The 72,089-nt window shown below is 42.7% G+C and overlaps 1 protein-coding gene across 1 annotated transcript; it reads right to left on the bottom strand.

Annotated features, from left to right (window-relative positions):
* Positions 1-16,990: 16,990 nt before the first annotated feature.
* On the bottom strand, positions 16,991-38,631 carry LOC112264984 (TGF-beta receptor type-2). The gene is made up of 7 exons (XM_024441933.2): positions 38,292-38,631; positions 34,439-34,589; positions 33,635-33,825; positions 30,629-31,401; positions 30,061-30,202; positions 17,757-17,881; positions 16,991-17,561 (listed from the first exon to the last, which is right to left on the bottom strand). The coding sequence occupies exons 1-7, from the start codon at positions 38,362-38,364 to the stop codon at positions 17,301-17,303; spliced, it is 1,716 nt and encodes a 571-aa protein (XP_024297701.1). The 5' UTR covers positions 38,365-38,631; the 3' UTR covers positions 16,991-17,300.
* Between the last annotated feature and the right edge of the window lie 33,458 nt (positions 38,632-72,089).

A 72,089-nucleotide genomic window follows, 5' to 3' on the forward strand; every position in this document is an offset into this window, starting at 1 on the left:
AATACAGAACAAACTATACAAAACGAACCGTGAAGCTAATATGGCTAGTGCAGACAGGCAACTAAACATAGAATAAGAACCCACAAACTACCCAAAGAATATGGCTACCTAAATATGGTCCCCAATCAGAGACAACGATAAACAGATGCCTCTGATTGAGAACCAATCTAGGCAACCACAGACATATAAACACCTAGACTTACAAAAAACCCTAGACATAAAACAAAAACTAAACAAACCACCCTTGTTACACCCTGACCTAACCAAAATAATAAAGAAAACAAAGATAACTAAGGTCAGGGCGTTACACCTATGCATCATGTAAATACTCTAAAAGCAGTTAATCTCAATATCTAATGCCCTTCATCTGCATTGATCTGATAAACACAGGATCGGTGTAGTATTTCATCAAATGAGAGACTTAATTAATTTCAACCAGTAAAGAATGTGAAACGCTTCATTGAAAGAAGTTCATTATCCAAGTGTTATAAATACATGCATTATAAATATACTTGTAATATTATAAATACAAGTTCAATCTGTACTTCAATGCACATCTGTTGTGCATTAAAAAAACAGAAGAAGAAAGAGGTGGCGAGAGAGGTGTAAAAGACAGAAAGGGAAAGAGGTAAGAACGTAGGAGCAGGGATATGATTAATGAATCAGTGCTACCCAAATATTCTCTCAGTTTATCACAATTACATAAGTGTCTCTAGTCGGCCCGAAGGTTATCTTAAGAGCGGGTGAGGTGGCAATGATGGGACTGGGTGTTGGCATCCTCTCTCATCAAAACATGTCTGCAGATGAGAGAGAGAACATGTTTCAGCCTTGTGTTTTTATTTCTTATTCTAACATTGTTAGTCATCATAATCATCAGGAGGTGAAATGGAAAACTGACCTTCAAATCAAATCAAATGTATTTATATAGCCCTTCATACATCAGCTGATATCTCAAAGTGCTGTACAGAAACCCAGCCTAAAACCCCAAACAGCAAGCAATGCAAGGTGTAGAAGCACGGTGGCTAGGAAAAACTCCCTAGAAAGGCCAAAACCTAGGAAGAAACCTAGAGAGGAACCAGGCTATGTGGGGTGGCCAGTCCTCTTCTGGCTGTGCCGGGTGGAGATTATAACAGAACATGTCCAAGATGTTCCAATGTTCACAAATGACCAGCATGGTCCAATAATAATAATGCAGAACAGTTGAAACTGGAGCAGCAGCACGGCCAGGTGGACTGGGGACAGCAAGGAGTCATGTCAGGTGGTCCTGAGGCATGGTCCTAGGGCTCAGGTCCTCCGAGAGAGAGAAAGAAAGAGAGAATTAGAGAGAGCACACTTAAATTCACACAGGACACCGAATAGGACAGGAGAAGTACTCTAGCCCCTAGCCCCCGACACATAAACTACTGCAGCATAAATACTGGAGGCTGAGACAGGAGGGGTCAGGAGACACTGTGGCCCCATCCGAGGACACCCCCGGACAGGGCCAAACAGGAAGGATATAACCCCACCCACTTTGCCAAAGCACAGCCCCCCACCTTGTATCATTATCTCTGGGACTACTGCATTTCTATGTGACACTATAATATAATAGTGCAGACACAGACAACTAGACATAGACAATAACCCACAAATTACCCAAAGAATATGGCTGCCTAAATATGGTTCCCAATCAGAGGCAACAATAAACAGCTGCCTCTGATTGAGAACCAATCTAGGCAACCATAGACATACAAAACACCTAGATAGTAAACAACCCCATAAACATACAAAACCCCTAGACAGTACAAAAACACATCCATCACCCATGTCACACCCTGACCTAACCAAAATAATAAAGAAAACAAAGAATACTAAGGTCAGGGCGTGACAAGAGGTCTGTAATTTTTTATCATAGGTACACTTCAACTGTGAGAGACGAAATCTAAAACAAAAATCCAGATTATCAACATTGTATGATTTTCAAGTACTACTCAGGCCCAGAAGCTAAGACATGCATATTATTATTAGATTTGGATAGAAAACACTCTGAAGTTTCAAAAACGTTTTGAATGATGTCTGTGAGTATAACAGAACTCATATGGCAGGCAAAAACCTAAGAAAAAATCCAACCAGGAAGTGGGAAATCTGACGTTTGTAGTTTTTCAAGTCTTTGCCTGTCCAAGATACAGTGTAAATTTGGTCCGATTGCACTTCCTAAGGCTTTGACTAGATGTCAACAGTCGTTAGAACCTTGTTTGAGGCTTCTACTGTGAAGGGGAAGTGAATGAGAGCTGTTTCAACCAGGTGTCTGGCAGAATGCCATGAGCTAAGTCATGCGCGTGGTCATGAGAGTGAGCTGTGTTCCTTTTCATTTCTAAAGACAAAGGAATTGTCCGGTTGAAACATTATTGAAGATTTATGATAAAAACATCCTAAAGATTGATTCTAAACATTGTTTGACATGTTTCTACGAACTGTAATATAACTTTTTGGACTTTTCGTCTGAACTAAGCGATCGCGCATTGAGCATTTGGATTGCTGGGCTAAACGTGCAAACAAAAAGGAGGTATTTGGACATAAATGATGGACTTTATCGAAGAAAACAACATTTATTGTGGAACTGGGATCAAAGGTAAGTGAATATTTATAATGCTATTTCTGACTTCTGTTGACTGCACAACATGGCTGTCACGTTCTGACCTTTATTTCCTTTGTTTTGTCATTATTTAGTATGGTCAGGGCGTGAGTTGGGGTGGGCAGTCTATGTTTGTTTTTCTATGATTTGGGTATTTCTATGTTTTCGGCCGTGTATGGTTCTCAATCAGAGGCAGGTGTCATTAGCTGTCTCTGATTGAGAATCATACTTAGGTAGCCTGGGTTTCACTGTGTGTTTGTGGGTGATTGTTCCTGTCTCTGTGTTTGCGGGTGATTGTGCCTGTCTCTGTGTTTGCACCAGATAGGACTGTTTTGGGTTTTCTTGTTTTTGTAGTCAGTTGTTCATGTGTACATTTACGTATTAAAAGAACCATGGACACTTACCACGCCGCATTTTGGTCCTCTGATCCTTCTCGCCTCTCCTCTTCAGATGAAGAGGAGGAAATCCCTTACAATGGCACGTATCTCTATGGCTTGTTTTGGTGACTGAGTGCTGTACTCAGATTATTGCATGGTGTGCTTTTTCCGTAAAGCTTTTTTAAAATCTGACACAGCGGTTGCATTAAGGAGAAGTTTATAATTCCATGCATAACACTTGTATCTTTTATCAATGTTTATTATGACTCTTTCTGTAAATTGATGTGGCTCTCTACAAAATCACCGGATGTTTTGGAAGCAAAACATTACTGAACATAACGCGCCAATATAAACTGAGAATGTTGGATATAAATATAAACTTTATCGAACAAGACATACATGTATTGTGTAACATGAAGTCCTATGAGTGCCATCTGATGAAGATCATCAAAGGATAGTGATTCAATTTATCTCTATTTCTGCTTTTTGTGACTCCTCTCTTTGGCTGGAAAAATGGCTCTGTTTTTCTGTGACTAGGTGCTGACCTAACATAATCGCATGGTATGCTTCTCGCCGTAAAGCCTTTTTGAAATCGGACACTGTTGTGGGATTAACAACAAGTTTATCTTTAAAATGGTGTATAATACTTGTATGTTTAAGGAATGTTTATTATGAGATTTCTGTTTGAATTTGGCGCCCTGCACTTTCACTGGCTGTTGTCAAATCTATCCCGTTAACGGGATTTCAGCCATAAGAAGTTATTAATGATGGTGTTGGAGTCGTGCCTGGCCGTGCAGTCATGAGTGAACAGGGAGTACAGGAGGGAACTGAGCACGCACCCATAAGGAGCCCCCATGTTGAGGATCAGCGTGGCAGATGTGTTGTTATCTACCCTTACCACATGGAGGCGGCCCGTCAGGAAGTCCAGAATCGAGTTGCAGAGGGAGGTGTTTAGTCCCAGGGTCCTTAGCTTAGTGATGAGTTTGAGGGCACTATGGTGTTGAACGCTGAGCTGTAGTCAATGAACAGCATTCTCACATTGGTGTTTCTTTTGCCTAGGTGGGAAAGCGCAGTGTGGAGTGCAATAGAGATTGCATCATCTGGGGATCTGTTGGTGGGGTATGTAAATTGGAGTGGGTCTAGGGTTTCTGGGATAATGGTGTTGATGTGAGCCATGACCAGCCTTTCAAAGCATTTCATGGCTACAGAAGTGCGTGCTATGGGTCAGTAGTCATTTAGGCAGGTTACCTTAGTGTTCTTTGGCACAGGGACTATGGTGGTCTGCTTGAAACATGTTGGTATTACAGACTCAGTCAGGGAAAATTTGAAAATGTCAATGAAGGCACTTGCCAGTTGGTCAACGCACTTGCCAGTTGGTCAACACATGCTCGGAGTACACGTCCTGGTAATCCGTCTGGCCCTGCGGCATTGTGAATGTTGACCTGTTTAAAGGTCTTACTCACATCGGCTGCAGAGAGCGTGATCACACAGTCATCCGGAACAGCTGATGCTCTCATGCATGTTTCAGTTTTACTTGGTTCGAAGCGAGCACAGAAGTAATTTAGCTGGTCTGGTAGGCTCGTGTCACTGGGCAACTCTCGGCTGTGCTTATTTTGCCATTAATACGTGTCGACTGAATACAAAACAGTAAACGAATAACGACCGTGAAGCTATAATAAGAACTGTGCTGACACAAGCAACTAACATAGACAATCACCCACAACCCACAACCCACAATGACAAAACAGGCTACCTAAATATGGTTCCCAATCAGAGACAACGACTAACACCTGCCTCTGATTGAGAACCATATCAGGTCAAATACAGAAACAGACAAACTAGACATACAACATAGAATGCCCACTCAGATCACACCCTGACCAAACAAAACCTATAAACATACAAAGCAAACTATGGTCAGGGCGTGACATGGACAGCTACGAAAAATACAGATGAAAACTCTCTAGGTAGACAGTGTGGTTTACAGCTTATCATGAGATACTCTACCTCAGGCAATCAAAACCTCGAGACTTCCTTAGATATCATGCACCAGCTGTTGTTTACAGGACGATGGCAAAGGCAGGTTAGCCACTCGTCGCCTTATCCTCACAAGGCAACCTGATCTTTTTCTGCAAAATCTCCATTTCCTTCTCCAACAAATGACTGGGATCTGGTTCTGGTTGGGTGTCTGTAGTATATCCCTCCTCTCCGACTCTTTGAAGAAAAACTTGTTGTCTAATCTGAGGTGAGTAATCACAGTTCTGATGTCCAGAAGCTCTTTTCGGTCATAAGAGACGGTAGCAGCAACATTATGTACAAATCTAGTTACGAACAACGCGACAAAACAAACAAAATAGCATGGTTGTTCAAGAGATGATAAGAAGGCAGCCATCCCCTCTCGCGCCATCACAAAACTCCAGGCCCCAGTGAGTAAAAATTGCCCCAAAGCTCTGGGACCTAATGGTGCCAGCAGTCTGCTTGCATTTGTCAGTTATCGTCAGGTATGTGGATGATCAGGGCTTCATTTAGGAACGTTTCTTGGGATACTTTGATGTGTAAAGTGGGTGCGATGCACAGTCTGTGTTTGACTTTGTGAATTTTGCGATGTTTGAGTTCATAGAGAAACTCATTGTCCAAACCTATGATGGTGCAGCTGTAATGGAATGTATCTGATATTTGTATTTTACAGCCAAGTCCCCTCCAGTTCCCTGAATAAGAGGTGATGACTACTCCACTCCACTACCTTTGTTAACTTTCTCCTGACATGAACTGAAGCCACTTCTCATGTGCCCGCTAATCCACTGGCACATTGAATGTTTACCCTCCATGCACTGTGAGTACCCCTATACATTTTCTCTCATTCCTGTATGTAGTCAATCACATAAACAATCACATTATTACAAATCAATGATTTTACTCCTTGCTTGGACTAAATCATTCTTAGCTCCTTTGTCTAACTGTGTAGTGTCTAGTGTTATTGTTTTGTCTTCCCAGTCAAATCCTGTCCTGCACTGGTCAAGCCACTGAACACCTCAACTCATTCCTCATACCCTCATTCAATCACTGCGTGATCTCTTTCCCACACGGTGTAAGTAGCTCTCTCATTCCCATTCCCCATAATATTGTACTATAAATGTCTTTATTAAATGCTTTAAGTTAAAATAATTAGTCTTTGCCGATTTTTGAAACACACTTTGTCGTCTCTGTGCGTTACGCGCCTATAGCGTGGGTCTCCTAGCCTCCTCAATTTTTCAAGTCACCAGCCTCCACTGGTCCCCATGAGAGACAGAACACTAAGGCAATCACAGTGCGACGCTCTGTATTTTCTGCTGGTTTGCCCCACCACCACAGAAAGCACTATGCTAAGCTGAAACACCTGCATTTTGGAGACTCAATGATATATTTATTTTTTACATTCATTGCGAACTGATATGTTGACACGTATTAATGGCAAAATAACTTGCATAAAAAGCAAGCCCAAACATTTCTGGGATCTTTTATGTTGTTCCTAAAAATATGGGGCCCTGCCCTGAATGACGGGTCGCCACTGCCAGACAGTGTTTCTTGAGACTAGCAGAACAAAAATATAAACGCAACATGTAAAGTCACCAGACAAAGTGACAAATGTAAAGTCACCCTTACCCGTTCCACAATGGCCTTGGTCACACCTGTCGGTGGATTTCTTAACTGATCTTCCACCTTCACAGGGTAACACCACGATCCTGGTTGTTGTGGATCGTTCTGTCACAAGTTGATGCCTCTCCGTGTTCGGGGTGGTGCTCGGTGGTCAACGTCACCGGTCTTCTAGCCATCATTGATCCATTTTTCATTTTCCATTGGTTTTGTCTTGTCTTCCTACACACCTGGTTTCATTCATTACCTGCTGTGTATTTAACCCTCTGTTTCCCATCATGTCTTTGTCAGAGATTGTTTCTTGTTTCAGTTTGTCCTCGTACCCAATTTGTTTAATTTGTATTCATAGTTTTGGAGTTATGTTTTGTTTTATTAAATTACTCCATTTACCGAGTTTATTCTCCTGCACCTGACTTGCCTGTCAACTATACACACGTTTGTGACATTAACTTAAAACAAAACCTCCAAAACCAAAGTACATAATAAAATAAACATGGGTACAAGAACCCGTCGCACACCAATCCATAAAACACGAGCATGCATAACAAAAACTATCTCTGACGAGGACATGAGGGGAAGCAGAGGGTTAAATACATAACATATAATGCATGGGATTGAAACCAGGTGTGTAGGAAGACAAGGCAAAACCAATGGAAAATGAAAACATAGATCAATGATGGCTAGAAGACCGCTGACGTCGACCGCGAGCACCGCCCGAACAAGGAGAGGCATCGACTGGTAGAAATCGTGACAATATTGAAGTTAGAAGCAAAAGCCTACAACTATTTTTGCACCGTTTCGCTCTGCTCTGACACAAGCATGGGGACTGGTCTTGATAAATCAAAACATTTTCACTTAATCTCCATTTGGGTATTGGTTAGACAATAATTTGAAAATTAGGGTGCAGAAATGTTATGCTCTTCGTGTAACCTTTATTTAACTAGACAGGTCAGTTAAGAACACATCATTTTTATTTACAAGGACATCCTACTCCTTCCTCCCGTTGTTCAGCGCCATATTTTCCCAACCTAACGGAAACCCTGATGGTTTCATTTTTTGTTTATCTCTGAATAGAAACCCCATAATTTTAATCAAATTAAGACAAATTTCTTAAAATCAATCCCATATACTATGTTATTATAAAAAAGGTTATAAATTCTCTGCTAACGCCAATACGGAAGACTATCAAATTCTTCTCAAAGATGCCCTCTGGTGGTCAGACTAGCAGTAACTTGCATTATCAGAAAGAATGGCTAACAAATAGATAACGTGCCACAGAATGCTGCAGCAGCCCGCAAGGTGTACCACAGTATGACACAACTTTTAAAGAAGGAACCACTGTATGAACTTTAACTCAATAAAATTGTTGAAATTGTTGCATGTTGCATTTATATTTTTGTTCAGTATATGTCCATTGCGCTGCACCCAATTTAAACTTAGTCTTGAATGATGCATGCCAGTATATACCAGAGTTAAGGGACTGTTGATATTGCAACCACACTCAAACACCGGTTTCTCCACTAACCTATGAACGAAATCGCATGCCGCTTTTTTTCTTCAAGCCCTCAAAAACGGTTGTCCGATAAAGATGATAATATTTATGCATTGGACAATTTATTGTCTGTCCAGTGTCCAGATGACCTGTCCCCAGAGCGACCTATACTGGTCTTATATGCACTTTTGAACACCTGAAAAAGCTGCGCTCATCGCACTGGCGCCGTCGTAGCCTTAACCACGGCATACGGTGCATTCGGAAAATATTCAGACCGTTTGACTTTTTCCACATTTCGTTACGTTACAGTTCAATTGTTTTTTTCCCCTCATCAATTTACACACAATAGCCCATAATGACTAACCAAAAACTGTTTTTTTAGAATGACATTTACATAAGTACCCTTTACTCAGTACTTTGTTGAAGCACATTTGGCAGCGATTACTGCTTCGAGTCAACTTGGGTATAACGCTACAAACTTGGCACACCTGTATTTGGGGAGTTTCTCCCATTCTTCTCTGCAGATCCTCTCAAGCTCTGTCAGGTTGGATGGAGAGCGTTGCTGCACAGCTATTTTCAGATCCCTCCAGAGATCAGGTTCAAATCCGGGCTCTGACTGGGCCACTCAAGGACATTCAGAGACTTGTCCTGAAGCCACTCTGTGTTGTCTCGGCTGTGTGGTTAGGGTCGTTGTCCTGTTGGAAAGTGAACCTTCGCCCAAGTCTGAGGTCTTGAGCGCTCTGGAGCAGGTTTTCATCAAGGATCTCTCTACTTTTCATCTTTCACTCAATCCTGACTTGTCTCCCAGTCCCTGCCCCTATAAAACATCCCCACAGCATGACGTTGCCACCACCATGCTTCACCGTAGGGATGGTGCCAGGTTTCCTCCAGACGTGACGCTTGGTATTCAGGCCAAAGAGATCAATCTTGGTTTCATCAGATCAGAGAATCTTGTTTCTTGTGGTCTGAAGGTCTTTAGGTGCCTTTTGGCAAACTCAAGCGGGCTGTCTTGTGCTTTTTACTGAAGAGTGGCTTCCGTCTGGCCCCTCTACCATAAAGTCCTGATTGGTGGAGTGCTGCAGAGATGGTTGTCCTTCTGGAAGGTTCTCCCATCTCCACAGAGTAACCCTGGAGCTCTGTCAGAGTGACCATTGGGTTCTTGGTCACCTCCTGACTAAGGCCCTTCTCCCACAATTGCTCAGTTTCCTAACTTCTTCCATTTAAGAATTATGGAGGTCTTTGTGTTCTCTGGGACCTTTTTGAAGCCCAAGAAATAAACACATAACTTCCAAGGACATTAAAAAGGTTTATGAAGGTTTATGAATTACTTTTTGCAGGATTACTGTAAAAATAATGTATCGAAAATAAAATTGACATTGATGACATGCGCATGGGCCCCCAGTACGCCAGTGCTGATGATCACTGCTCTTATTGTGGAGACTACTCGCCTTTTACTATTTTCCCCATATGCAAAGAGGAGTTCTCCCTGCAGGGAAGAGTCCCGTTATCCGGGCCTACCTCCAGCATCATGGTAGTAGCAAAGACGAGGAACAGACAGCGACCGTGGCCTCCCCACTGAATAAGGGCTGCAAGGCTGCAAGGCTATTGCTGCGAAAAAGCCAAAGGTCTCAGACTGGAAGGCGTTTCACAGCTACCTGAGAAAGAAGATGAGATCTTCCTCAGAGCAGACCTCCAGGGTCGAGGTCCGGGAAAACTGCTGCCTGCCTTACTGGCTGGCAGCTGTTCAGACTATTTTTGCAAAAGAAAATCGATTGACATAATATTTTTTTAAATAAAAATATATTATTTTGTAACTCATGTGTTTGTTTTAAAGTAATTCAAATAAGAAATAGATAGATATAGATAGGTAAGTTATAGGTTCAACAATAGTTGAACACTCACACACACACACAAAAAAGCATAAAAAGGAGCTAAAAAATATGTATATATTAATTTAATTCCATACAATTTAAAGTCTACTCTTTTATTGTTTAGCACTTTAATATTTCACTCTGCACTGGCACTTTTTAAATTATCTTAAGTATGGAACTGGCCGATGGGCTAAATAAGGGTTATGACTACAGTTAAGGGGATGTTTGGACATAAATAGCTTGTAATTAACTAATTAATTAATTAATTAATTAATTAATACTTTTTTCTTATCCCATAGGGAAATTTGTCTGCAACAACATATTCAAATTCCCCTATGGGACAATGAGGTGTTCATTCATTCATAATTAAGTGCAAGCTATTTATGTCCAAGCATCCCCATAATTGTAACTCTTATTTAGTCTTTCAGCCAGTTGCACACTAAAAATAATCCAATCCCTATTATAAATACAGCATCAAACACCTTTGCTGCAGTAAAGGGAAGGCAGTTTGCCATAAAACATCTATCAACATAGTATCATGAAAAAGTACCCAGTTGTCATACTTGAGTAAAAGTAAAGATACCTGAATAGAAAATGACTCAAGTAAAAGTGAAAGTCACCCAGTAAAATAATAGTGCAATAAAAGTCTAAAAGTATTTGGTTCTAAAAAAGTAAATGTAAGGCTCGGCGCTGGAGACAGGAAGCAGTTACATGGAATAGACGTTTAATTTAACCAACGAACAGGACAGCGTTAGGACAGGAACACACAACGACATTAATGCATACACGGGGAACACACAGAGGCAACAGACAGATAAGGGGAGGCAATCAAATAATGATGGGGTTCAGGTGAGCCCAATGATGCGCTGCTGCGCGTGATGGTGACCGGGGATGAAGCGCAGGATGCGCGTAACGATGGTGACAGTTGTGCGTAGTGAAGGCGGTCTGGCGCCCTTGAGTGCCAGAGAGGGAGAGCGGGAGCAAGCGGTAAAAGTAGAATATTTTATCATATATTACGCAAAGCATACGGCACCATTGTCTTGTTTTGAAAATGTACGGATATCCAGGGATACATTCCAGCACTCAAAAGATATATTTGTGTTTAGTGAGTCTGCCAGATCGGAGGAAGTAGGGATGATGTTCTCTTGATAAGTGTGTGAATTGGACCATTTTCCTGTCCTGCAAAGCATTCAAAATGTAACAAGTACTTTTGGGTGTGAGGGAAAATGTATGGAGTAAAACGTACATTATTTTCATTAAGAATGTAGTGGAGTAAAAGTAAAAGTTGTCAAAAATATAAATAGTAAAGGACAGATACCTAAAAAAAAACTACCTAAGTAGTACTTTAAAGTATTTTACTCAAGTACTTTAGCCACTGATAGATCCTATTCTCAGGGCAGCATGCCAAGTTTGAGATGTAGTCAGTAACAAGGCAGACATATGCAACAGGTTTTACTGACTCAAATAAGTCTTCATGTTGATGGCCATGTCCAGGGGTGTCCTCGGATGGGGCCACAGTGTCTCCTGACCCCTCCTGTCTCAGCCTCCAGTATTTATGCTGCAGTAGTTTATGTGTCGGGGGGCTAGGGTCAGTTTGTTATATCTGGAGTACTTCTGCTGTCCTATTCGGTGTCCTGTGTGAATTTAAGTGTGCTCTCTCTAATTCTCTTTCTCTCTTTCTTTCTCTCTCTTGGAGGACCTGAGCCCTAGGACCATGCCTCAGGACTACCTGACATGATGGCTCCTTGCTGGTCCCAGTCCACCTGGTCGTGCTGCTGCTCCAGTTTCAACTGTTCTGCCTTATTATTATTGGACCATGCTGGTAATTTATGAACAGGAAGCATCTTGGCCATGTTCTGTTATAATCTCCACCCAGCACAGCCAGAAGAGGACTGGCCACCCCACATAGCCTGGTTCCTCTCTAGGTTTCTTCCTGTTTGGGGTTTTAGGCTGGGTTTCTGTACAGCACTTTGAGATATCAGCTGATGTACGAAGGGCTATATAAATAAATTTGATTTGATTTGATGGACCAACACACATGGGTAAGATTATTTACTTCAGAAATAGAGTGCATCCCAAAGGGCTCAGGTCAAAAGTAGTGCAGAATATAGGGAATAAGGTGCTATTTAGGATGTGCACTGTCCGAAGGAGATGCTTAACATTATATATAACATATATTATGGCGCCGGAGGGGATGGGTGCCATTTTATTGGCTCTTAACCAACTGTGCTATTTTGTTAGTTTTTTTCACATTGTTTGTAACTCATTTTGTACATAATGTTGCTGCTACTGTCTCTTATGACCGAAAAGAGCTGGACATCCGAACAGCGATTACTCACCTCAAACTGGACAAAGATCTTTTCTTTAATGAGTCTGATGTGAAGGATATACTGCTTTGTCAAGTTCAAGGCCCAAAATATTACGGACTACAAAGGGAAATGCCACCGTGAGCTTCCTAGTGACACGAGCTTACCAGATGAGCTAAATGCCTTTTATGCTCGCTTTGAGGCAAGCAACACTGAAGCATGCATGAGAGCACTAGCTGTTCCGGACAACTGTTTGATCACGCTCTCTGTAGCCGACCTGAGTAAGACCTTTAAATAGGTCATCATTCACAAAGCTGCGGGGCCAGATGGATTACGAGTACATGTACTCAAAGCATGCGCGGACCAACTGGCAAGTGTCTTCACTGACATTTTCAACCTCACGCTGACTGAGTCTGTAATACCTACATGTTTCAAACAGACCACCATAGTCCCTGTGCCCAAGAAAGCGAAGGTAACCTGCCTAAATGATTACTGCCCCATAGCACTCACGCTAGTAGCCATGAAGTGCTTTGAAAGGCTGGTCATGGCTCACATCAACACCATCAACGCCGGAAACCATAGATCCACTCCAATTTGCGTTGTTTTACTTTAATTTATTAAGTAAATATTTTGTTAACTCTATTTCTCTATAACTCTATTTCTTGAACTGTGTTGTTGGTTAAGGGCTTGTTAAGTAATCATTTCACGGTAAGGTTGTATTTGGTTGTATATACCTGTTGTATTTGGTGTATATAACAAATAAAATGTGATTTGATTTGAACAACTTTCCCAGAACTAGACAGTGAGGGAGTATAACCGAACAGACTTATTCTGGGGATCCATGTCTGTTTTTCTCCCCAACCGAACAGACTTATTCTGGGGATCCATGTCTGTTTTTCTCCCCAACCGAACAGACTTATTCTGGGGATCCATGTCTGTTTTTCTCCCAAACGAACAGACTTGTTCTGGGGATCCATGTCTGTTTTCTCCCCAACCGAACAGACTTGTTCTGGGGATCCATGTCTGTTTTTCTCCCCAACCGAACAGACGTGTTCTGGGGATCCATGTCTGTTTTTCTCCCCAACCGAACAGACTTGTTCTGGGGATCCATGTCTGTTTTTCTCCCCAACCGAACAGACCTGTTCTGGGGAGCCATGTCTGTTTTTCTCCCCAACCGAACAGACTTGTTCTGGAGATCCATGCCAATACTCTGCTGTGGTAACGGGTAAAAGCATGTTTGGACCTGGTATCAAATCAGCGGGAAAACATCCTCTTTACTCTCTCAGTGGCTGACTGTTTTTTTAAGCTCCAGAGAGGATTGTGTTCACCTGCCTCAGTGCCTCTGCAGATTTAACATAGCATACATTCTTTTGATATTGAAAAGTACATGCTTCTCTTATGTTTGGTTTCCTTCTGGCCCATTCTTAATGAAAAACAGTTCATCATTTGTCATCTGTGTATAGCCTCTGGCTTAGTCCAGACTCAATTTGTAATGTCTGTAGTTTAGCCCACACTGTGACAGTGCCAGGGTGCTATATAACATTCACAGAAACACAGCCAATAAACAGAGGGTCCAGGGATAGAAATGCTCCTCTGAGACCCTCTTTCTCTGTAGCTGCTTAATCACTTGCATGACGTTGCCAACTGCATTCCCACTGAACACAGACATCAATTCAACCTCTATTCCATGTTGGTTATATACTGTATATATTTATACTCCAGAGTCCGACATTGCTCGTCCTTATATTTCTTTATTCCATTCTTTACTTTTTAGTTTTGTGTGTATTGTTGTGTTTTATTAGATATTACTGCACTGTTGGAGCTAGAAATACAAGCATTTCGCTACATCTGCAATACTATCGGCTAAATATGTGTATGCTACAAATAACATTTTATTTTAAACATTGATTCAACCAGTGTGTGCCCAGTGGGTTCATTTCACAGTTCAATGCATTTTTCAGTAGGCCTTTTACTCAGCCTGTATGCAAATGTATTTTGGAGGGAAAATTAAGCCTTTATTTGTATATCTTAAACGTAATACGACTGCACTTCAAAGCCACGAGTTCTCACCTGCCAATTTCTTATTGATAGCTTGAGAGCAGAGGCTTCTAACCTTAAATTTAGCAAGGCGACAGCTGTGAACAAACCCCACCCTCCGTCTCTTCATTGGTGCTGTAGCACAGAATTCACGTGCATTCCCCAATGAGAGATGATTTGTAGTGGAGTCCGGGCAGCGAGCTCCTTGCTGGCGGTTCGCGTCTTGGCAGGGGAGTGTGTTTTCCACCGTGTTGCTATGGAACGCGGGAAACAGCAGATGTAGGTTAGGTTAGACCTGGGCAGCTGCTGCAGAGGCCCATGCAGAGACAGACCTGCACTGTCTGACGGAGGCTATCGGCTGGGAATGGGATCAAAGGTCTGTCAACGCTAGGCAGGTTTCAGTACTCTAAACCTGCTGAACCTCCCACCTCCATCTAACCTCACAAACACTCACCAAGGAGTTATGGATGAGGATAAAGAACTGTCACACTGCCACAGTTTGGTTCTACAGAGGTGCAGACATTTGTTTTTATATTAAGTGTAAGGTAATGTGAGTTAAATGGGGGATAAATCATGAATTGGAGGTCACCTGTGTTCATGTTTACTACTGTTAAAATGTGGTTTGGCAATATTCAAGTACCGACATACAACCTACAAAACATGTCCTGATATGACCTAAAGGTTGAGCCAAACTAAGTGTGCCTTGTGTTACAGTCTGGTAGACCAGTGACAGCATTGGAAACTCTGACGAGAGGAAATAGAACTCCACTTCAGAGTGGCAGTGAATGAACTAACATATTACTGTAATGCGGTTTGACTGAATATCCTGTCCGGCAGTAGTCCACACACTGTGAGCCTTCAACACTGTGGGTAGAGAGCAAGCTGAATACACTGTAGCCATTTAGCTAAAAGAGAATGGACATGAGCTACCTAAGTTTATTCAATCAAACCGGAGACCTAAGTTCAGGTCAAGGTGAATAATAAACAGCAAGAAAAATAGAGTAGAATACTGAAAGTCTTTAATTAAGGCTTTTAACATTATACATAGAGGGTTTTTGATAGAGATCTTTAATTGAGAAGGGATCAAGTTCCCTTCCTTGTCATTAAATATCAGCATTCCCTGGGTTTATTTGTTGGGAATCATTTTCAATTTCATATCTTGGCCCTTTTCTCATACCGTGCTTCCAGGAATGAAAATTTCACCTTGGTTTTTGATATAGCTCCATCCTCCAGTCCCTTTAATCATCCAATGATGCCTTTAAAAATGTCAAAAAGTGCCAGTTGAAAACGGGTAAAAATTGTCAGTCGAAAACAGGTAAAAATGGTATTAGTGTATCAGTATTGACTGCTCTCTTCTTTTTCCAGATACAAATGGTACAGTACCCCTCTTTCCTATAATTGCACTGTATTGTCATCAAGAATATACAGTAACTGAATATACAGTACCAGTGAAAAGTTTGGACACACCTACTCATTCAAGGGTTTTTCTTCATTTTTTACTATTTTCTACATTGTAGAATAATATTGAAGACGTCAAAACTATGAAATAACACATATGGAATTATGTAGTAACCAAAAAAGTGTTCAACAAAATACATTTTAGATTCTTCAAAGTAGCCAGGTCATCTGATGCAGCACTCCATCACTCTCCTTCTTGGTAAAATAGCCCTCACACAGCCTGGAGGTGTGTTGGATCATTGTCCTGTTGAAAAACTAATGATAGTCCCACTGATCGCAAACCAGATGGGATGGCGTATAGCTGCAGAATGCTGTGGTAGCCATGCTGGTTAAGTGTGCCTTGAATTCTAAATAAATCACTGACAGTGTCACCAGCAAAGCACCCCCACACCTCCTCCATGCTTCACGGTGGGAACCAGACATGCGGAGATCATCCGTTCACCTACTCTGCGTCTCACAAAGACACGGCGGTTGGAACCAAAAATCTCAAAGCAAGTCTCTTCTTCTTATTGGTGTCCTTTAGTAGTGGTGTCTTTGTAGCAATTGGACCATGACAGCCTGATTCACACGGTCTCCTCTGAACAGTTGATGTTGAGATGTGTCTGTTACTTGAACTCTGAAGTATTTATTTGGGTTGCAATTTCTAAGGCGGGTAACTTATTCTCTGCAGAAGAGGTAACTCTGGGTCTTCCTTTCCTGTGGAGGTCCTCATGAGAGCCAGTTTCATCATAGCGCTTGATGTTTTTTGCAACTGCACTTGAATAAACTTTAAAAGTTCTTGAAAGACCTTCATGTCTTAAAGTAATGATGGACTGTCATTTGTCTTACTTATTTGAGCTGTTCTTACCATAATATGGACTTGGTATTTTACCAAATAGGGCTTTCTTCTGTATACCACCCCTACCTTGTTAGTTTGTGGAATTGCATTCCTTCTTAACTTTTAACAAGGCACACCTGTTAATTGAAATGCATTCCAGGTGACTACCTCCATGAAGCTGGTTGAGAGAATGCCAAGAGTGTGCAAAGCTGTCATCAAGGCAAAGGGTGGCTACTTTGAAGAATCTCAAATATAAAATATATTTTGATTTGTTTAACACTTTTGTGGTTACTACATGATTCCATATGTGTTAATTCATAGTTTTGATGTCTTCACTATTATTCTACAATGTAGAAAATAGTACAAATAAAGGAAAATCCTGGAATGAGTAGGTGTGTCAACTTTGACTGGTACTGTACATCATTTGGTATGCATAGCTATTGATAAAGTGCGAACAGTATTTAGTTAAGAGGGCTTTATATTTTCACCAGTCCAGTCATGGCTTTAATCCGTCTTTGGAGAAAATGCTGTAAATATAAAAAATAAAAAAAGATAAATTCCTTGCTGATTGGATTGTTCAGTTTTGTTCCCTTTTACATCCATGACACACAACAGCCAATCTGTTTGTTCCTTGGAGTCACAAGCAGGACAAATAAACGGAGCATATACAAAGAGACTCTCCACTTAAATCTCTCTCAGCTGCTTGGTTGATTGTAGTTCTCAGCCTCCTCGGCAGGGGCATTGTAGTTTCTGAGGCATACTTCCTTCTTCTCAATCTCTTCAAACTCCGTCACAGAGATGTCCTGGGGGATCTTCTCCTCTGAGTTGCTGCGTTCAGACAGCTTGTCTGGGTGCTCCATGTCATTGAAGCGTTCGGCCACACACTGTGCAGTCAGCCTGGCCTCGGGGTCGTGGTCCCAGCACTCGTCTATCGTGCCACACACCACCTGGATGCCCTGAGGGAGGAGCAGCGGAGCACAGAGACTTACAGTCAGTAGTGGTACACAGATACTCGAGTCGGGAGAGAGAGAGGTTGGCCCTAATAAAAAATAGCTTTTGTAAAAAATAAATAAAATGCGTAAGGAAATTATGCAATAATCCATCTGAGAATGTGTGCATTGTGCATAATGAAAGCAGGCCTTGTTACTTACTGGGTGGTTGATCCAGCTGCTGGGGATCTCTGGTCGTCCCCTGTCTCTGAGTACGCTGTCCTTCATACTCTCCACACACGGGTGCTCCCTCACCTTACCGAATGGGGGCTCGTAGTCCTTTACCTCTGTACACAAACACACACAGAGCCGAACATTTAAAACAGGAGCCAGAGAGATACAGAAATCAAAAGATACATTATAGGTTTATACAGTAGGTTCATAAAGACACACACAGAGCCACAGAACATGGTACTGTTTTGTGAATATTCAAATGTAGCCCTGGCCTCACTAAATGATTTTCCATGAAAGTGGACAATAAAGTATCATATCATATACATATACATGAACAGAGAGATACAGAGGTCAAAATATACATATGTTTCAGGTTTATAGGATCAGGGGCCAGGGAAACCCTGTCTGAGAGAAACGGTCAATATTATTGCATTAGATCTCAGTGAGAATGTGCTTGAAACAACTCACCAACTCAGCGTTGGCTCAGTGTCAGCTATCTTATAACGCGGCATCCAAGATGCTCGTCAAACCCCATGCACAAATAAAGTTTACTCAAGGCAGAATTTCAAAGAGTTGGCTTGGGATGATGCAGTCTGGAAACTTTAGTCAACGGTTTGCAGAGAACTATTTATCTTTACATTGATCTGATCTGTCCTTTGGGTAGAGCAACAAATCAAACTCAAGTTCACTTTGAAGAGTGGAGTTCTCGTATAAAAACATTTGTTTCAGGAAGGCCAAATTTGGTACCTAAAGTAGTCTGACAAATTCTGTGTAAGAACCAAGCGCTAAATGAAACTAAAAGTCATTTTCCAGATTTCCGACGCAAAATAAATGGTATGCCAGTAAGTAAATTATCCTCAATAGCTCCATATTGCAAAAACATTATTGGAAAATAACATTAAACAGACATGAGATAGAGCCAACTGAAAACAACAGGGTTATTTGGGGGCAATGGCACTGTGGCATTAAGAAATACATCCACAATGAATAGCTGTACTGTACTGAGACGACTGTTTCACTTTTGCATTCGTTTAGTACTGCCATCGTGAATAGAATGAAGACATGGAAATAGTATATGGATCATAATGAAAACCTTTACCATCTCACAACACAATCAATCAAAACAATGACCTGTTATGTAAGCGGAGTCAAAAGGCCCAGCAGTCAGAAATGTGATTTTCGTGTGTTATATTTATATTTCATGTATAACCAAGGTGAATTTGTGTAAGAGCTGCTTGAAACTTCAGCCTGTTGTGATGGGATGGAGTTTTGGCCTGCCTGAGGACATCACCAGGTGGTAAATTAGTTAATAGACCAATAAGAAAGAGTTCCAAATCTCTCTGCCAATAACAGCTAATGATCAGTTTTCCCCACCTCAGTCAGATGACTCCCAGACAGTCCTAGCTAAATTCTTGCTGGAGAAATTGCTCTTTGCTAAGAAGCAATTTTTGTTTATTTTTGACCATTTTAATTGAAGTAAGGTATTTAAATGGGGCGGCACGTAGCCTAGTGGTTAGAGTGTTGGACTAGTAACCGAAAGGTTGGAAGATCAAATCCCTGAGCTGATAAGTTAAAAATCTGTCGTTCTGCCCACTGTTCCTAATCTGTCATTGAAAATAAGAGTTTGTTCTTAACTGACTTGCCTAGTTAAATAAAGGTCAAATTTAAATTGTTACCCAGAAATTATTTGATATTGAGATAAAAATGGCTGTATTGGAACTTTAAAGCTGATCAGTTATTTCCCTGTACAGTACTGTAATACTGTTCAACTGAATTCTGGCTGACAGATGAGAAACGCACAGTCCCTGCCCAGAAGAGAGGCCTCACAGGAAGTCCAGATGAACACAGACAGGAATCGGATGCTAGGTCACGGCTTGAGCCAACAGCTGACTCTACAGGCAAGAGCTTCCTGTTTTTGACAAGAAGATTTCCCTCGTTTCAGTGTTTTAGCAAAAGTACACCCACCCGCCCACCCATCTGTCATTATTCAAGCGAGTAAAGGAATAGAGGTTCTTTCTTTTTTTGTCCCGTGTAGCTCAGTTGGTAGAGCATGGTGCTTGCAATGCCACGGTAGTGGGTTTGATTCCACGGGGAAAATGTATGCAATCACTACTGTAAGTCGCTCAGGATAAGAGCATCTGCTAAAATGTAAACAGTTTCAGGGTTGTGTAATGGGAGCCTATAAAAAAAAATACAAAATTGTTTATTGTCTTATTTCAAAAACATATGCCATATCAACATAAGGCATATTTTGGGAGCTATTTTGGGAGCTATTGTTTTCGAATAAGACGATAAACAATTTCGTTGTTTTTTTTATAGGCTCCCATTTATAGGCTCCCATGCTAAGTCCACACTTAAGGTCATTTTGTGGTCTCCACACAAGCAGTGTTTGCTAAAAAGGAAGGAATGGTCAATATTGGTTTAAGAGAGAAACTTTTTTCAAGTCAACCAACCTAACATTAAACTCTGCAATGAATGAGACGACAACAAGACAAGAGAATGTAGATGGTGGTTTGAGATTTTTTTATTTATTTAGTTTTTAACACTAACTGGGTATATTTCTGAGAAATGCTCATGCAAAACAAGTGAGTTACAGTTGAAGTCAGAAGTTTACATACACCTCAGACAAATACTTTTAAACTCAGCAATCCACAATTCCAGATATTTAATCCTAGTAAAAATTCCCTGTCTTAGGTCAGTTAGGATCATCACTTTATTTGAAGAATGTGGAATGCCAGAATAATAGTAGAGAGAATGATTTATTTCAGCTTTTATTTCATTCATCACATTCCCAGTGGGTCGGAAGTTTACATACAGTGGGGCAAAAAAGTATTTAGTCAGCCACCAATTGTGCAAGTTCTCCAACATAAAAAGATGAGAGAGGCCTGTAATTTTCACCATAGGTACACTTCAACTATGACAGATAAAATGAGGTGGAAAAATCCAGAAAATCACATTGTAGGATTTTTAATGAATTTATTTGTAAATTATGGTGGAAAATAAGTATTTGGTCAATAACAAAAGTTTATCTCAATATACTGTTATATACCCTTTGTTGGCAATGACAGAGGTCAAACGTTTTCTGTAAGTCTTCACAAGGTTTTCACACACTGTTGCTGGTATTTTGGCCCATTTCTCCATGCAGATCTCCTCTAGAGCAGTGATGTTTTGGGGCTGTTGCTGGGCAACACGGACTTTCAACTCCCTCCAAAGATTTTCTATGGGGTTGAGATCTGGAGACAGGCTAGGCCACTCCAGGACCTTGAAATGCTTCTTACGAAGCCACTCCTTCGTTGCCCGGGCGGTGTGTTTGGGATCATTGTCATGCTGAAAGACCCAGCCACGTTTAATCTTCAATGCCCTTGCTGATGGAAGGAGGTTTCCACTCAAAATCTCACGATACATGGCCCCATTCATTCTTTCCTTTACACGGATCAGTCGTCCTGGCCCCTTTGCAGAAAAACAGCCCCAAAGCATGACGTTTCCACCCCCATGCTTCACAGTAGGTATGGTGTTCTTTGGATGCAACTCAACATTCTTTGTCCTCCAAACACGACGAGTTAAGTTTTTACCAAAAAGTTCTATTTTGGTTTAATCTGACCATATGACATTCTCCCAATCTTCTTCTGGATCATCCAAATGCTCTCTAGCAAACTTCAGACGGGCATGGACATGTACTGGCTTAAGCAGGGGGACACGTCTGGCACTGCAGGATTTGAGTCCCTGGCGGCGTAGTGTGTTACTGATGGTAGGCTTTGTTAATTTGGTCCCAGCTCTCTGCAGGTCATTCACTAGGTCCCCCTGTGGGTTCTGGGATTTTTGCTCACCATTCTTGTGATCATTTTGACCCCACGAGGTGAGATCTTGCGTGGAGCCCCAGATCAAGGGAGATTATCAGTGGTCTTGTATGTCTTCCATTTCCTAATAATTGCTCCCACAGTTGATTTCTTCAAACCAAGCTGCTTACCTATTGCAGAGTCAGTCTTCCCAGCCTGGTGCAGGTCTACAATTTTGTTTCTGGTGTCCTTAGACAGCTTGGCCATAGTGGAGTTAGGAGTGTGACTGTTTGAGGTTGTGGACAGGTGTCTTTTATACTGATAACAAGTTCAAACAGGTGCCATTAATACAGGTAACGAGTGGAGGACAGATGAGCCTCTTAAAGAAGAAGTTACAGGTCTGTGAGAGCCAGTTATCTTGCATGTTTGTAGTTGACCAAATACTTATTTTCCACCATAATTTGTAAATAAATTCTTTAAAAAAATCCTACGATGTGATTTTCTGGATTTTTTTCTCTCATTTTGTCTGTCATAGTTGAAGTGTACCTATGATGAAAATTACAGGCCTCTCTCATCTTTTTAAGTGGGACAACTTGCACAATTGGTGGCTGACTAAATACTTTTTGCCCCACTGTGCACTCAATTAGTATTTGGTAGCATTGCCTTTAAATTGTTTAACTTGGGTCAAAATTCCCTCAATAAGCCCATTCCTCCTCACAGAGCTGGTGTAACTGAGTCAGGTTTGTAGGCCTCCTTGTTCGCACACGCTTTTTCAGTTCTGCCCACAAATTGTCTATGAGGTCAAGGCGTTGTGATGGCCACTCCAATACCCTGACTTTGTTGTCCTTAAGCCATTTTGCCACAACTTTGGAAGTATGCTTGGGGTCATTGTCCATTTGGAAGTCCCATGGGCGACCAAGCTTTAACTTCCTGACTGATGTCTTGAGATGTTGCTTCAATATATCCACATAAGTTTCCTCCCTCATGATGCCATCTATTTTGTGAAGTGCACCAGTCCCTCCTGCAGCAAAGCACCCCCAACAACATGAAGCTGCCACCCACGTGATTCACGGTTGGGATGGTGTTCTTCGTCTTGCAAGCCTCCCCCTTTTTCCTCCAAACATATCATTATGGCCAAACAGTTCTATTTTTGTTTCATCAGACCAGAGGACATTTCTCCAAAAAGTACGATCTTTGTCCCCATGTGCAGTTGCAAACTGTAGTCTGGCTTTTTTTGTGGTGGTTTTGGAGCAGTGGCTTCTTCCTTGCTGAGCTGCCTTTCAGGTTATGTCCATATAGGACTCGTTTTGCTGTGCATATAGATACTTTTGTACCTGTTTCCTCCAGCATCTTCACAAGGTCCTTTGCTGTTGTTCTGGGATTGATTTGCACTTTTCGCACCAAAGTATGTTAATCTCTAGGAGGCAGAACGCGTCTCCTTCCTGAGCGGTATGACGGCTACGTAGTCCCATGGTGTTTATACTCGTGTACTATTGTTTGTACAGATGAACGTGGTACCTTCAGGCATTTGGAAATTGCTCCCAAGGATGAATCAGACTTGTGAACGTCTACAATTGTTTTTCTGTCTTGGCTGATTTCTTTTGATTTTCCCATGATGTCAAGCAAAGAGGCACTGAGTTTGAAGGTAGGCCTTGAAATACATCCACAGGTACTCCTCCAATTGACTCAAATGATCAATTAGCTCATCAGAAGCTTCTAAAGCCATGACATAATTTTCTGGAATTTCCCAAGCTGTTTAAAGGCACAGTCAACTTAGTGTATGTAAAATTCTGACCCACTGGAATTGTGATTCAGGGAATTATAAGTGAAATAATCTGTCTGTAAACAATTGTTGGAAAAATTACTTGCGTCATGCACAAAGTAGATGTCCTAACCGGCTTTCCAAAATTATATTTTGTAAACAAGTAATTTGTGCAAGGATTGAAAAACGAGTTTTAACGACTCCAACCTAAGTGTATGCAAACTTCCGACTTCAACTGTAAATGAGGATGACCTGTTCAGTTGAGGTCAGTTAATGATGTTATAAAGTATTTTTAAAGCAGATATCACTTTCCTATTGACTCACATATCTGTATTAGAACTGTTAATGAAGAAATCACCTTTTATGATAACTGACAAATTGACACATCGAGATACATCATACATCAGAGTGGTCAGATGACGCAGATGCTAAGCTACAGGACTGTTTTGCTAACACAGACTGGAATATGTTTCATGATTTTCATCCAATGGCATTGAGGAGTATACCACATCAGTCACTGGCTTCATCGATGACGTTGTCCCCACATTGACCGTACGTACATGTTCCAACCAGAAGCCATGGATTACAGGCAACATCTGCACTGAGCTAAAAGGTAGAGTTGCCGCTTTCAATGAGCAGGACACTAATCCGGAAGCTTATAAGACATTCCACTATGCCCTCGAACGAACCATCAAACAGGCAAAGTGTCAATACAGGACTAAGATTGTATCCTACTACAGATGTGGGAGGCTTGCAAACTATTATGGATTACAAAGGAAACACCAGCCGTGAGCTGCCCAGTGATTCAAGCCTACCAGACAAGCTAAATGACTTATATGTGAAGCTTCAAGGCAAGTAACACTGAAGCATGCATGAGAGCACCAGCTGTTCCGGATGACTGTGTGATCACACTCTCCGTAGCCGATGTGAGTAAGACCTTTAAACACTCAGAGCCTGTGTTAACCAACTAGCAAGTATCTTCACTGATATTTTCAACCTGTTCCTGATCGAGACTGTAACACCTACATGTTTCAAGCAGACCACCATAGTCCCTGTGCCCAAGAATGCTAAAGAAACCTAAATGACTACAGACCTGTAGCACTCACGTCTGTAGCCGTGAAGTGCTTTGAAAGGCTGGTCATGGTTCACATCAACACCATCAATGCCAGAAACCCTAGACCCACTCCAATTCGCATACCGCCCCAACAGATCCACAGATGACGCAATCTCTATTGCACTCTACACTGCCCTTTCCCACCTGGACAAAAGGAACACCTATGTGAGAATGCTGTCCATTGATTACAGCTCAGCGTTTAACACCATAATGCACTCAAAGCTCATCACTAAGCTAAGGACCCTGGGACTAAACACCTCCCTCTGCAACTTGATCCTGGACCTCCTGACGGGCCACCCCCAGGTGGTAAGGGTAGTCAACAACACATCTGCCACGCTGATCCTCAACATAGGGACCCTCAGGGGTGTGTGCTGATTCCCCTCCAGTACTCCCTGTTCACCCACGACTGTGTGGCCAAGCACGACTACAACACCATCATTAAGTTAGCCGACGACACAACAGGGCCTGGTCACCGACAACAATGAGTCAGCCTATAGGGAGGAGGTCAGAGACCTGGCAGTGTGGTGGCAGAACAACAACCTCTCCCTCAACGTGATCAAGATAAAGGAGCTGATCATGGGCTTCAGGAAAGGAGGGCCAAGCACACCCCTACTCACATCGACAGGGCTGTTGTGGAGCGGGTCGAGAGCTTCAAGTTTCTTGGTGTCCACATCAACAACAAACTATCAAGATCGAAAAACACCAAGACAGTCATGAAGACAACAACGCCTATTCCCCATCAGGAGAAAAGATTTGGCATGGGTCCTCAGATCCTCAAAGTTATTCTGCTACACCACCGAGAGCATGGTTGCATCACTGCCTGATATGGCAACTGCTCAGCATTCGACTGCAAGGCGCTACAGAGGGTAGTGCTTACGGCCCAGTACATCACTAGGGCCAGCTTCCTGCCATCCTGGGCCTCTATACCAGGCGGTGTCAGAGGAAGGCCCTAAAAATTGTCAAAGACTCCAGCTACCCGAGTCATAGAATGTTCTCTCTACTCCCGGCAAGCGATACCGGAGCCTAGGTCCAAAATGCTCCTTAACCTATTTTACCCCCAAGCCATAAGAATGGTGAACAGTTCATCTGTACCCCGCACATTGATTCGGTACCGGTACCCCCTGTATACAGCCTCGTTATTTTTAATTTTATTGTGTTACTTTGTTTTTGTTTAGTTTATTTAGTCAATCTTTTCTAAACGTGTATATTTCTTGAAAGTGCAATGTTGGTTAAGGGCTTGTAAGTAAGCATTTCACTGTAAGGTCTAAACCTGTTGTATTCGGGGGCATTTGACAACTTCAGTTTGATTTGTTTTGAGCAAGTGAATCAAGAAAATGTCTCAACATTCTCACTCTGTAGTTCACCATCGACTTCCTCTTGCTGGTTTGTAATGTTGATACAGTACATTTTTGGCAGCTCAGACATGGGTTTCCATAGGTGTAGACTACATTGCCAGCCTCTCTCTCTCTCTCTCGTGCCATTAACCATCAGGTCTCAGTCTGGTTTCCTGGTTCAAAGCCTGACCTGTTTAAGTTACTGTGCTTACCCCAGTCTTGTGTTTGTTACAATGACTCATTCTAGAGATTCCTGTTCAAACTGTACCCTGTGGTTGAGAAAGCATGCCACCACCTGAGTATATCTGAAGTCAAATCAGCTTTATTAGTCGTGTACACATATTTTGCAGATGTTATCGCGGGTATAGCGAAATAAATGCTTATGTTCCTAGCTCCAACAGTACAGTAACACCTAACAATACGATAAGATAAATTAATGCTTATGTTCCTAGCTCCAACAGTACAGTAACACCTAACAATACGATAAGATAAATAAATGCTTATGTTCCTAGCTCCAACAGTACAGTAACACCTAACAATACGATAAGATAAATAAATTCTTATGTTCCCAGCTCCAACAGTACAGTAACACCTAACAATACGATAAGATAAATAAATGCTTATGTTCCCAGCTCCAACAGTACAGTAACACCTAACAATACAATTTGACCAATGTAAACCCACAGACATACAGTACCCCTCATGCACATAGGAATGTGGTATTACTTGTATTTATCATACAGTACTTTGTAATGGTTATTTTCTAGTACACTATCGGCATTATAGTAGATACTAGGATTTCAGTCAACTTAAATAACTCAAGAAAACAGATTCTCATAGAGCTAACAAAAGTTTGCTTCTGATCCGAGCCAAAAAAGTAACATGAATCTGTTTGAGATGCTGTAATCTCGACAAGTCACAGCTTGACAATCACGCCTGACACTCTTTCCCTGCCTCTTGGAGAACGATAAACTATTCTACTTCTCTCCTCTGATGGTTTTGATTAAGCTGAGAGTTTGTGGCTCTGACCTTGTTTTATCTTCCTCACAGGTTGTTAAAGCCCTGGGTGACAGGCAGGCAGTCAGCCAGATAGGCAGCAAACCAGCCAGGAAGCCAGACACAGACAGCCAGGAAGTCATACCCGTACGAAAAAAACACATGAATTTCATGTAAAGTGTTCCAAAAACACATGTTTCCAAGTGATCACGTGAAAAGAAAATGTCACCTTTATTTAACCAGGCAAGTCAGTTAAGAACAAATTCTTATTTACAATGATGGCCTACTCCGGCTAAACCCAGACGACGCTGGGCCAATTGTGCACCGCCCTATGGGACTCCCAATCACGGCCGGATGTGATATAGCCTGGATTCAAACCAGGTACTATAGTGGCACTGAGATGCAATGCCTTAGACCGCCTCTCGGGAGCCCAACAAATTAATGTCGTAACATGTAAATCAACATGTGATAATATGAAACTACACGTGAAAACTTGTGATCACATGTGAAGTGTTACAAAACACATGTTTTCACATGATTTCAAGTGAAATTTCATGTGAAATCATGTGATTTTCCACATGTGAAACCATTTTCTGTAAGGGTAAAGACAGACAGAAAAGACAGACAGAGAGCTTGCCAGACAGCATGCCAGACAGCTAGCCAGACAGACAGGCAAACAGACAGACAAGACAGACAGCACAGGGCCCATTCAGGCTTGAGGTGAGGCCATGACATCTGGATAGCAGCTGCCCTCCTCCACTCTACTCTAACCCTGTCTTCTCCCTCAGGGGAGTGAAGGAATTTCTCCTACAGTGGGATGGTCAACACCCCTGTTCTCCCATTCCTCCCTAAACCAGCCAGTGAACGCCCTCCTCTCTTTCCCGCTCCTAATTCCAGCCATGCAAATTATATGGGAAAGACATTTCGGGAAAAGAGACGGCCCGGGACGATGTATTTATTACTTTCTCCCATATTTGATTCTTTTTTACTTGTCCTTACTTTTACTTTGAGGATAAAGAATGCATAGTGATGGCTGCTGCTGCTCTCTCTGAGGTTGCGACTGGCCCTGTTGACAGACGGGCGCCTTCGTACCGCGTGACAGATCCCAGATCATACGAAAGGCCCCGAAACTGTGACAAAGTGGCTGACTGACTGACTGCCTGTGTTATGTGGCGGTCTGCCAGGCAAGGCAGCGAGACAACGGGAGCTTCTGACATCTGTCTGCTGAGGCACTGAGGCAGGTGGCGGCTGAGACAGACAAGCCATGGCGGCTTCACCTACCCACTCATTATAATGATGCACTGAGATGTGTCAGTCTGACTGTGTTTGGGGGAAGAGGGAAGTGTTTGTGTTTTCTAAGTTGAGAGGAGTTTTATGCCATCTGCTGTGCGTGTGCGTGTGCGTGTGTGTGTGTGTTCTCAGGTGAACAGAGTTTTATGCCGTCAATATTGACTCACCGAGCTGGGATGATAGCATGGGAAGTTTTTATTGAAAGGATGACAAGTGGTAAAAATACATGTACTGGATGTAGCTGTGTGAGTGCCAGTTTCGCAGACATAGATAGTAGCATTTGTTGAGTTAGTCATTCTAAATCTGCAAACATTTTACCCCCAAGGGAATATCCAAACAAACTGTCAGTGCAGCACAGTAACGTTATTACACAAAATAAGGCAGCTTCTTGCTGTATCAAGGTGGGAGACGAGCTAAATTCCAACAGTGGCTTAACCTTTCAACATGGGAAAGTCTCCTTGGGCTTTCCTAACGCACTACACATTCCACCCCTTCACTTTTCTCAGAACAGATGCCAATCTATGGGAAGACGAGTACTATTGGTGGGCGAGATCAGACTAAGCCAAAACACATGGATTATCCCAATTGCTTCTCTCCCCACCGGTTCTATTCCCATCCAGGGGTAGGAAGGGGCCGGGCTTCCCCTCTCCCGTAAATCTATGCTATCCTGTCCTCTCACCACTGTCTGTCTACAGTGCCAGCTGGAATAGTCGTGGATGGTGGATGTACGTAAATGGCATGACATGGGGAGATTCATTTATTACTGTAGAGTATAGGCCTCAGCACAAGAGACTGCAGAAAGACAGACAGACAGACAGACAGACAGACAGACAGACAGACAGACAGACAGACAGACAGACAGACAGACAGACAGACAGACAGACAGACAGACAGACAGACAGACAGACAGACAGACAGAAGAGGGAGGAAGACAGGAAGACTGAGAGAGAAAGAAAGCAAGAGAAAGAAAGAGAGAGGAAATGGACTATTTTCATTTCAGAGGTATACCCAATGGGCACACATACAGTATTCTTTCACCCCATGCCATTGGAAGGAAAACCTGAGAGGGTATAACAGACCGATCATTTGACCATGTTTTCCTCTGTGACAGCGCTAAAAGGGGCCTCTAGGTACCAAAGGGAAAACAGGAAATGGCTGCGCTGGAAGCAGGCGAGCACCAACAGTAACATTCAATCAACATTCTACACAATGGACGAACAGGATCACCCACAAGACAAAATGGACCACAGAGACAGAGGGAAGTGAACAACAAATTCCTCTATGTTATATCAAATATGTCCCTGTGGCTTGCCATAAGATGCCCATTGGTTAATCACCTATTTGAATTATTTGCCCATATCCTGGCCTTGTTGTTCAGAGGGATGACAAACAGGAAGAATGGTACATTAGTGAATAGAAGGCTCTTGTTCTTTGAGAACTAACAGAGAATGAATTGTTTTTTGACACGTTTTGGTTTCTCTGAAATGTTTCCCACACCACAGTAAGTAATGGTGATGTGAGACAGTGACTGTGTGAAAGTGCACACTTCGGGAGAAGGGTGAAAAAACAGGACACACCCACTCCCTTTACTTCCTTTGAGTGAAGGGCATCATGGGAAAAGGTGACCAATGTGCATAATCGGTGGCCATTACACTATAAACACCTTAAAGCAGTACTACCCGCCCCTCTGAAGGTAAAAACTTGAGGGATGGGACTGGAGAAATCAAACCACTCCCAAATTCATTGAAAGAGCTATGGATGCAAGGACTGACCATCCATGATATCAAAATTATGGTTGTAACCATTTCTTTTTAGGCTATATAGAGTTTGTTTACATTGACTTTGTTTACAAGCATTGGAGTAAAACAAACTTAATGGACCTTTACAGAAAATTACACCTATTCCTTTATATCACTTACACAAGGTCACTACTGCAAATCGAAATATTGCCTGTCAATTGGTTACTGTCTAATGCAGCTCGGTCACGTGATTGGTCAGACATCATGTGGTGTTACTTTACCTCCAATGGCATTGCACCTGGAGGTGATCTCCCACAGTACCAGGGCCATGGAGTAGACATCTGTCTGCTTGAACGACTCAATGTTCTCCAGGTTGATCCTGGACTCCAGCACCTCAGGGGCCATGTACCTGGCAGTGCCCACCTGTAGAGGGAGACTATTCTGTTTTATTCTGTTCTGTTCTACTCCATTCTAATGCTGTTGATAGTAGAATAAGCATGATTGCTTCCAGTACCATGTAACAGTACAATTCAACTGCAGTTTTAATTGACAGCCTGGGCTGTTTGTCTAATCACTGTAATAAAACAAAAGGCCCAGCAGCACTTGCTCTATGGATATCATTAATATGTTGTCCAGAAGAGGAACCAGTAAGAGAAAATGAGCCAGACACTAATGTGTCTGAAATGGCACCCTATTCCCAAAATAGTGCACTACTTTTCACCAGAGCCCTATAAGCCTTGGTCAAATAAAAGAGCTCCTTTTTCCTATATAGTGCCCTAATCATAGAGAATATGGTACCATTTTGGATGCAGCCTAAGTAGAAAGGAGACAGGAGAGAAGAATATATACCTGTCCACTGTTGGCCAGCTCGTCCACGGACAGCGAGTTGTCCAGACGCAGACCCAGGCCGAAGTCACACAGGACGCAGGTGAGGTCCCCCTTCACCAGGATGTTGGAGCTCTTGATGTCCCGGTGGACGATTGGCACCTTGTAGCGTCCACACAACGTGTGGTCACTGTGCAGGTGGGCCACGCCTCTCGCCAGAGACCCGCCCAGCGCCCACAGGTCGTCCCAGCTGATGACGTGACGCGTCAGGTACTCCTGGAGGTTGCCCCGGGGGTGGTAGGCCGTGATCAGCCAATACTGTTTCTCCACCTTACGTTCCTCCGCTGTCAGGAAGTGCAGGACGTTCTCGTGGCGCAGGTCAGCGTCCGAGAAGATGTCCTTCTCGTTCTTCCACGAGGCATACTCTTCATCGGCGAAAATCTTGACGGCGACGGTCTCGAAGGGCTCACCGGCTCCCGTGGCGCCCTGCTTCAGCTTGGCCTTGTAGACCTCGGCGAAGCGGCCCTTGCCCACCTGGGCGTCCAGCTCAATGGGGAGGAGCTCCGTGTTGTGGTTGAGGTTGTTGGCGTGCGTGGAGCTGCTGTCCGAGCCATCGTCATCCATCATGATGGCGCGGGCGTCGCTGAAGTCGAGAGGCGTCTTCTTGCGCTTGGCACCGGCGTGGCGCTGGTGGTAGATGCGGTACCAATAGAAGGATGTGATGACCAGCATGGCCAGAACCAGCAGAGGAACCAGGCTGACCAGGATCACCGACACCACCTGGGGGTCAAGAGAGTCTGGGGTGGAGAGGAAAGACAAGAGAGAAAAACAGAGACAAGGCAGATGTTATAGATTAGTTATACAATACATTGCATACTCAGTAAAAATACTGTAGAATATACCTATTCTGTAACATAGAGTAGGTCTGCCCCCCAGTTAGGTATATTCTACAATACTTATACACCGCTACAATATTAGAACTCCTCAGTGCTCATACTATACTCTAAAAGTTTAGCATATTTTGGCATTAGCCTTTTCACTCTATGAGTAGCTGGACCGGCCACAAGGGTCAAAGAAGTCTGTTTGTTTAAGTGCCCACTGCATAGAAAACAATGACCACAAAGGACTATGTGGGATACAATGTTTTATTTAACTAGGCAAGTCAGTTAAGAACAAATTATTATTTACAATGACGGCCTACCCCGGCCAAACCCGGACGCGCTGGGCCAATTTTTGCACCGCCCTACGGGATTCCCAATCACAGTCGGATGTGATACAGCCTGGATTCAAACCAGGGACTGCAGTCACGCCTCTTGCACTGGGATACAGTGTCTTAGACCACTGCGCCACTCGGGAGCCCTCAATACATGATGAGTGCAGTAGCCTATACTTGGACATTTGACATTTCAGTTGTGCTTGAACGTCACACACACTATACATCTCACTCCAATTCCCTTCAGCGCTAGGAAATCAATAGGAAGTAGCCAAGTAGCTTTATTGTCTCAGAGCATCTTGCTACACTCAACGTAGCCTGCTCCTTCCCAGCAAAGCAGAGGACCCTAACACTTCCATGAGGAATGTCAATAAGCATCTGTAAGCTACAAAGCCGAAGTTAGCTTGTTGGTCTGTTAAACACACAAATAGGCTGAACCATGCCCCAGTCAACCACATATTGTGTTCCCTTTATAGACCTAGTCTATGTCTGATTCTTATGCTCTTAAGGAGTGATGTCTGTGTCTGCTAGACAGAGTAATCTGGTGAAAGTTTATGCATATGCTATGTTTACAATCCTATTTCTGGGGCTGGCTGAAGTCTCGTAAAAACATAATAAAACACAACATGTCAGATCAGTTAGGATTTGAAGGGTTGTAAATGAGTCATTAACACGTTGTCTGAACAGGCAGACTATTGTTGTATCAGTGCTGATGTGACTGCTGGTGTTCTATAATTACTGACAGAGATACTGTATTAGGAACATGTTTGGCAGCTAAGGATTGTGTGTGTTCCTGCGTACGTGCATGCATTTGTGTGTGTGTGTGTGTTTGTGTGTCTATGAACGTGTGTGTGCATACAGTACAGCAAGTGCCCGTCAAGCCCTCATTCGCTTGCTCCTTTTTTTCAGCCAGGAAACCACATGTCTGAAATTTTCAACGTGGCCTCAGTGGAGTTTGTTTTGGTTTTCGCAGAGTGAGAGAGAGAAGCGATCTCTCACGTCAAACCTGTCCCTGTGCCATCTCTCAGTGAATACGGCCCACAGAGGAATGTTTCCTAGTCACTACTCCCGCTTGGGGCCAGGTTCGGGAACATTGATTGTATTAACACGCGCACATGCTGTTTATCACCTGTTGTTTCCGTGTGTTACACTACGTACATAATGCTTCAAGTGGGCAGTTGTCACATGTTATGTGGTGAGCATGAAGTTAGACAGTGTGCAGCAGAGCTATCCATCCTCCACGGTGAGGGGAAATGTTTTTCCATGACGTCGTTGATCGCCATGTGCAGATGCTTTCAATTTTGGGCTCTGGAAAGCCAGGTCTCAAAAATGTACCTCTGTGTTATTACTGCTTGGATGCTGTAGTCAAAATACATTTGATTCCATGGCCAAGATTAGAACGAGAGACTACAGCCAAAATGCCTCCACGATGCAAAACCTGTTTGCAATCTTGTATTTGGAGGGTGTACAACAGTACACACATGTTAACATTAAATACGTGACACCTTACATGACAACCTAATAAGGAATTGCAAAAACGTTCATTACTTTTGAGTTACGTCAAAGGTGTTTGTAAACTATATCATCAATTGTAATGCCTAGCCTACATTACACAATCTTAGCGATGACATAACAGGTGACATAGCACCACATAGGGACTCACAGAAGGTGAAGAAGTCATGGTCATTGCACTCGTATGACCAATCATAATGCCCATAAAAGGCTATCTTCAGCATGTCATAACAGGTGACATAGCACTACATATGAGGTGACATAGCACTACATATGAGGTGACATAGCACTGCATAGGGACTTACAGGGAGTGAAGAACACATGGTTGTTGCACTCGTCCTCGGAGCAAGAGCAGATGAAGAACTGGGAGCCCATGCCATTCCTCTCCCTCATCTCACACTTGCTGTTGTTATAGTCCTCCAGCACCAGACCATGCAGCTTATGGGCTGGGTTGTGGCATATCGTGTCTATGGTGACGTTGTCGTCTTTCTTCCTCCTGGAAACAAGACAACAGGAGCCATTAGTTCCACTACAATTAAGTTATGAATTAAGTTATAGACAGTAATAAATGGGAAAATAACTTGACAAATTAACAAATTGCAGTCTAAGCATTATGGTAATGATTTGATACAGAGGTAATCCTGAAGGTGCACAAATTAACCTACAAATGGGCTACTCAGGTCTCTTGCTGGGTGGTGTGTAGATTATGTAGTGAAACACATTTTAAGAGGTGTTGGTCACATACGCATATTTAGCAGATGCTATTGCTGGTGTAGCGAATTGCTTGGGGTTCTAGCTACCAACATTTTTTCAATGAGAAACAGGAGGCCAAATCTAGTTCTCTACTTTTTTAACATTCACATTTCGCAACTATATTTGGGTTAGTGGGTGGGGCACTTTTGGATTTGGCTACTTAGTTAAACCTTGTTGACAGCAAATGTAGTTTTTAAATGACAAATCACAGAGCAAGATTACGAATCTCCGCTCTGTCACTCACTAACATGGTCGTATTGTGTCAATGAACCCACTACTACTGCTCTCCTAAGGTCAAGTTTAAAGGTCACTCCAGCTCTCAACGAGAGATGATGAGGGGTGCTGTAGTCACTCACCAGATGCTGACACACACATCCTCTGGATGGGGGCAGATGGATGTGATGCTACAGTCGGCCATACAGCTCCCTGTGCCCGCGCAGCTGGTAGACTCCACGTCACAGAACTTACACAGACGCTTCAGCTTCAGCATGTTCATTGACGAGGGCCCTGGGGTGGAGACACAATGAGATAGGGGGAAAGACATGTTAGATTGATAATTTACAAAAGGGGATATGGTTATTTGAGGCAGTCACTAGTTGGTTCATTTAGGTCACTCATGTGTCATCTCATCCAATATGTTCACTCTTTACTGCAGCACTTTGCTTCATGCCAGCAGCAATACCACCCAACATCGCACTGCTGGATTGCCTCTGATGCTAAGCAGGGTTGGTCCTGGTTGTTCCCTGAATGGGAGACCAGATGCTGCTGGAAGTAGTGTTGAAGGGCCAGTAGGATATACTCTTTCCTTGGGTCTAAAAAAATATCCCAATTCCCCAGGGCAGTGATTGAGGACATTGTCCTGTGTAGGGTGCCGTCTTTTGGATGGAACATTAAACGGGTGCCCTGACTCTCTGTGGTCACTAAAGAGCCCATGGCAATTATCGTACGAATAGGAGTGTTAACCCCGGAGTCCTGGGAAAATGACCAATCTGGCCCTCATACCATCATGGCCACCTAATCATCCCCAGCTTCCAATTGGCTCATTCATTCCCCCTCCTCTTCCTGTAGCTGTTCCCCAGGTCATTGCTGTAAATGAGAATGTGTTTTCAGTCAACATACCTGGTAAAATAAGGGTTCAAAATAAGAAAACATTTCACTATTACAAATGAGCACAGTTCACTCTCTGAGGGTCTAAAACACAAGACTTTGACCGGGATTTAATTTGATCGTGGTAAATGTTGCAGATGTTGACTCAATTACCTTTAAATGTCAAGCGCCATATATAGCACAGTTTTGGATTGAACCCCGGGCCTTTGATTGTTGTTATATGGGCCTAAACTGTATTAACCTAACGAAGATGATAACTTTGCTCGACTTGGGAAACTGACATTTCCCTCCAATTACACAGACAAACAAAAAGGCTACAAACACCAGAAAGGTGAACTTTCCCATCTGATATATTAATATGGACATTTCCTACACTGGAAAAGTATGGTCTGTTGAACATCCGCGAGTACAGTGAAACCTTAACCTCATATCTCAGTCCAGACTACGTGAAGGAATGTATCATTACTGAGAGGCTTGGCAATTTCACTTTGAAAATAATATGTGAAATAGACAAAACGAATGTTCCTTTCGGTACTATGTAGCTAAGTGTAGTTATTCCAAGAGACAGTTGTTTAAATAAGTGGTACATTATTTTTTTTAAACATTCATTCTCCAATACATTAATATCAATTTAACATGTACATTCATTTTCCAATACATTAATATCAATTTAACATGTACATTCATTTTCCAATACATTAATATCAATTTAACATGTACATTCATTTTCCAATACATTAATATCAATTTAACATGTACATTCATTTTCCAACCATATGTAAACTATTTTCCCAGGGCCTACATTCTGCTGTGAACAATCAGCACATTCCGCGGTGCCATCCGTCGGTGCCATGGTCGTGTTCAGACTTAACTTCCCACGGGGAGTCCGTGGTGGGATGTGTCCCTGTTTGTGTACGATAGTCATCTCTACTAAGACACCCGCCAGACAAGACAATAAAAACAAACAAAGGGAACATTGAACATCAGTAGATCTGTCAGTCAATATGCGAATTTGTGTCTCGCCAATTCACTTTGTGAATATCAAAGACTGGGACATAATGTTGGAGTGTGTATTTGTGAGAGAGAGAGAGAGAGAGAGAGAGAGAGTACCACCACATCACTTCCTTCTTTCTCATTTGCTCTCCTTCCAGACCTTTACCGGCGTGTCTTTAGCATGAATAAAAACAGAACCTGACCCGAAATCAGACGCTCTTAATAGCTAAAACAGAGATGAGGTGAAATGAAGTAAAAAGAGATGAAGGAGGGAGAGATCTCACAGACTGAATTGACGTCACTGCCACACAACCACACCAAATCTAAGTGTGACAGACTGGCACACATTCGAAGAGAAAGTTCAACCTGTTACTTGCATCAGCAGTGTCCTCGTGACACAACCGATAGTGAAAGTGGGTTATTGGCCGTTAACTGGGCCTGTCTGCATGTGCAGCTCAAGGATTTCCTCTTGAAGAATTTCCATCGCAGAGAGCCGAGTTCAGCCAAGCGAAATGGGGGAGGATGTGTCCCAAATGCTATTTCATAAATAGTAGTTCACTATATAGAGAATAGGGCGCCATTTTAGATGCAGCCTGGGTATTGGACCGGCTGGCGAGGGGGCGAACCTGATGAAGCCACTTTGTCAGGTCATGTGACCAGCCATGTCAAAACAATCACCCCTCTCTCTAAAGTCGGCACAGGAGAGAGAGCAAATGAGGTTCTCTTCCCTCCAACTTACTCACAGTGCAGCAGTATACTCCTTGTTAGAGAATATCAAGGTTACTGATTTAGGAGAGAATGTTGTACTTCTGCTCCAGGACATAAAGCCTACTGTAGCTGCCTGTTCACAATCTGCAGGTTAGAGTAGAGCTGTGGCTTGAAGCAACAGAAATACAACCTGCAAGTCTGAAAACCAGAGTAACTGGAACAGATCTAGTGAAGCCACGCGCACTGCAGGTGGCAGCATTCACACAGCAGCATAGACAGTGAAGTATCCATGGTATTCCTGTTTTTAGGGTGTACTGTACATGTCTGAGTTGATCCATTTGAAACAAACCAATAAAGACATTAAGATTAAGTACTGCAGAGGTGTACAATTTAGAATTTGGCCTGAGGTGAAGATTGTAGTCTGTTATAGAGTTATAACAGAATGGATAAGAATTATCTTGGGCTGAGAGCTGGTGGTAGAGATAGAGAGAGGTTGTGGAGTGAAAAGTTATTATATCATTAGAAAAACTCCTCTCAAAATGTATGCCATTTAAGCCCAAGGAGACGGGCTATGGTGGGGATGAATGCTGTTAATTGTCACCCATGGCAAAATATAATTGCAGATGTGGGGGAGAGAGGATTATAAGAAACCAACTCTGTTTGGTGCCATTGGGACTGGGCTGGAGTTGGAGACAGGGGCAAATAGATGACAATTTATGATGTGTCTACCTTGCAAATTATAGACCAAATATAATACCCACTTCCAGTATCAACAATGTACATAAGAATGAAAAGTCCCATTGGAAGGACCACCATGCATGTTTTCTACTGCAACAGGTGGTGTAGCTAAACCTCCTCCCACTGTGTTAAGCAAGCACTTTAATACATAGGCCTACTTCCCCTTTGCAGAAACATCATGACACACTCAAATTCTTTTCGGATATGTTTTCCTCTCTCCCTCCTCTTGGAAAACACTAGTTAGTCATTATGCTCATACAATCATTCCATCCACACTTTAATAAAACATTTGGATTTGGGTATAAATGTACCACAGTTCCTGAGTTTCTGATATTGAACAACACTGACTGCGTAATTTGCATACATTAACTACTATGCATTCAAATTCGCATTACAAGCCAATCAATATATTTGCGAGTTTTAGCTCAAATGAGGTGAACATTTTGCCTTCCACCAAAATTTAGAGCTGGATTATTTTTGACCACCTGCTACAAAAAAACTGAATGGCAATTAGAAGTTATACTTTGGGGAAACAGAAACACGTGTCAATGTTACTAGCGGTCAATCACCTCGTACATGTTTCAATAATTACTTCAAGCCAACGATAACACTATAGCCAACCACCAACATTCATAGGCTACTTGAAACAACGTTTTAACTCACCCATCTGTTCTAGCAGAACACTACCAAAGAGTATCGTTCCACACCAGAAAGCAGAAACCCGAAGTAGCTCCATTTAAAGACGGATTACAAACTACTCTTCTTTTCATTTACTAGCAGCTTGATTATAGTAAATATCCAGACTTTAATTCGAGACGTTCTTCGGATTGATTTTTCCGTCTGCCTGTTGCTCTCATGCGTCTCAAGGAACCCGAGGTTAAAGTAAATAGTGCAGTCAGAATTTGCCGCATATGAGTCAGACAGTATGTATGCACTTTCATGAAACAGGAAATCTTCAGAAAGGGCAGGACTCTTTTTTCTTCTTCTTTAGGCTACTTCTGAACTGCTGGGCTTGTAGCTCACTGGTCTTGAAACATGTTATTATGAGCACAGAGTTTTTCAGAAGGCAAAACTTGAAATGACACGCTCCAAAATAGATGACAAGTATTTCGAAAGAAGTGAGGAGAAGTATACATCCAAACAAAACATATGAATTTAACACTTCTCTACTTACAATTATGCAACATTTTGAATCATTCATTACATTTTTACACACTTCACTGTGCCAGTACCATAGCACACACATTACTGATCAGACAAAATACAGCTGTGTCTGATGTCCACAAACATAAGAACAAATGACATAACTTCTTTACTTGCTTCATTAGCACTTTTTCACACGGACCTCTGAAACAATTTGTAAAAGACTCCAGTCACCCAAGTCATAGACTGTTCACTCTGCTACCACATACTGGAGCGCCAAGTCTAGGTCAAAAAGGCTCCTTAACAGCTTCTACCCCCAAGCTATGAGACTGCTGAACAGCTAATCAAATGGCCACCCGGACTATTTACATTGATCCCCCTGTTTTTACACTGTTTTTACACTGCTGTTACTTATTTATTATTTATGAATAGTCACTTTACCCCTACCTACAATTACAAATGACCTAGACTAACCTGTACCCCCGCACATTGACTCAGTACCGGTACCCCTATTGTTATGTAATTTTATTGTGTTCCTTTTTATTTTACTTTTAACTTGAGTTTATTTAGTAAATATTTTCTTAACTCTATTTCTTGAACTGCATTTTTGATTAAGGGCTTGTGAGTAAGCATTTCACACCAGGGTCTACACCTGTTGTATTCGGTGCATGTGACAAATAAAATTTGATTTGATTTGACACATCTCTTCCTGAGGAAAGCCATCATTCATCAGAGGGGGGGTTAGTAAAGGTGGTGAGCGATCCTTGATGTTCCTAGGTTTTGGTTTGATGGGTGGTACTCGACTAACATAAATAACTGGTCTATTGCTGGGCTGCCAGCATATGTTTTTGCTTGGCATACTCAAACCATGATGTCAGGCTTCAGAACCTGGGGCGCAACTTTCACTGGGGACGGGGGGGACATAACCCCACCACATTCTGAAATTTCATTTTTGTCTTCCCCCCCAGTTTTATTAGTGCACTGTGATGCACTCGGGGCCCCACTTCCAAAATCCCGCGCCCCCTGTACACGCGTGCCACATCTATTTCTATGGGCAATAGCACTGTTCATAACACAAACTATTGACACTCCTCTCCGTGGTGGAGAGAATTTAGCAATTTTAAAGCTTATTTCCTGCAATTCTACACATTTTGTCATTGGATGCAAAGAAAATTGTACAGTTTAAAGCTAATTTTCTTGCAATTATTGTCACGACTTCCGTCGAGGTTGGCTCTCCTGCCCGTTCGGGCGGTGCTCGGCGGTCGTTGTCACCGTCCTACTAGCCACTACCGATCCCTTTTCGTGTATCTGTTGGTTTTGTCTGATTGGTTTCACCTGTGTGTTGTTTAGTTAATTAGTGTCTGTATATAATGTAGGTTGTCCCACCCTTGTTTTGTGCGGGATTGTTTATTTTGTCATTCATTTTCGTCTGTCGGTGTTATTGTGTTTCTTATTCTCCGGTTAGTCTGTTATCCTGTGTTGGATAATTTCACCCTGTGTGTGTTTGGGTTGACCGTGTTTGTTTTGTTCACCGGAGAATAAACTTTATATCGCTATCTGCTCTCTGCGCCTGATTCCACCCACCTTGATTAGACGTGACAATTATATTGATTTTGCCATGTCTAATGTGTATTCATGTGAGTGACGAAAAAATAACAATACTACCTATGTGATAAAAAACCTAAGTAATAAAACTAGCTGACATGGGGTAGTTCATCTGGACATTTCTGACAAGTTAGAAATAGCTCTCTAATGTATGCAATGACAAGAGGAACTGATTATGCATTACCAAATTTCGAAATTGCACCTTGTGCATTCCAGTATTACAACTTTAAAAATTAAGTATAAAGCTGGAGTGAGTTCCTTTAAAATACAAAAACTTTTCGCCCCCCCCCCAAAAATTGTGTTAGCTTATGTTTCATCCCCTCTTGACTGAAGTTCTGTCTGAAGTGAATGAACTAGCTAGATAGCTAGCTACCACAGCCGGTTCAGCTCTAGCCTCTAGCTACACTATATATACAAAAGTATGTAGACACCCTTCAAATGGGTGGATTCGGCTAATTAAGCCACACCCATTGCTGACAGGTGTATAAAATCGAGCACACAGCCATGTAATCTCCATAGACAAACATTGGCAGTAGAATGTTTTTCCCCGGCAGGGACTGGAAAACTGGTAAGAATTGAAGGAATGATGGATGTCACAAAATACAGGGAAATTCTTAAGGGAAACAGGTTTGTCTTCCAGAGATTTGAGACTGGGACGGAGGTTCACCTTCCAGCAGGACAATGTCCATAAGTATACTGTTAAAGCAACACTCGAGTGGTTTAAGGGGAAACATTTAACTGTCTTCGACAGTCAAAGCCCAGACCTCAATCCAATTGAGAATCTGTGGTATGACTTAAAGATTGCTGTACACCAGCGGAACCCATCCAACTTGAAGGAGCTTGAGCAAGAGACTTGCAGCTGTAATTGCTGAAAAAGATGGTTCTACAAAGTATTGACTTTTGGGGGGGGGGGTGAATAGTTATGCACACTCAAGTTTATTTCTTGTTTGTTTTACAAAAAAACAGGATAAAAACTGATTGGCATGTTGTGTAAATCAAATTATACAAACCCCCCAAAAATCTATTTTAATTCCAGGTTGTAAGGCAACAAAATAGGAAAAATGCCAAGGGGGTGAATACTTTCGCAAGCCACTGTGACATTTACATGAGGGCAGAGTTATTAAGGTGACTATGCATAGATAATAACAGAGAGTAGCAGCGGCATTAAAGGGGGTTAGGGTGGGCAATGTAAATGAGCAAATAGTCTGGGTAGCCATTTGATTAGATTCTCAGGAGTCTTATGGCCTGGGGTAGAAGCTGTTTAGAAGCCTCTTGGACCTAGACTTGGCACTCTGGTACCGCTTGCTGTGGGGTAGCATAGAAAACAGTCTATGACTAGGGTGGCTGGAGTCTTTGACAATTTTTAGGGCCTTCCTCTGACACCGCCTAGTGTAGAGGTCCTGGATGAAAGGAAACTTGGCCCCAGTGATGTACTGGGCCGTACACACTACCCTCTGTAGTGCCTTGCGGTCAGAGGCCAAGCACTTGCCATTACCAGGCAATGATGCAACCAGTCAGGATGCTCTTGATGGTGCAGCTGTAGAAACTTTTGAGGATCTGAGGATCAATGCCAAATCTTTTCAGTCTCCTGATAACGAATAGGTTTTGTCGTGCCCTCTTCATGACTGTCTTGGAATGCTTGGACCATGTTGGTTTGTTGATGTGGACACCAATGAACTTGAAGCTCTCAACCTGCTCCACTACAGCCCGTCAATGAGAATGGGGGCATGCTCGGTCCTCCTTTTTCAGTAGTCCACAATCATCTCCTTTGTCTTGATCAGGTTGAGGGAGAGGTTGTTGTCCTGGCACCACATGGCCAGGTCTCTTACCTCCTCCCTATAGGCTGTCTCGTTGTTATCGGTAATCATGCCTACCACTGTTGTGTCATCGGCAAACTTAATGATGGTGTTGGAGTCGTACGTGGCCGTGCAGTCATGGGTGAACAGGGAATACAGGAGGGGACTGAGCATGTACCCCTGAGGGGCCCCTGTGTTGAGGATCAGCGTGGCGGATGTGTTGTTACCTACCATTACCACCTGGGGGCGGCCCGTCAGGATGTCCAGGATCCAGTTGCAGAGGGAGGTGTTTCATCCCAGGGTCCTTATTGATGATCTTTTAGAGCACTATGGTGTTGAACGCTGAGCTGCAGTCAATGAATAGCATTCTCAAGTGTTCCTTTTGTCCAGGTGGGAAAGGGCAATGTGGAGTGCAATAGAGATTGCATCATCTGTGGATCTGGTAGGGCTGTATGCAAATTGGAGTGGGTCTAGGGTTTTTGGGATAATGGTGTTGATGTGAGCCATGACCAGCCTTTCAAAGCACTGGTCGGTAGTCTTTCAGGCAGGTCACCTTAATGTTCTTGGGCATGGGACTATGGTGGTCTGCTTAAAACATGTTGGTATTACAGACTCGGACAGGGAGAGGTTGAAAATGTTAGTGAAGACACTTGCCAGTTAATCAGTTCTTGCTCGCAGTACACGTCCTGGTAATCACAATACACCTCCTTGTGAAAGTTGACCTGTTTAAAGGTCACATCGGCTGTGGAGAGCGTGATCACAGTCGTCTGGAACAGCTGGTGCTCTCATGCATGTTTCAGTGTTATTTGCCTCTCAGCGAGCATAGAGGTAGTTTAGCTCGTCTGGTAGGCTCGTGTCACTGGGCAGTTCTCGGCTGCGCTTCCCTTTATAGTCTGTAATGGTTTGCAAGCCCTGCCACATCCGACGAGCATCAGAGCCGCTGTAGTACAAGTGAATTACAGTGTCCTCTGTAATTATTTCGACAGTGAAGCATTTTTTCTTGTTTTGGCTCTATACTCCAAAAGTGTCACTCCTTGATCTGTTTCACCTGTCCTTGTGATTGTCTCCACCCCCTCCAGGTGTCGCTTATTTTCCCTGGTTTATTTATCCCTGTGATTCTGGTCTCTCTGTGCCAGTTCGTCTTGTATGTTCAAGTCAACCAGCGTGTTTTTCCCATGCTCCTGCTTTTCTATTCTCTTTTACTAGTGCTCCCGTTTTTGACCTTTGCCTGTTTTTCATTCCCTCCTGCCTGACCATTCTGCCTGCCTTGACCTCGAGCCTGCCTGCCTTCCATTCTGTACCTCTGGAACTCTGAACTGGTTTTGACCTTTTGCCTCTCCACAACCATTCTCTTGCCTACCCCTTTTGGATTGTTAATTAACATCTTGGACTCTAACCATTTACCCCCTGTGTCTGCATCTGGGTCTCGCCTTGTGCCCTTACAGTACGAACTGGCCATGACAGAGGTAGCATACCTGGACCAGCTCCGCCACGCTGTCTCCCTGCAGGGAGCCGCCATTGGGAGGCATGAGGAGCTACTTCAGGACCTTCTGGAAGGGCTTTGTTCACTGACGGAACGCCACGACCAGGGGTTCAAATGGTCCTTTTGTTCGATCAATTCCAACGTTATATCTCCAAAATGTCCATTTATTTGGTTAATTTGATTCAGAAAAACACCGGTTCCAACTTGCCCGACATGACTACACATTATCTAATAAGTTACCTGTAAACTTTGTCCAAACATTTCAAACAACTTTCCTAATCCAACTTTAGGTATTTAACGTAAATAATCAATAGAATTTAGGATAAACTGCGTTCAATAGCCAATAAAATGAAAGTGGAGCGAGCTTCAGGTCGCGCGCCCCAACCACAACAGTACACTTGGCTATCCACCCAGATAGGAAATGGCTACTACTTCATTACTCAAAGGAAAAACAAACCAATTTCTAAAGACTGTTGACATCTAGTGGAAGCAATAGGAACTGCAATCAAGTGCCTTAGAAATCTTGATCCACATAGAAAACCCATTGAAAACACTGTCACCTCAAAAAAAATATATTCCTGGATGATTTGTCCTCGGGTTTTCGCCTGCCAAATAAGTTCTGTTAAACTCACAGACATTATTCAAACAGTTTTAGAAACTTCAGAATGTCTTCTATCCAAATGCAGGAGTGCGAGGAGGTCTGGCCTGGGTCACACTCATTCATCCACAGTGGCTCGCTCACCTTCTAAGGAATCCGGAGCCACCCGAGCTCCCTCGAGAATCATCAGCGACGGGTGAGTCAGATACTCCGGAACCTATGCAACTGGGCAGGGCTAGATTATCGCCTAAGGGACGTTCACATAGAATGAGTTCCAACAGCTGTCTGTACTGTGGGGCTGCAGGGCATTATATTGCCACCTGACCAGGTAACTGGGCACAAGTACTCTGGTGAGCCAGACTGGGAATCTTCTTAATCCCATTAACCATACTCTCTGCTTTGTTATTCTGCTGTGGGGAGACCAGTCTAAATCTCTACGGGTGCTCATTGACTCTGGGGCAGATGAGAGTTTTAATGTTTCTACTCTAGTTTCTGAATGAGGTATTCCCACTCAATTTCTCTCTGTTCCCATGGACACTAGAGCACTGGACGGACGCTCCATTGGTAGAGTCACCCACAGCACTGTTCCTATTAATCTATGGGTTTCAGGAAATCACAGTGAGGTAATACAGCTGCTTCTCATTAAGTCTACGCATGTTCCAGTTGTTTTGGGATTTTCCTGACTTAAAAAACACAACCCCGTTATTTATTGGACCACAAGTTCAATCCTGGGTTGGAGTCCGTTTTGCCATTCCCATTGCCTCAAAGCAGTGCAGTCTTCACCGAGACAGCCTCCATTGGGCTTAAGTCAAGTCTCAGATTTCCCTACCTTCCCCACAGAGTACCACGACCTCCTGGAGGTTTTCAGCAAGGCACGGGCTACTTCTCTTCCCCGGCATCATCCTTATGATTGTGCCATTGATCTCCTCCCAGGTGCCGGAGACCACGGCCATGGAGGAGTGCATAGCGGAGTCTCTAGCTACTGGGTCTGTCCGTCCATCTGCTTCTCCTGCTGGCACAGGGTTTTTCTTTGTGGAGAAGAAGGACAAGTCCTTGCGTCTGTGGATTGACTACCGTGGTCTTAATGATATTACGATTAAGAATCGTTACCCCCTACCACACCACTCCTCTCCTCGGCTTTTGAACCTCTCTAGGGGGCCACCATTTTTTCCAAGATGGACCTTTGGAATGCCTACCACCTGGCTCGGATACGCGAAGGAGATGAGTGGAAGACAGCATTCAACACAGCCAGTGGACATTATGAGTACCAGGTCATGCCATTTGGACGCTGTCTTCCATGCTCTGGTAAACGATGTGCTCCGGGATATGTTAAACCAGTTTGTGTTTGGATACCATGACGACATCCTGTATTTTTCCCGGTCTGCCCAAGAACATGTTCTGCAAGTCAGACAGATCCTTCAGCGCCTCCTGGAGAACCAATTGTTCGTAAAAGCCGAGAAGTGTGAGTTCCACTGCTCTAGCTCTATCTCCTTTCTGGGATATGTCGTTGCTGAGGGAAATGTCCAGATGGATCCTGGAAAGGTGAAAGCAGTGGTGGATTGGCCTCAACCCACGTCCAGGGTGCAGTTGCAACGTTTCATAGGTTTTGCTAACTTCTACTTCTGTTTCATTTGGGGTTACAGCACCCTGGCAGCCCTCCTCTCTGCACTCACCTCTCTCAAAGTACAGTTTACATGGTCTCCTGCTGTCAACAAAGCCTTTGTGGACCTGAAAGCATCGGTTCACAACAGCACCCATCCTCATCCATCCGGACCCTTCCCGTCAATTTGTGGTTGAGGTTGAAGCTTCTGAAGTTGGAGTGGAGGCCAACCTGTCTCAGCGATCTGCCCAGGACCAAAAGTTTCATCCCTGTGCCTTCCTGTTCCATCAACTCAACTCTGCAGAAAGAAACTACGATGTGGGTAACCAAGAACTCCTGGCAGTCAAGATGGCACTGGAGGAGTGGAGACACTGGCTGGAGGGAGCTGAACATTCGTTTTTGGTCTGGACCGACCACAAGAATCTGGAATATCTCCGCACAGCCAAGCACCTTAATTCCAGGCAGGCCCGGTGGGCTCTGTTATTTACTAGGTTCAATTTCACCATCTCCTACCGCCCAGGGACCAAAAACGTGAAGCCGGACACTCTGTCCCTTCTATACAGATCCTCTGCCACTCCCTCTGAATCTGAGGCCATCCTCCCTGCCTCTTGTTTGACGGCTTCTGTTGTTTGGGGAATTGAGGCTCTGGTCCGCAAGGCTCAGCCTTCCCAGTCGGACCTTGGGCCCGGCTAACTGTCTGTGCCTGATGTGGTCCGGTTTAAGGTCCTGGAATGGGCTCACTCCTCCAGGCTTATCGGTCATCCTGGTACTCACAGGACCCTGGCTTTCCTCCGTCAACACTTCTAATGGCCTGCTATGGTTCCTGATGTCTCAGCCTTGGTCGCCGCATGCATGGTATGCGCGCAAAGCAAGACTCCGTCTGGCCTCCTACAGCCATCAGGGTCCTCTGTTCTGGTCCCGATTCAGGAAGACGTTCTGCATCCTTATCAGGTCGTCGGCCAGTCTGTCCTCCGGGTTTCATCCCCAATCCAACGGCCAGTCGGAGCGAGCCAATCAAGACATGGATACGACACTTCGGTGTCTGGTTGCCAGTAACTCCACCACCTGGAGCCAGCAACTGATCTGGGTGGAATATGCTGGGAACACTCTTCCCTGCTCGGCTACTGGACTCTCCCCCTTCGAATGCTCCATGGGGTATCAGCCTCCGCTCTTCCCAGAGCCAGAAGTTGAGGTCAACATACCCTCAGCCCAGATGTTCATCCGCCGCTGTCGGTGTACCTGGAAAAGAGCTTGGGCGGGTCTTCTCAAGACCACCTCCAGGTATCGTCGACAAGCGGACCGCCAACAGACTCTGGCTCCCTGCTATCGGATCGGACAGAGGGTATGGTTGTCCACAACGGGACTTGCCTACTGTCACGCTCTGATCTGTTTCACCTGTCTTTGTGATTGTCCCCCCCCACCTCCAGGTGTCACCCGTTTTCCCAATTTGTCCCTGGGTATTTATTTGGGTGTTCCCTGTTGGTCTGTTGCCAGTTCATCTTGTCTTGTCAAGTCAACCAGCGTGTTTTTCAGTGCTCGTGCTTTTTCTTATCTCTTTTGCTAGTCCTCCTGGTTTTGACCCTTGCCTGCCTTGACTCTGAACCCGCCTGCCTGACCATTCTGCCTGCCCTGACCTCGAGCCTGCCTGCCATTCTGTACCTCCTGGACCCTGACTATGTTTATGATCTCTTGCCTGCCCGTTGGATGGATTATAATAAATATCAGAGACTCGAATCATCTGCCTCCTGTGTCTCGCCCTGTGCCCTCATAATAACTTTCTCACTCATCTTCATTCACGATTCATTCAGGATTATCCATAAACATGGTAGCATCCACATTCATGTAGAAGTGTTTCGAAACATATTCTATTCTTCTTTACAATACAAGTGACCCCAAAAGGACCCCAACATTGTTTAGAAATGCATGAAATGAGCTTTAGATGCCCAAGAAATCTGAGGGGTCGGGTGTCTGAGGGAGGACCCCTAGACCCCCCCGACAGTTTATGTCCCCCCAACAACCCTGACCTTGAGACCTGAGCCTCGTAACTCTATACAGATGATGCCTCTCCCTCTCTACACAACAAGGTATGGCTGCCTTTCATTGCAGTGCAATAACACTCACATAACAACTTCATAATAGTTATTTTTCTGTATTTATCTCGTTGGTGAGAATTTCTGTATGAAAGAAAATTTGTTTATAATGTGCGAACCTTTACGTTTTGTGGTGAGTGTGTGTGTGGGTGCACGTTTCTGTGTGTGTGCACATGCGTGCACGTGCGTGCATGTGAGTAGAGTAGAGTAGAATAGAGTTAATCCCAATTTGGAAAATTGTTTATCACAGCATTCATCATCAATGACTTAGAAGGACAGGACACGCAACAATGACCAACGCATAATAAAAAACAACACATATCACAACACATAAAGGCACCTGCACCATAGTATCCCTAAAAGAATAGAGCGCATGCATGTGTACTGTATGTGTGTGTGTGTGTGTGTGTGTCAAATTTTGTTTCAAATATTTTTTATTGAACACACACAAGAATGGTGTTTACAAGACAGGTATACAGTTCTTATCTAAACATAAAAGAGCACACAGGAACAACAAGACCCAGAGTTCTGGCTACAAAACAAATAATACAAAACACGACATACAAAACAAGGACATGTAGAAAGAGGGTAGATATCACCCCCCCCCCAGCATATGCTGCCCAAAGGTAGATAAAAATATTACAATTGAGAGTGCGTTAATAAGTACAAATTCACAGCGCCGACTCGTCCAAGTAGGAGAGGAAAGGCTGCCAGATTTGATCAAATGTTGATAATTTATTGTTCAGAATATATCTAATTCTTTCTAAGTGTACAGTGTTTGCCAATTCACTGAGCTGTAATTTGGTAGAGGGCACTTCCCTACTTTTCCAAAATAACAAGATTAGTTTTTTTGCCGAAATGAGACCGTAAGAGATTAGTTGTTTTTGGGCTTGGTTAATCCGTTTAGGAACTCAGATACTCCCAGGATTATCAGAAGCGTGTCTGGATCTATTGAAGTCTCCAAAACTTTAGAGAGGACCCCAAAAATTCCACACCAATAACCATGCAAGCTAGAGCTTAGGGCAAAGCAGTGGAGTAGTGTACCCTGCGCAGCTTGACATTTATCACATGTAGGGGATGTATCAGGAAATATCCTATACAGTTTAGTTTTGGAATAGTGTAATCTGTGTAATACCTTGAATTGTATGAGACGATGTCTGGAGTTAATGGAGCATGTGTGGATATATTCCAAGCTCTCTTCCCAGTCTGCCACCGAAATGTCAGTCCCTAGTTCTTCCTCCCATTTTGCCTTGATGGCATCTGTAGAAGGTGTGCTAACAGATTGAAAAGCATCATATAGAGGAGATATCAGTTTGTCTGAGGTGGGGCATATTGTCACGACTCCGACCGAAGGTGGCTCCCCTTCCCGTTCGGTGGCGCTCGGCGGTCGTCGTCGCAGGCCTACTAGCTGCCACTGATTCTTTCCTCCCCCTCCTTATGTGTTTATTGAGTACACCTGTTTTGAGTTGGGTATAATTAGTGAGTCTTTATTAGTCAGCCGGCCCGCCTGGTTCTTTGTGCGGGATTAATTATTGTGATCCTCTGTTTTGTAGTAGAGGAACGTGTTTGGTCCTGGTCGTGCATTTTGGTTGTGAGCACCCTGTGTTGAGTTTTGTGCATTAAAGAGCACAGCATCGCACTCTATGTTTCCTGCGTCTAACTCCACACCCACGACACCCGGAGCGTTACACATGCATCCGTCAAACATAGAAGGTTTAGCATTCCCAAATGTTGTGAGGTGTTTTCTAACGTAGGCTCTAATTTGTAGGTATCTGAAAAAATTACTTCTGGGAAGATTATAAGTTTCCCTCAGCAACTCAAAGGAAGCAAAGGTCCCTTCTATGTATAAATCCCCTATGGTACTTATGCCCAACTCTCCCCATCGCTCAAAGGTGTTATCGAGGTTAGAGGGAGCAAAGGAGGGATTCCTGGCGACAGGGAGCATGAATGACATTGGTCTAAGCTCAAAGTGGACTTTAATTTGCTTCCAGATTTGGACTGTGCTATGTATAATAGGATTGTTACAATAAAGTGACATCTCCAGATTGACAGGTGACAGAATCACAGCACCAATAGAGAAGGGGTGACACTCCTCACGCTCCAGGTGCGTCATCCAGCAGAAACGTAACAACGCGGAGGTTAGCGGCCCAGTAATAAAATACAACATTTTGGAAAGACAATCCTCCTTCCATCTTGGATTTACAGAGGTGTTTTTTTACCTATCCTGTGTGTTTTATAATCCCAGATGAAAGGATTGATAATTGAGTCCAGTTGTTTATGAAAGGATTTAGGTATGAATACTGGGATGTTCTGGTATAGGTAGAGCAGTTGTGGGAGGAAGACCATTTTAATGGCATTAATTCTTCCGAGCAGAGAAATTGGGAGAGTTCCCCAAAATAGTATGTTTGCCTTGGGAGGGGAAATTCTCTTTAAATAGTAAGGAGTATTGTTTGGTAACTACAATTCCTCGGTAGGTAAATTTTTCTGAAGATAACTTAACTGGGAGATGTTCTAGCCAGGAGGTGTTTTGCGACCGTATGGGCATTAATTCACTCTTGTTCCAATTTATTCTGTATCCCGAGAACGTACCAAACAAATTGATCACATCAAGAATAGCTGGGATACTAGCCTGGGGTTCTGTTACATAGAGGAGGATGTCATCTGCGTATAGGGAAATCTTATTTAGAGTATCTTTCGTATTATAGCCGTGTATTGCTGCATGAGATCTAATCATCTGAGCGAGCGGTTCGATAATTAGGGCGAAGAGCATAGGCGATAGCACACAACCCTGCCTTGTCCCTCTGTAAAGGTTAAATCGGGGCGACAATGATTGGTTAGTGAGTATTCTGGCACAGGGGTTCCTATATAAATTCTGGATCCAATTTATGAACCCATCTCCAATATTACATTTCTGTAGGACCTTGAATAGATAGGGCCACTCAACTTGGTCAAAGGCCTTTCGGTGTCAAGAGATATGACGGCAAGGTCCACGTTGGGTAACCTCTGAGAATACATAATGTTGAAGAGGCACCTGAGATTGAAGAATGAGTTTCTGTTAGGGATAAAGCCGGTCTGGTCCGAATGGACCAATTTGCCAATTAAAGTGCTAAGCCTGTTAGCCAGAGTTTTTGCTAAAATCTTTTGGTCTGTATTAAGGAGAGATATTGGTCTGTATGACCCTACCTCTTCCAGATCTTTACCCTTCTTATGTATAACTGTAATGAACGCTTCATCCTCATTGGCCTCCATCCTCATTGGCCTGAACCAACATTTTGTGTAGGTAGGGAGAGAGCATGTTGCTGAATGTTTTATAGAATTCACCAGGGTATCCATCTGGGCCTGGGGTCTTGCCACTCTTTAGAGATTTAATTGTTTCTCTAATTTCATCAAGAGATATTTCCTTATTCAAGAAGTTAGAATCTTCCTGGTTCAGGGCAGGAAGATTACAGTCCTCCAAAAATGTTTGCATAATTAAGGGGTTAGGATCCGCTTTAGATGTATATAGAGTCTCATAAAACTGACGGAATCTGTCATTGATGTCTTTGGGGAAGAGAGTAGTTCCCCAGATGCAGATTTAACTTTGTGAATCATTCGGTCACTCACTTTTTTTGAAGTTGTCTGGCGAGTAATTTGTGTGGTTTGTCACCAAACTCAAAATATTTTTACTTGGCATAGAGAAAAGATTTAGCAATTTTAGCTGAGAGAATCTGATTATATTCAAATTTTTTAAAGAGGTCATTTTTTAAAATGTTTCTCCATAGATGGATGGCTAGCATTCTCCCTGTCAAGTAAGTGAATTTGTCCCTCCAGGTCTTCCAGTTTTCCTCCGTTTTGTCTACTCCTGGCAGCCTGAAAGGAGATGATACAGCCTCTCAGATAAGCCTTCAGTGTTTCCCACAATAATGCTGGAGAAGTCTCTGTGTTGTCGTTGGTATCAAAGAAAAATGTACTTTGGTCTTTAAGATATTCACAGAATGTTGGTTGTGTGAGGAGCTGAGGATTCAACCTCCAGACCCTCTCGTTTGGTACAATGTCACCCAATCTCAGGGAGAAGGTGAGTGGACTGTGGTCCGAGATTATAATATCATGATACCTCACATTACAGGTATAGGGGAGTAGTTTTGCATCAACCAAAAAGTAGTCAATTCGAGTGTAAACATTGTGAACATGAGAGTAAAAGGAGTATTCCCTACCCGTAGGGTAAGCGATCCTCCATATATCAAATAAGTTTTTTTGTAGGTATTCAAGAATTCGCTTGAATAGGAGGTAGGGTTTCGCCGGGTAGAGGATCTATCCAAGTATTGGTCTAGCACACAGTTAAGGTCCCCTCCAATGACCAGGTTAGTATGGGAGATATCTGGAATCAGGGCAAGGACTCTTTTGAAAAAAGAGGGGTTATCAATGTTCGGCCCATAGATATTTAGTAGAGTTACTGAAGTAGAGTGGATTTCTCTTATTACGATCACATACCGACCCTCTTTATCCGCAATAGTGGTTTTATGTAGAAAGGGAATTCCTTTCCGTACCAGAATCGCTGTGCCTCTCGTTTTGGCAGAGAAGTTGCTAATGAGAGTTATTTTTCAGATGGGTTTCTTGCAAAAAATATAATATCAGACGAGAGTGCTTTCAAGTGGGCTAGGACCTTGCCTCTCTTAATTGGTTCATTTAAACCCTTGACATTCCAGGAAGTGAATGTAAGCCCCGCCCTCCTCTCGTTTGTAGTTCCTATGGTGGCCTGCATAACATGTAACTTGATAAAAAGGTAAGAAAGCGCACCAAGCCATCACGATCAGCATATGTAGCACCTACACCCGAGCAGTATCCAACTCACCCCTCCCCCCCTGCAAGCACCTTCACTTCCCACCCTATTCCCCTAATTTCCCCAACACTTACCCCCCCATCAACCCACATTTAACAGGCATGCACAAACAGGAGAGAAAAAAAAGGAAAAATAAATATAATAAACACATTGTCTGGCCGATGCCAAAGAAGCCCGGCGCAACCTCGAACAAGAGGTAAAACAAAAATAAAATCCCAACTATACGTTCACCTCTCACTATCCTAGAACTTCTACTAACATATGAACTGAGGAGGCTCCTGCAAATAAAGTGTTCAGTTAGCATCTAATAAACCTAAACAGAATAAGTTGCAACTTAAACATATTGCGCACTTAAGCATCATCCTGGGTCAAGCCCAGAGATAAGCAAGATATAGCCTAACAAGATTATATTGCTAAGCAATGCCGGTCAAAACATAAACCATCCACAACCGACATAGACAGCCGTACCTCTACATACTGTGGGTCAGGAGAACAAGGATTTTGCTAAATTAGACGTACCCCCCAATAAATAATAAATAAATAAAATATATATATATAAAAATATATATATATACATACACACACAGAAACATTTTTCCTTTTTAAGATTAAATAATATATATACATACACATATACACATATACACATACATATACATACACACACATATACACAAATACACATACATACATACACACATACATACATATACACATACACACACACATACACACACACATACACATCCACACATTCATACACACACACACACACATACATACACACCCACACAGAAAAATGCATATATAAAAATACATATTTAAAAAATATGTATATACATCCATATGCACATATACACATACAAACATTCACACCCCAGAATAACAATCTACACTGATTTAAAATATACACATACATAATACTAAAATGCTAAGAGAAAATAGTAATAAAGTACAAATAGTAATTATATGTACGCACACCTACACAGACACAAGCACTACAGAGGGCTGGTGGGAATCTTGTTGGGAGAGTGGCCCACGGCTAGACAAAGGCAGAACTGCACAAAACATCAACTTGCTAACCAGGTGTCTGCGTCTGCCCCTTCCCAACCATCACCCCCAGTCCCCTGCAAGCAATAAATAAATGGTATGGTAATAAGAATAATGTAAGGATTGTAAAATAAATAACAAAACAAAAATGGGGGAATATAAGTACAGTGCCTTACGAAAGTATTCGAACTTTGCGACCTTTTGCCACATTTCAGGCTTCAAACATAAAGATATAAAACTGTATTTTTTTGTGAAGAATCAACAACAAGTGGGACACAATCATGAAGTGGAACGACATTTATTGGATATTTCAAACTCTTTTAACAAATCAAAAACTGAAAAATTGGGCGTGCAAAATTATTCAGCCCCTTTACTTTCAGTGCAGCAAACTCTCTCCAGAAGTTCAGTGAGCATCTCTGAATGATCCAATGTTGACCTAAATGACTAATGATGATAAATACAATCCACCTGTGTGTAATCAAGTCTCCGTATAAATGCACCTGCACTGTGATAGTCTCAGAGGTTCCGTTAAAAGCGCAGAGAGCATCATGAAGAACAAGGAACACACCAGGCAGGTCCGAGATACTGTTGTGAAGAAGTTTAAAGCCGGATTTGGATACAAAAAGATTTCCCAAGCTTTAAACATCCCAAGGAGCACTGTGCAAGCGATAATATTGAAATGGAAGGAGTATCAGACCACTGCAAATCTACCAAGACCTGGCCGTCCCTCTAAACTTTCAGCTCATACAAGGAGAAGACTGATCAGAGATGCAGCCAAGAGGCCCATCATCACTCTGGATGAACTGCAGAGATCTACAGCTGAGGTGGGAGACTCTGTCCATAGGACAACAATCAGTCGTATATTGCACAAATCTGGCCTTTAATGGAAGAGTGGCAAGAAGAAAGCCATTTCTTAAAGATATCCATAAAAAGTGTCGTTTAAAGTTTGCCACAAGCCACCTGGGAGACACACCAAACATGTGGAAGAAGGTGCTCTGGTCAGATGAAACCAAAATGGAACTTTTTGGCAACAATGCAAAACGTTATGTTTGGCGTAAAAGCAACACAGCTCATCACCCTGAACACACCATCCCCACTGTCAAACATGGTGGTGGCAGCATCATGGTTTGGGCCTGCTTTTCTTCAGCAGGGACAGGGAAGATGGTTAAAATTGATGGGAAGATGGATGGAGCCAAATACAGGACCATTCTGGAAGAAAACCTGATGGAGTCTGCAAAAGACCTGAGACTGGGATGGAGATTTGTCTTCCAACAAGACAATGATCCAAAACATAAAGCAAAATCTACAATGGAATGGTTAAAAAATAAACATATCCAGGTGTTAGAATGGCCAAGTCAAAGTCCAGACCTGAATCCAATCGAGAATCTGTGGAAAGAACTGAAAACTGCTGTTCACAAATGCTCTCCATCCAACCTCATGGAGCTCGAGCTGTTTTGCAAGGAGGAATGGGAAAAATTTCAGCCTCTCGATGTGCAAAACTGATAGAGACATACCCCAAGCGACTTACAGCTGTAATCGCAGCAAAAGGTGACGCTACAAAGTATTAACTTAAGGGCTGAATAATTTTGCACGCCCAATTTTTCAGTTTTTGATTTGTTAAAAAGTTTGAAATATCCAATAAATGTCGTTCCACTTCATGATTGTGTCCCACTTGTTGTTGATTCTTCACAAAAAAATACAGTTTTATATCTTTATGTTTGAAGCCTGAAATGTGGCAAAAGGTCGCAAAGTTCAAGGGGGCCGAATACTTTCGCAAGGCACTGTATATCCATCCGAAGGTGTCAGTGATCAAACCTGGAAGTAAAAATATGCATCGCTCTAAGCACAGCCGGGATGAAAGTGAATTTAACGTTAAGTGAGAGCTCTGACCGCCATCCATCAGTGTCTTACATGTTCGGTAGCCCTTGTTGAGCCCGTTTAATACAGTTTCACCCATTATGGTACAGTATGGATTCGAGTCCATGAGCAGACCCTAACACACAATGACAAGGCACTCTAACCTGTACGGGGGATTGGCGTATATTCCCGGATAAACTTCTCTGCGTCCAAAACCGAGGGGAGCCAAATATTCTCACTGGAAGGCGGGGTAATTCTTAGTCTTGCAGGGAAGAGCAAGGCTGGGCAAAGATGGAGTTTGTAGAGTTTGGTCATGACATCTCTGTAGTCGGCGCGATGCTTTGCCACATCGGGCGCATAATCCTCATAGACACGGAATGGGTGCCCTTTATGTGACAGGTTGCCCCTCATTCGAGCTTCACGCAGGATAAGATCCTTGGTCTTGAAACTGTGACAACAGATGATTACTGGGCGAGGACGTTGGAATTCAACGTCGATCCTGGTCGATCCTACCAGCGTTGAATTCAGAAGCTTTCTCAAGGTCCAAAATACTCTGGCCATTTGAAGCGACCGTTCGAATGATGCTCTCGATTTTGGTGTCCAGTTCAGCAATAGTGGCCTTAAGATCGTCAGCTATAGCAACACGTAGCTCCCCCAAAGCCCGGGTAAGTTCTGTAAGTGTCACGTTGTTGCATGTGCCTCCCGCCATGTCTGTCTCGTTGTTTAGTGGGGAGTAGGCCTCCGCTGTGGATTTATTGTCCTTTGGTCGCTTATTACTCGGCATTTTCATATAAAAAGTTACAATCTTGTATTAGAAAGAAACGTTTGTTGTAAAAAGTGCCATAAAGTAGGTTAAATTAAATTATTTCGCAAAAAAGTTGCAGGAGCCTCTCACACACAGCCGTTCACTCCAACATGCTAGCTCCGCCCCTCGTGTGTGTCAAATTTTCAGCACAGTAAGATGGCCAAGCCACAAGGTGGAGGCCACAGAGGCTGTGAAGTAAGTCATAAACACAGTTCTAAATGACCTATGCACGTAGGACAACAAAACGGTCAACCCAGCCTCCTCACTCAACACGACGTGTAAACACAAACCTGTTCTAACTTTCTTTTAATAACTTTATCTACTTCACCTCAATAAATAAAAAAATACAACCATGTTCCCAAAGAAATCATACACATCTGTATTAATATTATGCCCTCACATGAGCTTTAAAGAGAAAGACGGGCTTCAGTTTCAGTCACAGCTTACATTTGCAATGTTTTGTCAAATCAACAAGACGTAGGCAAACATCCTGAGTGGAATTTTGTTGAATAGCAGGTGCTTGACATTCATGTAAACCTCTCAGGCCAAGTCTGCAAACAAAGAAACCGATGACATATCTCTGTATGCCTTCCTTACTAAAACACTGATGACAAACAACTACAACAAGCACATTTATAGACATTCTAAAATGTCAGCCTCCTTAACACCTTTCTGTCTTAGTTACTTAAGATACTAACTCTCTCCCACATGCATGCAAGCACATGCATTCACACAAAAAGTTGGACCCAAACCCAAATGTACCCGACGACAACCAGACCTAGACCCAATTGAACATTAGTTACAAAAAAAGTATGTTTATCAGCCAAGTTGCTCTTCTGGTTAATAAATTCCTTAAGTAAAATAATACAAAAGTCGCCATCAAAATCCGCCAGTTTAAGCCAAAGATACGGCCTTCCACATCTGCGGTGGAAGGTGGCCGAGCTACAGTGATGTTTGTCAGACCATGAGAATCCCCTCCCCCAAAAGGCTTCGCCTTTTAGAGTGTTTTTATGAATTGGTCTTTAAAATGTTGGCTATGCCTTCTATAAGTCAATAAATTCACCTTATTAGCGTAACATGAATATGCTATACAAAGCTGTGGTCGGGTCCATCAGCTGTAGTTGTAACCCGATGACCCACCTGGGTCGGGTGGGCCGGTGAAGATCTCTAACACACACACACACACACACACACACACACACACACACACACACACACACACACACACACACACACACACACACACACACACACAACACACACACACACACACACACACACACACTTATGTTCCCTCCCCTGTATGGCATTCACTGGAATTACGCCATATAGATTACAGGAACATTTAGAGAAATCACTAGACAGCCACGCTGATCCCAGTAGAGAACTATAAACAAAGCTAGATAATGAAGTGTCAGTTCTTGAGGTAGGGGAGCTGACTTACTGGTATGGTTCTATGTAGTTGTTGGAGAGTTCCCAATGAGTTAGCGTAACATGTAGGGCTGCTCCTCTTACCATCAACATTAATCAACAGTATGGACGCATGCATGTATATGTTATGAGACGATCAGGATTGAAGCATTTATATTTGAAAAGCATGACACATCTGGAGAAAAGTACATTACATTGTTTGAAAAATGTCCCGAACTCTCTCTTTTGTGTTATTATTATGATTGGCAAAGAGGTTGTAACAAGGTAATGACACTCCCATAACCTCTTAGGTCTAAAACCTGCTTTCGGGACTGCATCCACACCCTAATATGAACTCCTTGGTGATAACACTCCTGCAGCAACTCAAGGGAAAGTGACTCACCAACACACTACCCTCAATCTACCTTATGTGTCACGCCAATGAGCACTACTTGCAGGGACAGAGCTCTGCAGAGTTCAACCAGTCAAACAGGAGACTGAAATGAGATATGATCCAGTCGCCTATTGCTGTGCAGTATGTTAAAGTTTGTTCCGTGGTGAAGTAGTTATGTATGAACAATGGTAGTCTATGATTAGGTCTGGTTAAAGATGTTGACCACACCAGCCTATCTTTAATTAGTAAACCATAATGCAAGTGTGCTTTAGACAGAAACCAGCCATTCTCTCTTTACTGCCCCCATTGGATATCAAGTAGCAACAGCAGCAAGACTTGACCATACCAAGCTCAGTTTACTTATCAACATATCACACACACAACGAACAATATCCTACCTACATTATACATAACTGAGAAGTGTTGTTTATGCAACGCCTTGCCACGAATTGCCCCATGGATTTGCTGTGCATGGGAAGGATGGAGGAAGTAAAGTCTCAGAGAGGTCATGCTGACAACACACCCACTATCTTCTGTTACCTTCCTGAAATGCTTCGTCTTAACATTAGTCACACAGGAGGGCCCGTTTATCAGAGCCACTCCAAAACGCTGCCACCACATCACAACATTTTTTTAGGCCATTGTTCTCCAGGGGAAAATTGAGCGGTGTCCAAGAAAGGTCTAGCTTTTGATGGGAAATGTATTTAGTGGAGACAAAACAAACAACTCAGGGCCTGTCGCTGATAGGGGTTTGAGTTTGGCAACATACTGTTGCTGGAAATATGTTTTTCTCCCTCCGTTTTCATGGTTAGTGATCCAAACACCATGAATGCAGTCAAGAGTGTTGTAAAATGTACACAGGTCCACACAAGTCTGTGTTAGAAAACTGTTCAAAACTCTGACTAAATCGCAATGTCATGTTCCCATTGATAAGAAGTGCAATAATAGAACAAAAACGACAGAACACAAAAATGAAAGAATGTGAACCTTGTATTTTCTGATCTCCAGGAAAGCATTTTATGTGAATATTTGTTTTATAGTGCCGAAATTAACAATAATTTTATAATTTCGTAAGAACCCATATCATCATTGTGATCACATCATCATCACTGTGATTATTATTATTTGACCCTGCTGGTCATTTATGAACATTTGAACATCTTGGCCATGTGCTGTTATAATCACCACCTGGCACAGCCAGAAGAGGACTGGCCACCCCACATAGCCTGGTTCCTCTCTAGGTTTTTTCCTAGGTTCTGGCCTTTCTAGGGAGTATTTCCCAAGCCACTGTGCTTCTACACCTGCATTGCTTGCTGTTTTGGGTTTTAGGCTAGATTTCTGTACAGCACTTTGAGATATCAGCTGATGTAAGAAGGGCTATATAAATAACTTGGATTTGATCATTCATCTTCCAACATCCTAGAGAACCACAAAGGCCCCTAACCACCTCTCCTTATATCCCCAGGCAAGACAAGAATCAGTGGGGTGGTTTACAAGAAATCTGGATTAAAGAAGAAATCTGGTAGGGTCTAATTGCTTCAAGAGGATTATCTTTGTGTACATGGAGAGTTTGGTTGGACCTGGTCTTGGTATTTGTTCCCAGCCTGTCATTATGTGATGTCTGTGGGGAGAGGCGGATAGAGGGTGGTCATGCCACTCTCCAAACCCAGATTAAAGGGGACTGTTACAGCCAGAACGGTTGAGAGAGCCCCCTTCTTTTCTCTGGATAAAAACAATTCAATATTATGCATCACTGGTGTGAGTAAGGGAAAGAGAAGACTTACACAGGGAATGTGCATAGCATGACCCACATCAACAAATATTATAGTATACTATGGAATAAATACTATTGCATTCAATGTAGTGTTTTTTTCTGACTTTACTGTAGTATTCACTGTTGTGTTTTTGCGGACAAAATTCTACAACAAAACACTACAGTGAATACTGTACTATTTACTTGAGTATAATGTAGTATTTACAGTTGACTATAGCATAAATACTGTCGTAAAAGAAAACTGCAGTACCGTATATAATATAATTAATGTGGTGTTTTTGCAGACTAGTATACTGTAATATTTACTGTAGTGCTTTTGTGGACATTACTGTAGCATTTACTATAGTGTTTTTGTTTTATTATCTTTGAAATACGAGGCTTTTATATATATATATATATATATATATATATATATATATATATATATATGGAACACAATATGGTCAATACTTGGCATGAAGGTTTCTCAGTTAGAGGTGGAACAAATTCTACAGTATAGACCTAAGTATTCTACAGTATACTACAACGTTCTGTAGTAAGTACTACACACGATCGAGGGATACTACAGTGTGTAGTATAGTATTCTACAGTATACTACAACGTTCTGTAGTAAGTACTACACATGATCGAGGGATACTACGGTGTGTAGTATAGTATTCTACAGTATACTACAACGTTCTGTAGTAAGTACTACACACGATCGAGGGATACTACAGTGTGTAGTATAGTATTCTACAGTATACTACAACGTTCTGTAGTAAGTACTACACATGATCGAGGGATACTACGGTGTGTAGTATAGTATTCTACAGTATACTACAACGTTCTGTAGTAAGTACTACACGTGATTGAGGGATACTACAGTGTGTAGTATAGTATTCTACAGTATACTACAGTTTACTACAGAATTCTATAATAAGTACTGTAGTATTCTATAGTAAACTGTAGTATTTTTTCATGTGGGATATGACCTGGGAAAATCTAATAGAATGATCAGGTCTTTAATCAAGCTGGTTTTCATCATTTGATAATCGTTTGATGAGAACAAGAATTTCTTCCATTGCATTTAGATTAAAGAAAGGAAGTCAAGCAGCACAGGGAACCACACTGTAACATAGAGCGTTCATACTTATAGTTAGATGACTGTTGCAACTAAGAAGTAATCAGGAATCTTGGTTTTATAGCACCAAAAGGACCACTTCCTCACTTCCATAGAACAAAAACGTAGGCCCTGATTCTGACCCGAGTTAAGCGTAATTGTTGCTGGCAATTTTTATTTGTGTAACCTTTATTTAACTAGGCAAGTCAGTTAAGAACAAATTCTTATTTACAATGACGGCCTACACCGGCCAACCCTAACCACGTTGGGCAAACTGTGCTCCGCTCTATGGGACTACCAAGCACGGCCGGTTGTGATACAGTCTGGAATCGAGCCAGGGTCTGTAGTGATGCCTCTAGCACTGAGATGCAGTGCCTTAGACCACTGCACCACTAGGGAGCCCTATAGTCATGAGTAACAGTTGATAATATAAAAAAGACATGTAGGCTAATTAAATCGTTATAGAGCAGAGTGCCGACCAAGCCATAACAGTTTGAAACCAACGCATGGTGCAACACTTGGCTGTGTCATCACATACAGTAGTTCCATGGTTAGTGCAGTTAAAAGACAAGGGTATAGCCTACTATTGTACACTATTCTCCCAATTGTAATTAAAGGTACACCATATTTAAATGGATTCCTTAAGATAAATGTACTGAAACCCTATTTGAATGAAAACTGTTGTCTAGCAAGTGGGAGGGTTTTCAGCGGTTGTATTACATTTATTGAGAGCGTGCAAGGGACCCACGTCTGCAAAGCCCGTTAGGCCCCTTCATAACACAAGTCTGAATACCAACTACTGAGAAGTGCTGATGAAAGGTGTGTGTAAGAAAGGCACAATTTCCCAAGTTGGAATTGGGTCCTTAATGCCTATTGATTTCCACAGAGGATGCATTGTTAGATCAAGATGGGATGATATGGTGGGTATATGGCCGGGTGCTCTGAAAGTACATCTGTAATGACATCCAAGAGGCCATGTTCCAAATATATTCAGGCCAGTCCTGTGATCTTGGTCTTCCGAAGAAGCCACTTCTAATAACATTCAACATCAGTTGCGTCTGAAAGCATCTGAAAGCATCCACAGTCCCCTTCCCTCAACCAAATTCCTGGATACAATTCCCATGGGAAAGACCTCACAGTTGAAACCAGATTCAGACCAAATAAGGCTCCTCGCCACAATAAAAATGTGACATACAGTCAGGTCCAAAATGATTGACACACTTGATAAAGATAATCAAAAAAGACTGTATAGAATAATTAATACCAGTACTGAGCTATATTGCAATTTTCCACCTTGAGGAATATATTTTCCTTTGTTAATAATTCAATGGAATCAACCAAAACAACACATTTCTAAAATTATATAAAATATTTAAAAAACAAGGGTCATATTTATTGACAGCCGGGTTTTCAACACTTTTTACACCCTCGGCACTGATCTTTTTCTCTATAATATTGTATGAGATTGGAGAACACATTGAGAGGGACCATTCAGAGGGATTGGGTTAAATGTGGAAGACGCATTTCAGTTCAATGCATTCAGCTGACTAGGCATCCCCCTTTCCTTCCCTTTCCTCTGTACAGAATCTTTCCACATCCTTGATATCCTTCGGTCAGCACTTATGGACTGCTCTCTTCAATTTAGACCACATGTTTTCAATTGGGGTTTAAGTCCGGAGACTGAAATGGCCATTCCAAAGTGTTGATTTTGTGGTCAATTAACCATTTCTTTGTGGACTTTGTTTTGTGCTTGGGGTTACTGTCTTGCTGGAAGATCCACTTGTGGCCAAGTTTCAGCCTCCTGGCAGAGGCAACCAGGTTTTTGGCTAAAATGTCCTGGTACTGGGTAGAGTTCATGATACCTTTGACCTTAACAAGGGCACCAGGACCAGTGGAAGCAGAATAGCCCTATAAGATCAAATATCCACCACCATATTTCACAGTAGGTATGAAGTTCTTATCTGTGTATGCTTTTTTCTTTCAACGCCAAACCTACCACTGATTTTCGGGGCCAAAATCTGCATTTTCTCTCATCTCACTGTAGCACCCAGTTCCAATCCAAGTGCCAATGCCGGTTAACAAACTCCAGGTTGTTTCCGTTTGATGTTTGCTCTCAATAAAACCTTTTTTTCTGGCAACCCTTCCAAAGAGCCTGTTGGCATGGAGGTGGTGTTTTATTGTAGATTTAGAGACTTTCGGCTCTATTCAATCCGTATCGCGGAAGTTCAGTGTTACGGTGTGATTGAAATATACAGAAACTCTGCATATGTCGGCTCAATCGGAAATGACGTTTAAGCGTCTATTGTGCAACCTATAACACTTCAGTCATTTTTGCTCATCTTTATCAAGGGTGTCGATCATTTCGAACCTGGCTGTATATTAAATGCTACTCATCGCTGTAGACCTCTGAAGAAGTCTAAGGAGGCTTTTGCTTTGAAAATCAAAGGAGTCTTTTTGTAAGGTTGGGACACAAATGATGTAATTAAAAGTTAAAAACGGTGCTGTACATGTGGTTTTTGAAAGGAACGCAGAAATGTGCTGCTCACACACACACTAGATTGAGTCTGCTCACTGCAATGTTGTGACTTGGGAGGAGGTTTGTCAAAGTGCAAAATATACATTATCCCTCTCAGTCTCTTCCTCTTTCTCGCTCTCTCTACCGCACCTGCTGTCTCCAACCTCTAAATGCTCGGCAATGGAAAACCAACTGACATTAACTCCCGGGGTGCTGATCTCTTGCACCCTCTACAACCTCTGTAATTATGTGACCTTGCTGGTCATCTATGAACGTTTGAACATCTTGAAGAACAATCTGGCCTTAATGGCCATGTACTCTTATAATCTCCACCCGGCACAGCCAGAAGAGGACTGGCCACCCCTCAGAGCCTGGTTCCTCTCTAGGTTTCTTCCTTGGTTCCTGCCTTTCTAGGGCGTTTTTCGTAGACAGCATACTTCTACATTGCTTTCTGTTCGGGGGTTTTAGCCAGTGTTTCTGTGTAACCACTTCGTGGCATCCGCTGATGTAAAAAGGGCATTATAAATACATTTGGTTGATTGATGTATTTGTGGTGTAGCCCTTTGAAGATTCCTTGTCTTGAAGTGAAGCCAGATTTTGAGAGAAAGTGTTACCACCACTCTCTGCCACCCTCACCCTCAAAGTCAATGATATTATATCTGATGAAAGAGCAGCACACAATGATAAGGTTGCTCTTCCTCAGCATTGTCCATTGTTCCCTTTATTTTCTCTCTCTATCTCCCACCTCCCCTTTCAATTCAATTCAATTCAATTCAATTCAATTCAATTCAATGGGCTTTATTGGCATGGGAAACACATGTTCACATTGTCAAAGCAAGTGAAGTAGATAATATACAAAAGTGAAATAAACAATAAAAATGAACAGTAAACATTACACTCACAGACATTCCAAAAGAATAAAGACATTGCAAATGTCATGTTATGTATATATACAGTGTTGTAACGATGTACAAATGGTTAAATTTACAAAAGGGAAAACTATTTATCTCCTTTCCCTTATCCCTTCCCACATGAAGCCACCATTGGCTCTCTACAGCTGAAAAACACTAGTGTGCGACGTCTAAATGTGTCCTCTGTCTCTATCGGAGCGTGGTCAGTGTAGATGTGTGGATGCACCAGGGTGTGAGAGAGAGGCTGTTTGGTGGTGTTTTGGGTGTTCCAGACAAGGCAGGAAGCAGCACTCATCCTGTACCACCTTCTGCTCTTAGTTCGGGCAGGAAATACCACGGCGACCCACCGCTGATAAGACCAAGGAGCTGAGGGACGGCCACATGGTAAACAATAGAGAGAGAAACTATACACTATGTGTGTGCGTGTGTGTGTGTGTGTGTGTGTGCGCATGACAGAGATAGAGAGAGAGAGAGAGAGAGAGAGAGAGAGAGAGAGAGAGAGAGAGAGAGAGAGAGAGAGAGAGCAGGAATCTATGTACAGTATCTATTGAGTAGGAATACAGTGCATGTTCGTGTGAGCAGAAAGTAAGAATACCATATCTGTTTGAGCAGGAATATAGGGTGCGTTTGTGTTTCCGTGGTCCATTTGTGTGAGTCTGTGTGCGTTCGTGCATGCGTGTGTATGTGTGCACGTATCTGCAGAGTTTGTGGAAGCGTGCTTACGTGCTTTTGCATTACTATGTGTTTGCGCCAGAATGGACCACATGTTATTGGGTGTGTACAAGTCTTGATCAATATCAGTATAACTACCCATACGGTCAGCCAGCAGAGCAGACGTGTTCTCTTGACTCAGTGGAAAGAGCGGATGCTGTTAAAATGGCTAATATCTGTGACGTCAATAGACCAAATGGAAATCATTTAACGCCTCATTCCTTGGGTTTTCCTCAAGTGGAGCAGCCATTTCCCCTCGCTGCTTAGCAAATTGACCGTGACTGTGAACATCCATTCACATAATATGCACATTCTTTCACCTTATGGAAACGGGTGCAGCTCTAAGTCTGTGCATTGCATTGATTAGGAAGGGAAAACCGGCACAGGTTCTTTCATTTCACCGCACGCAAGAGACATTTGCCTCTTAATTACCAGACTGATTACCTCTAGCAAACATTTAAAGGTGAATGTGTTCAGTGAATATGGAGGAAAATGCAACTTCTAGAGGACCTATCATCCTTCCACTTCCTCCCCTCTACCTTCTCTTCCTCTGTATCGCTGCTAAATATACTTTATCACACGGAAAATGTCAATATCCTGCCTGTAACCCTAGGAAACTGTTTCCATCTTCTCCTCCCTCGCTTTGAAAAGAAGGTTGACGATATCCACTCCTCATTCACTCAGCCCACTGAGCCCACTGGTTCCACTCACACAAAACTACCCTATGCCCAGATCTCTTTCTCCCTTCTCTCTCCACATGTGACTAGACCTTGGTACTTGGCGATGGAGCAGCAAGAGGAACTGCCCCTCCCTATCTTTAGGCTCATACCTTACACCCCAACCCGAGCACTCTGTTCTGCCACCTCTCATCTCTTGGCCCTTACACCCCTACTCACTATGACTGTGATATGTGGTTGTCCCACCTAGCTATCTTAAGATGAATGCACTAACTGTAAGTCACTCTGGATAAGAGTGTCTGCTAAATGACAAAAATGTAAATGTAAATAATAATAATGTAAACCTGAAAAGTATTTTGGCGGAAAACAGCGTTTAATGTGCTAAAGCACAAACCACACAACTTCCTTAAATATTGTTTTCATTTGGACACAAGGGCATACATTTTATGTTACTCATCAATTCTAATGAAGTCTGAATTCAATATGCCTTAGGAGTCAGTGCTCTTTAGAGATTTTTACGGCATTATCCAAAGATGGCCTGCCAAACTTTCTCGCTGTGTGGTATTTTCCCACTCAGAACACTCCCACCTATTTCCACCCTATTTCTCTGGACAGGGAGATGATTTAGAAGTATTAGGAAATCTGACTTAGACAGCACGGTCCAGCTCGATTGCCATGGAGACTGTGAGGTGCAGCACCAGTTCTATGAGTTATATCTCAAGTTCAAAATCTGAATTATGGTTTGTCTCAAGTGAGTTATAATCATTTGGTTGAATGCTTTGACAAATGAACAGTTTGCTGTGTGTTTTCCCACCGTAGTCAGAGCTCATAAAACCAACATGAAGAAAAAATTGCTTGCAATCACATAGTACTAGTATTTCAAAATGTTGATATTAGAATATAGTAAAACAAGAAGAATAAAATACACTAGAATGGAGCTAAAACAGGAAGTACTAGTACCAGATCAATGTGGAGCTATATACAGGGAGTACCAGTACCAGATCAATGTGAGGCTATATACAGGGAGTACCAGTACCAGATCAATGTGGAGATATATACAGGGAGTACCAGTACCAGATCAAGGTGGAGCTATATACAGGGAGTACCAGATCAATGTAGAGCTATATACAGGGAGTACCAAATCAATGTGGAACTATATACAGGGAGTACCAGTACCAGATCAATGTGGAGCTATATACAGGGAGTACCAGTACCAGATCAATGTGGAGCTATATACAGGGAGTACCAGTACCAGATCAATGTGGAGCTATATACAGGGAGTACCAGATCAATGTGAAGCTATATACAGGGAGTGCCAGATCAATGTGGAACTATATACAGGGAGTACCAGATCAATGTGGAGCTATATACAGGGAGTGCCAGATCAATGTGGAACTGTATACAGGGAGTACCAGTACCAGATCAATGTGGAGCTATATACAGGGAGTACCAGTACCAGATCAATGTGGAGCAATATACAGGGAGTACCAGATCAATGTGGAGCTACAGTGGGGCAAAAAAGTATTTGGTCAGCCACCAATTGTGCAAGTTCTCCCACTTAAAAAGATGAGAGAGGCCTGTAATTTTTATCATAGGTGCACTTCAACTATGACAGACAAAATGAGAGAAAAAAAATCCAGAAAATCACATTGTAGGATTTTTTATTAATTTATTTGCAAATTATGGTGGAAAATAAGTATTTGGTCAATAACAAAAGTTTATCTCAATACTTTGTTATATACCCTTTGTTGGCAATGACAGAGGTCAAACGTTTTCTGTAAGTCTTCACAAGGTTTTCACACACTGTTGCTGGCATTTTGGCCCATTCCTCCATGCAGATCTCCTCTAGAGCAGTGATGTTTTGGGCCTGTTGCTGGGCAACACGGACTTTCAACTCCCCCCAAAGATTTTCTATGGGGTTGAGATCTGGAGACTGGCTAGGCTACTCCAGGACCTTGAAATGCTTCTTACGAAGCCACTCCTTCGTTGCCCGGGCGGTGTGTTTGGGATCATTGTCATGCTGAAAGACCCAGCCACGTTTCATCTTCAATGCCCTTGCTGATGGTAGGCTTTGTTACTTTGGTCCCAGCTCTCTGCAGGTCATTCACTAGGTCCCCCCGTGTGGTTCTGGAATTTTTGCTCACCGTTCTTGTGATCATTTTGACCCCACGGGGTGAGATATTGCGTGGTGCCCCAGATCGAGGGAGATTATCAGTGGTCTTGTATGTCTTCCATTTCCTAATAATTGCTCCCACAGTTGATTTCTTCAAACCAAGCTGCTTACCTATTGCAGAGTCAGTCTTCCCAGCCTGGTGCAGGCCTACAATTTTGTTTCTGTTGTCCTTTGACAGCTCTTTGGTCTTGGCCATAGTGGAGTTTGGAGAGTGACTGTTTGAGGTTGTGGAGAGGTGTCTTTTATACTGATAACAAGTTCAAACAGGTGCCATTAATACAGGTAACGAGTGGAGGACAGAGGAGCCTCTTAAAGAAGTTGTTACAGGTCTGTGAGAGCCAGAAATATTGCTTGTTTGCACGTGACCAAATACTTATTTTCCACCATCATTTGCAAATAAATTCATTAAAAATCCTACAATGTGATTTTCAGGATTTTTTTCCTCATTTTGTTTGTCATAGTTGAAGTGTACCTATGATGAAAATTTACAGGCCTCTCTCATCTTTTTAAGTGGGGGAACTTGCACAATTAGTGGCTGACTAAATGCTTTTTTGCCCCACTGTCTATACAGGGAGTACCAGTACCAGATCAATGTAGAGCTATATATACAGGGAGTACCAGATCAATGTGGTGCTGTATACAGGGAGTACCAGATCAATGTGGAGCTATATACAGGGAGTACCAGTACCAGATCAATGTAGAGCTATATATACAGGGAGTACCAGATCAATGTGGTGCTGTATACAGGGAGTACCAGATCAATGTGGAGCTATATACAGGGAGTACCAGTACCAGATCAATGTGGAGCTATATACAGGGAGTACCAGATCAATGTGGAGCTATATACAGGGAGTACCAGATCAATGTGGAGCTAAATTAAAGGGAGTACCAGTACCAGATCAATGTGGAGCTATATACAGGGAGTACCAGATCAATGTGGAGCTATATACAGGGAGTACCAGTACCAGATCAGTGTAGAGCTATATACAGGGAGTACCAGATCAATGTGGTGCTATATACAGGGAGTACCAGATCAATGTGGAGCTATATACAGGGAGTACCAGTACCAGATCAATGTGGAGCTATATACAGGGAGTACCAGATCAATGTGGAGCTATATACAGGAGTACCAGATCAATGTGGAGCTAAATTAAAGGGAGTACCAGTACCAGATCAATGTGGAGCTATATACAGGGAGTACCAGATCAATGTGGAGCTATATACAGGGAGTACCAGTACCAGATCAATGTGGAGCTATATACAGGGAGTACCAGATCAATGTGGAGATATATACAGAGAGTACCAGTACCATATCAATGTGGAGCTATATACAGGAAGTACCAGTACCAGATCAATGTGGAGCTATATACAGGAAGTACCAGATCAATGTGGAGCTATATACAGGAAGTACCAGTACCAGATCAATGTGGAGCTATATACAGGGAGTACCAGATCAATGTGGAGCTATATACAGGGAGTACCAGATCAATGTGGAGCTATATACAGGGAGTACCAGTACCGGATCAATGTGGAGCTATATAGAGGGAGTACCAGTACCAGATCAATGTGGAGCTATATAGAGGGAGTACCAGTACCAGATCAATGTGGAGCTATATAGAGGGAGTACCAGTACCAGATCTGTTTGTTTTTGTTGTGTTTTCCGATTATTTTGTCCCCAATAGAAATGAATGGTAAATAATGTATTGTGTCATTTTGGAGTCACTTGTATTGTAAATAAGAATAGAATGTGTTTCTAAATAGTTCTACTGTAATGTGGATGCTACAATGATTACAGATAGTCCTGAATGAATCGTGAATAATGATGAGTGAGAAAATTACAGATGAACAAATATCATGCCCCCAAGACATGCTTAACTCTCACCATACATTAACAGGGGAGGTTAGCATCCGTCCAAGACATGCCTAACTCTCACCATACATTAACAGGGGAGGTTAGCATCCCTCCAAGACATGCTAACCTCTCACCATACATTAACAGGGGAGGTTAGCATCCCTCCAAGACATGCTAACCTCTCACCATACATTAACAGGGGAGGTTAGCATTTTGTGGGGAGTAGGATATTTGTGCATCTTTAACTTTGACTGTATATAACAAGTGCTGTCATTTCTAAACGGTTCACTCAATATGGATGAAAATACCCTCAAATTAAAGCTGACAGTCTGCACTTTACCCTCATAGTCAAATCCAAAGTGCTAGAGTACAGGGCCAATATTACAAAGAACGTGTCACTGTCCCAATATTTTTGAAGCACACTGTACATGAAGGCAGGATAGGTAATAATACGAGTAAAATAAATAACAGAGTAGCTCTGGTCTCTCTAAAGGGTATTTATTTCTGTCGTCCAGTAACAAAAATAGTGTGGATTTATCTATATGTTATTGTTAATCCAAGATGATAATTATATCCAGTTTTTGCACTAAATCGTAACTCTATTAATTTACTTCAGGCCTACTTTCCTTTGAAACGATTTCACCCCTTATAGGCTTAAAGCTTTCTTTGTACTCCATCCATCTTTCATAAGTCAAATGACTTTAAATTGCCCTCCTAAAATGTACTTTTTTAAAAGCCCATATTCAAGTTTTAGAGGGGCTTTTAGCACAGATCACAGTTAATATATCTATTCAGCATATTTATTCTGTCTAGGCCATTGTGTGTTCCACTAAAAAGCCCTTTTTTTTATCACAGCAGTCAATTTTTATTTGCCCCGCCCGAGAGAGGCCATGTCCTGAACATCTGCACAGGAAATGGACCACACTGCATCTATTTCCAGGAGCTCTGGCATAACCTTATGGTCCAGTCTCGTTAAAACCCACTGCCATTACGGCTCGCTCTCTGGCACTCCACCAGCCCCAGTTGCAGCCCCAGGTCCTTTGTTTTTAGTGCATCTGGTGGATCAGATGAATTTCCTCTCCTCTAGGCTGACCTCGGCGCAGAGGTATTGTTTGAGGTGAACGGGGCGAACGTGTTATATCTGATAAGATGGATTCGAGTGCGAGTAAGTGTCGGCCCATCTGGGCTTATCACGCTGAGATTTTCCAACTGACCCGTCTCGAGCCATGTGATTCGACCACTGGGCAAGCTCCTAGAACAATGATAATAGTTGCTGTGTGCTCGTGGATTGTTTCATTGTATTCACAGGAAGAATGCAGCAGCTCTCCAATGGAAAGTGAATGTGTGGTCAACCCAAAATAAGCCCCACCATTACAGGGCCTGCACTTTACACATTATGGTATTGTACTGGTCCAACGGCACGCTGTGGTGGGAGGAAGGCGAACTAAACCTCTAAAGACTAAGCTATAGAGCTAAGAATGCACAAATATTTCACTAATTTCAAAGAAAGTCAGATTAGAATCATACCTTAATTAAAATTTGGCTTTAAGAACTTTGACAGGTTGATGCTGCTGTACATGCATGCCAATGGGGTTCATGTTCTTACTGTAGGGAGATGGTAGACTACAGCTTCATATGAGAATCAGATTCCAGCTGTCAAAAAAGGACAAATAACTTGGGTCCTCGCCCCCAAATCGCAAAATATCTTATTCTAGGCTAAAGTACCACTGCCTAAGGACACACATATCCCAAATACAAAAGAGTTTGATTTGAAATAGGAACAACTCCAACCCATCACCCTCTCCTGATGAGTTTTAAACCCCCAGGTGTGTTGACCAATGCAGTTGCAGCAGCAGTATCACCACCAGCCATATTCAACCTCCTCTCCCAGTCATTCCTACATGGCTGGATTGAGTGGCTGTGCGGAATGTTCTGGCGACGTCATTAGCCGCAGCTCTCTTCGCCTCCTCCGTGTTGGCCCTCGCCTGCTGTACGTGTTAATGTTTACCACTGTGTACTCTTGTTGTCGAGAGGGGCGCCATGGCAACCGGGCCCCAATTCGCAGGCCTATGGTGTCTGGAGACACAGTCAGACAGAGG

Source organism: Oncorhynchus tshawytscha, linkage group LG13, assembly GCF_018296145.1.
Source record: "Oncorhynchus tshawytscha isolate Ot180627B linkage group LG13, Otsh_v2.0, whole genome shotgun sequence".
NCBI classification, from domain to species: Eukaryota; Metazoa; Chordata; class Actinopteri; order Salmoniformes; family Salmonidae; genus Oncorhynchus; species Oncorhynchus tshawytscha.

Bases quoted from the DNA above. Each gene is read 5' to 3' on its own strand.
- LOC112264984 (XM_024441933.2), bottom strand. From the start codon at position 38,364: ATGGAGCTACTTCGGGTTTCTGCTTTCTGGTGTGGAACGATACTCTTT. The intron at 31,402-33,634 runs GTAAGTCCCTAT...TCTCCACCCCAG, and splicing joins CCATGTGTTCTTCACTCCCT to ACTCTCTTGACCCCCAGGTG. The intron at 17,562-17,756 runs GTAAGTAACAAG...CTCCTCCCTCAG, and splicing joins GCAGCTGGATCAACCACCCA to GGCATCCAGGTGGTGTGTGG.